The sequence below is a fragment of the Adiantum capillus-veneris genome, chromosome 23 (assembly GCF_014529385.1).
Source record: "Adiantum capillus-veneris isolate H3 chromosome 23, ASM1452938v2, whole genome shotgun sequence".
In the NCBI taxonomy this organism is placed as follows: Eukaryota; Viridiplantae; Streptophyta; class Polypodiopsida; order Polypodiales; family Pteridaceae; genus Adiantum; species Adiantum capillus-veneris.
This window is the reverse complement of record NC_140953.1, coordinates 34,604,710-34,669,285: the sequence shown is the minus strand read 5'-3', so window position 1 is coordinate 34,669,285 and position 64,576 is coordinate 34,604,710. Positions and strand designations below refer to the sequence as shown.

At 42.7% G+C, this 64,576-nt stretch overlaps 1 protein-coding gene and 1 pseudogene across 1 annotated transcript; both read left to right on the top strand.

Annotated features, from left to right (window-relative positions):
* The first annotated feature begins 3,892 nt into the window (after positions 1–3,892).
* On the top strand, positions 3,893–20,824 carry LOC147427624 (uncharacterized; annotated as a pseudogene).
* Positions 20,825–33,763: 12,939 nt separating this feature from the next.
* LOC147427623 (MFS-type transporter clz9-like) lies at positions 33,764–34,372 on the top strand. The gene has a single exon (XM_086496740.1). The coding sequence runs from the start codon at positions 33,764–33,766 to the stop codon at positions 34,370–34,372; it is 609 nt and encodes a 202-aa protein (XP_086352866.1).
* The last annotated feature ends 30,204 nt before the right edge of the window (positions 34,373–64,576 follow it).

Sequence of the window (64,576 nt, the reverse complement as noted above, 5' to 3'; positions counted from 1 at the left end):
TTTTATTAATTAAAAATCATCATTACCAACAAAGAAAGATAATGACATTTTGTAATTTAAAAAAAAAGTTATTTTAATTTATGTCATTTTTATAATTAGTTTTGTTATTTTTATGCAAATTAATTTAGAAATTAATAAATTATGTTGTTTTTTAAAATTGTGACCTATCATAGGTGTTGCAAATGTACATTAGAATGCTTTTAGTCAACTTTTAGTATTAGGTTCTAATTACCTTTAATTAACTTCATGCGTTTTGCAAATCGTTGGTGGAACTGAAGTTGGTCTTTGGAGGGAAGTGCTCTATGCCAAGCTGTGGGTGCTAGTAGATGCTAGAAAAAGGTGCTAAAGCAAGTGAAAATAACCTGGGCAAGCAGGTGCTAGTGGGAATGTATGCATGCTACGGATTTTTAGGCCAAAAAGGCTCCAAAATGGTCCAATTAGGATGATAGATAAAGTTACCAAAAATGCTATGTTTGTGCCCTAGAATGTGGTGTTCAAGAAGCTGTGAGAGCCGTTCCAAACGGGTCCTCAAACGGAGCCTTGGTGTGAAAGATGTTGAATTCCAAAGATGGAACGGTTTGCAAATCCAAGATAGATAGGGCACGTGGGGACAGGTTGCCAGAGCTGGAATTAGTGGATACACGTGGAGAGCTTGAGCTATGGAGCATGCTTGTCTTCTTGGATCGCCAATCAGGTCTCTGGAGGGAAATTTATGGCCAAAGGAAGGTTTTCCGAGGGTCCGGTTTGTGCCCACTTGACCACATTGAAAGGTCTGCCATCTAGAGATTTTTCGAGCTTGGTGAGATTCTGGCATGTAGAATGCATTGTGTGAAGTTGACACAAACTGATGGCTTGTCAATTGGATGCTCGATCAACAAGATATGACGAGTCAAGGTTGGGGGGTTGTTGCTAGAGTGCAGGTACCATATTTTTTTTCTATTTTTGGTGGCATGGGATGGCAGGCTAGATGGAGCCCAAAAGTGGGGGGACTTGCATGGAGTGGAAGCTCAGCATGTAGGCTTTCAAGGGGTCTTGGTAGCTTGAGCATCATATCGGTGAGAAGTAAATGGCATGGCAAAGACGTTAGGGGAGAAAAAAAGAAGTTTTTAGAGATTTTGTGGGTTTTTTTGGGCCTTGAAAGGCTGAGGCCCTCCCTAACCGCCATGTGGTAGGTGAAAAACCCATATGCGGGGGTATATAAGATGAAATATTTGGGTATATAAGCTGGAACTTGATCATTAGTGGGTGTGCAAATGAAGAGAGAGAGATCTCCATGGCGTCGGCTATGGCATGCACCCTTGGCACTCCTGAGGCATCATGGTTGGCCGTGTTTGGTGGCGTTTGACGCCCTTCGACGGCTTTGAGAGGCGACAGTTGGTGGTTGACAGTGTCGAGCGGTAGCGCGCAAAGCTCATGATTGGCAAAGCACCCATAAGGGTAAGGTTCCCACGCCCATCAAGGGCCCCGAAGTTTTTGAGGGGGAGAAATGAAGCCCCCCACCCCCCCCCCCCCCCCCCCCCCCCCCCCCCCCCCCCACCCCCAACAACCTCGCTAGTGGTGAGGTGAGGGGAATTGGGTCCAAGTGGTGAAAGAGAGAGTTGGAGGGTGATTCCAGGGCCCATCAAGGGGTAGTCAAAGACCAATTAAAGCTGGGCAAGGGCCAGTTAAAGCGATCATTAGAGGGTGGTCCAAACCTGGTCCGGAAAAACGTGGGAGAAAGAGAGAGAGAAAAGTTAAGTAGAAAAAAAATAAATGAAAGTGCAAGGGGCATTAGCAACATTGTTAGTGCACTCCCCTCTCAAGTAAAGCTAGTAGAGCAGCTCAAAAAAAGGAAAAACATCACCATGCAAGCATTCTAATTAGGAAGTGGACAAGTGTTCGGTGTTCCCCACTTTACCAGATAAGGGTGAGTTCTCTTATAAATAACCAAAGATAGTCCATTTTCAGGGCTTTTTTGCATAGTGGAGTTGTTTTGTGTTGAAGCTCATCATTATGAGCGTTATGATGGTTGTATTATCTCTCTGCTAAGAAATACCAAGAGGTTTCCCCATTTTCTTGGTGTCATTGATCCCCTTCCCTTCCTTTTCTTCTTGATTTGTGTGTGTGTGTTTGTGTGTGTGTTGGCACCTACAAAGGTGTCTGCAAGCAGACTCTTGAGTGATGCAAAATTGGAGGGTGGTGTGATTTGCAAGCGGGGTGTTGAGTTGCGGTGGTTTTGCCGATTGTGTGCAAGGTTTGTTCCATTAGTGCAAATTGGTTGATTTGAAGGTATTGTCTGAGAGGTTAGGGGTGTTGTGGATACCCTCAGCTATAGGGAGATAGTAGATTGTGTGTTGGGTGTGTTCCCCATTCCCCCTCTCCATCTTTTGGTGCCCCTACTCAGGAGAATTTGATTGCTCGTCAGTTTTGCTCAAAGAAGGTTTTTCCATTGAGAAGAGATGGCAGCATGAGGTTATGGACCATTTTTCACCGCCGAGAAAGAAGATCCAGAAGAGTGGATAGCCGACTTTGAGCTTTATATGCTATCGTTGCATATGCCATTCTATTGTTGATGCAGGGAAGAGAAAATACATGGTTCTATGCTTTGGAGGAGGAACCAAGGCTTATGTGACCAGAGTTACATGGTCATTTCTGCACGACTTACGTAAAGAGATGTCGCCTATCGATTTGGATAGAGGGCACCTCTTGGATACAAGGTTGAAGAATTCGTGAACGAGGAGTTCAATGTTTTCCTCAATTGTTTTGAAGGATGTTGGAGGGATTTTGCAGTAGCCATGCATGGCTAATGGCGGTGAGTACTTTAAATTGGAAAAAATTATGGCATGTTTGCATCCCAAAGTTCGAGAGAAGGTGGTTTTTTAGGGTCCAAAAATTTACAACGGGGTGTTGCTATTGCATGAGAAAAGAGCCAAAAAATAAAAAAGAAGATCAAGCAAGGTGCACTAAGATACGAGATGATGGTTCCCAATCCTACTCCAAGTCCGAGAGAAGAAGTTCAAGTGGAGAACCAAGCAAATTGAGGTGTATCAACAACTCCTCAACAATGGGTACGTGATGTTCAAGATTTAATTGAGCAAATGCAAGAATTATGATTAAGTGTTATGGATAGAGGTCAATCGAGGGAAGGAAGAGGTAGGTGCTATACTTGAGGAGAAGAGGGCCATTATGCTCCTGATTGCCCTCATCCACCGAGAGAAAGAGGCGGCATGTACCCTCTGTTTGGCTAAGGAAAGGGGCAAGCACAATTCAATGGCAAGTGGAGTAGCAAGTATTTTAAAATCAAGCACCGCATGCTCCACCAGGTAAGGATCAGGTGCAAAGGCTTAACATTAATGGCATGACAAGTAGGAGGTCAATATTATGGCCAACAAAAGAGGAAGAGGTGAAAGAGAGACTGAGGTGAAATGAGAAACCAAGGGTAGGAAAGGTAAAGAGAAGTTGAACAAAAGCCAAGAGCATCTGGAGTCAAGAAAAAGAAGATGGAGGTGGAAAATTACACAAATGGACTTTCAGTTGGGGCGCGGTAATCCCAAGTATGACCTAGTAAGGGATGCTAAAAATCAGAAATCTTATATAACTTTTGGGCAGTTTCTTGCATTAAACCCCAAGCTGAGGAGACAATGGTCAACTAGTGTTAGTGCAAGGCTTCCCCGAGTAAGAGGTGATGTGCATGCTCCACAGAATCTAGCCTTAAGGGTGGGGAGTCCAACAGATGTGCTTCCAATGGTGGAGGATTTTCTTGAGAAGAAGAAGCACATGCAAGCGTATAGTGATGGTGGTGCCCAAGGATATCGGTATTAAAGTTGTAGTCAAGTCCAATGCACAAATGAAGATGGCCAACCATGCCCAAGCCCGATGTTTGGGAGTAGCTCAGGACGTGAAGGTAAAAGTCATGGGGATTGAATGTCTTATTGATTTCTTTGTTATGAAAGCATGTGAAAATGCTTACCTAGTTATATTGGGGAGGCCGTGGTTGTTGGCTATTCGGGCCAAACAAGATTGGAAGAAGGAGGTTTTTACCTTGCCAAATCGAGAGGGGGGAGAGATCGTGCTTGACCTGAAGACCAGGGAGAGCCACTTTCATCCGGAGATACAGGGTGATAAGAAAGAGATTCCAATACCAGCTACAAGTATGAAATTGAGTCAACTTAAGATGAAGGGTCCACCAGTGTCAAAGAAGAAGAGAGTGATGAAGATTTTTTGAAGCTAAATGCAAATTTGTGTGGGTGTCCCCATAGACCCCGTGAGTTTGAGCAAAGGTATGCAAGCTCGAGATCGTAGTCTAAAGTTTAAAGAGGTGGAAGATATGTTGTTTAAAGATCTAACCAAGCAGAAGAAGGAAGGTTATGTGGAACTATGTGCATCCTATCCCAATTTTTTCGCATCTGAGTATAAATATTTGAGAGGAGCTAAAGAAGTGGAGCATCGAATTATACTCAACGGCGGATACATGCCAAAAAAAACAGAATTTGCGAAGGTTGGGAGATATTTAGAAGGAGGCTCTATGGCAAGAGGTCAACAAGTTGCTTGAGGTAGGTATTATCTATCGAGTAAAAGAATTTGTGTGGGTTTCACCAATTTTTATTATGCCAAAGAGGAATCAGAAATGGGGGGTATGTGTAGACTATAAACCCTTGAATGCTGCTACCAAGCTGAACCACTACCCCTTTCCATTTCATGACAAAACTTTGAACCAGCTTGTAGGACATGAGCGCTATCATATTATGGATGTGTTACCATATACATGTGGTAGTGATGTGTGTGAACACACTTAGGACCGCCGGGGCATTTTTCCATCACTAGGAAGTTTTTTTCCTCGTGCATTGTATATACGCCCATTCATTCTAGGGCTATCTATGTTTCTATTTCACACTAAGTAATACACCCTCTATTGTGTGCCTTGAGCTTCCTTCGTCTTCTCCAAGCTGTGTGTGTTTTCTTGCAGCCCTAATTCCAACAATTGGTATTAGAGTAGGTTGCATCCTCCCGGGTTTAATCGCCAGCAGCTCCAGCACACGCTTGCTCACTTTCTTTGATTTTAGTGAGCTTTGGCGAGCGTTCGTAGTTCAAATTTGTTTTTGGGAGAGATCATAGAGCTTACTTAGTCTGCTCAAATTTTTGATTCCGGCTCATTTTGGCCTCTGTTTCCACTACAGCCAGTACTACATTGGAAATTTTGTCATTTTGTGCAGAATTTTTGTCAGTGCCATTTTTTGCATATCAGGTCCTTACAGTCTTCTATGGTTTGTGCTATATAGCAGGTGTTGTTGCCGCTTTGTTTCTCCTCTTTTCGAGAATTTTTCACATCATTTACCATGGCTGACAACAACGCATATGTGTTCAAGATGTTTGCTGTTGAGGACAGATTGGATGGGGACAATTACCCTATGTGGGCTTACATGATGCAACATGTTCTTGTGTAAAAGGGCGTCTGGAATATTGTGCAGGGAATTGATGTATGTCTTGGATTTGAGGATGTAGGCGACATTGAGGATGTTGCAGGTCTTGCTGCAAGGATTTCTGTTGCTAGAGTTGTTTTGCCTACGACAGAACAAGCTCGTTGGGATGTAAAGGATGCACAAGCCCATGCGTTGATTGCATTGTCTGTGAAGCACACCATTACTCCTCACATTTGTTCAACGAAATCTATAAAACAAGCTTGGGATGTTCAGGCTGGTCTTTATGCAAGCCGCAAGGAGGCAAAAATTGCATTGCTGTGTAAAGAGCTAGAGTCAAAGATTATGCATGAGGAAGATGATATGGACACTTTCCTTGCTAGTGTCAAGGATATCAATGTGCAACTTGTTTTTGCAGGTGAAGTCATTTCAGACAGTTCCCTAGTGCAGACTATTCTTGATGCCTTGCCAGAATCTTACTAGACTTTTACTTGGAGACTTATGACCCAAGGAAATCCTGAAGTTGTCAAGTTGGATGCATCATGCACATTGCTAATGCAAGAGTCACTTCTCCGAAAAAATAGGACTAGACTTTGTGCTGTTGAATAGGCTTTTATTGTTTCTCAAAGAAAGGGTGGAAACATCCATGCAGCCACTTCTTATGGTTCTTCTGTGAGTCAAAAAACACCTGTTACTAATGCTTCTGCTGGTAGCAATTTGTCTGGAAATTTTGGTGATAAGGGAAAAAAGAAGATGCGTTGCCATTATTGTAAATCTAATGATCACTTGATCAACTAGTGTCCTAAGTTGAAGGCCAAAGAGGCTAAGAAGAAAGCGGGTGGTTCCACTGTAAATGTTGGTTCCAGTACGCAGCTATTACTGAGTCTTCTGTGAAAGGAGACTGTGATGCTGATGTTGATGCAGAATGGGCTTTTAATGCAGAGTGTATCTATAATCCTACTGTCGATGATGCATGCATGTCAGTTGCTGCAGATTCACATGTGTGGTATTTTGACAGTGGTGCTCCAAGACACACTACCTCACATTGTGATTTGTTCACCTCTCTTGACTATCCCTCATGGGAATTTAGTTACTTGTGCCAACAATGCCTCTTATCCGGTTCAAGGAGTTGGCGCTTACTGTTGCAAATGGGAGTTCTTTCACACTTGTTGATGCACTTTATGTACCTTGGATCAAGAAGAATCTTTTCTCTATATCTGCACTTGCTAGACTTGGTCTTGTAGTCAAATTTGTGGATGACAGATGTACAGTACATGATCTTAGTTTCAGTGATGAAATTATTGCATGTGGCATTTTATGTCGTGGGCTGTATAAGCTCACTTTGTATGAAAAGTGTGGGTAGAATTTTGCAAATGTAGTTGTGGATTCAAAGGCTATTCCAGATGCAAAACTTTGGCATGCACGTTTTGGTCATCTGAATTTTTCTAGTTTGCTGCGTTTGCAAAAATGTGATATGGTTGCTTCTTTGCCGCCTCTTGAAGCATCTGTCAAACATGTTTGTGAAAGTTGTATTTTGGGTAGATTTAGCATTTGAAGTTTCCAAGGATGGTTCAGTTAGGGCCACATGCAAGTTGCAGCTTGTGCATAGTGATGTTTGTGGGCCCATGTAAACTCTGTCCTTGGGCAATTACCTTTACTTCGTGATTTTCATTGATGATTACTCCAGGCATGCATGGGTATTTCCACTTAAAGAGAAGTCCAAATATTTTATGTGCTTCAAACAATTTCTGGCTATGGCTGAAAATGTCTTGAAATACTATGGACACACTCCATTCCGATCGAGGGGGGGAGTATACTTCTCATGAATTTAATGCATTCCTAGCTAGTCGTGGGATTAAACACCAATGCACAGTGCCTTATATGCCTCAACAAAATGGTATTGCTGAGAGGAAAAATAGGTCACTTATGAAAATGGCACGATGTATGGTCAAAAGTCAAGCTTTGCCGCATTCATTTAGCTTGAGGCTATCATGTGTGCCACTTATGTACTAAACATGTGTCCTACAAAAACTTTGCAGACTATTACTCCATATGAAGCATGGCATAATAGAAAGCCTTCTATTGAGCACATGCATATTTTGGATGTTTGGCATATGCTTTGGTGACACAAACACATCGAAAAAGATTAGATGATAAGGCTTTCAAATGTATTTTTGTTGGTTATAGTGCTAAAAGCAAAGGTTACAGGTTGTATCATACACAAACAAAGCGTATTTTGGTTTCACGGGATGTTGTGTTTGTGGAAGACTCTGTTCATCCCTTGCTCTCATGTACTAGAGACAGTAATGTTAGCTCACAAGACATTTATGACACTTTGTTGCCTCTTTTTAGTGGTGGAAGTTTGAATCTAAATTCCAATGAGGCAAATGTACAGTCTATGGAGCTTTTTGAAAATGTTACAGATCACCCTATTACTAATATAGATGTACATGATGTAATTGATGAGGAAAGGGCTGAAAATGAGCAGGCTAGAGGTATGCCAAAATGGCTGGTGCATACATTGTGTGACTGTAAACTGGATGCACCTTTGTCTAGTCATACTCGTTCACGCTCTCGCCATGCATCTTATGCATTAGATTGTTATGATTTGGCTGTGTCTAGCTTACATGATGTTGATGAACCTCTATCTTTCGATGAAGCACATAATTAAAAAAATTGGATGGCTTCCATGCAATCAAAATATGCTGCACTTTTAGAAAATGACACATGGACTTTATGTGATTTTCCTCCTGGCAAAAAGGCCATTGGTACAAAGTGGGTTTACAAGTTGAAATGCAAGCCAGATGGTGAGATTAATCGCTATAAGGCTTGACTTGTTGCAAAGGGTTATGCACAGAAAAAAAGGCATAGACTATAAAGAGACTTTTACTCCCAGTTGTTGTATGACTACTGTGCATGTTTTATGTGCATTGCCAACTCATTTTGGTTGGGATGTACATCAATCAGACATTGTTACTACTTTCTTGAATGGTGACATATTTGAGAAAGTTTATGTAACACAGTCTCGTGGTTTTTTCAAGAAAGGACAAGAGGATAAGGTGTGTAAATGTAACAAAGCTTTGTATGGGTTGAAGCAATCTCCTCGTGCTTGGTATGAGAAGGCTGACACTCATTTGGTCAAACGAGGCTTTTGTAACAGTCCAACAGAAAGCACGTTGTATGTCAAGCGTGAGGGTTATGTACTTCTCATTGTTGTTCTTTATGTGGATGATTTGTTGATCACTAGTCCCAATGAGGCACATATTGCTGAATTTAAGGCTGATTTGAATGCTACTTTCAAGAATAAAAATTTGGGGTTGTTGCATCATTACTTGGGCATACATTTTATGCAGTGTGATGGTGGTATTTCCTTGTGTCAAAAAAGCTACATAGAGACATTGCTATGTAAGTTTGGACTTGAGGATTGGAAACCTATTGCCACTCCCATGGAAACATGTTTGAAGTTGAGTCTACATGATGTTGGTGATCTTGTTGATATCACCACAAGGCCGGATATTCAGTTTGCAGTCTCAGAGATCAGCACATTTATGCATAACCCAGGGTCTAAGCATTGGCAGGCTCTCAAGAGGATTTTTTGCTACTTGAGTGGCACTTTACATCTAGGCTTGTTTTATCCCAAGGGGGGATCATTGCTGCCAGACTTACATGCTTTTTCAGACTCATAATGGGCTGGTTGTTTTGACATGCAAGTGTCCACAAGTGGTTTTTGTTTCATGCTTGGCAGTTCATGTATCTCATGGTTGAGCAAGAAGAAACCTATTGTGGCCACTTCGAGTTGTGAGGCTGAGTACATGGCAGTCTTCACAACTATGGTTGAGTGGTATGGCTTAGATTCCTTATGGCTGATTTGGGTGTTGGATAGGACACTACCAAAACTATCTACACTGACAGTTAGAGTGCATTGGTAGTTGCAAGAAACCCAGTTTTTCATGCTCACGCAAAGCACACTGAGGTGCATTACCACTATGTTAGGGAGAGGCTCTCAGCAGGAGAGATTAGCTTGGCTTATGTGCCGTTACACGAAAACCTTGCAGATCTTTTCATAAAGGCATTGTCTTGTGAGAAGTTCAAAGCTTTCCACAAAGCTTTGGTCTTACTTCCCTTTGTGGATTGATCATGTCCTCAGGGCATGGCACTTCCCTTTACTTATGTGCCAGTTCTTGTTCACCGCATCACTCCAAGGGGGATTTGTTACCATATACATGTGGTAGTGATGTGTGTGAACACACTCCCGCCGGGGAAATTTTTCCCTCACTAGGAGGTTTTTTCCCCCATGCATTGCATATATGCCCATTCATTCTAGGGCTGTCTATCTTTCTATTGCACAATAAGTAATACACTCTCTATTGTGTGCCTTGAGCTTCCTTTGTTTTCTCCAAGCTATGTGTGTTTTCCTGCAACCCTAATTCCAACAGGATGGATTTTTCTAGATTGGTATTGCTTTGGAGGATCATGGAGGATCAATTGAAAACTACAAACATCTCTCCATGGGGGTGCTTTGCTTATCGCTTTGGGCTGGTGAATGCATATGAAACATTTCAAGACTAGATGAACAAAGTGTTTGGGCCATACTTGGGTAAGTTCATTAGAGTTTTCATTGATGATACTGCTTGTTATAGTTCCAGAATGGAACACCTATCCAAATTCAAGCTGTGTTTTCAAAGGCTAGATGGAGGCTAGATAAGGAAGGAGGGTAGTTGAATCTAAAGAAGTGTAAATTGGCACAACCGATTTTGGGCCATGTGGTCTCACAAAATGGTATAAAAGTGGATCCAGATAAAGTGAAGGCCTTGGTTCTGATGGATCCTCTCACCAGTGCAACATGGCTGGCATCATTTGTGCATAAGTTAAAATATCTGTCACGGTTCTTTTGAATGTTGTCCCAATATGTGTATCCTCTTCAAAAGAGGGCTCAACAGGTACGTGGATTTCAATGGGATGATTAAGCTCAAGAAGTGTTTGAAAAAGTCAAGGGCATTCTATCTCAGCTACCTATAGTATGCCCTCCCAATAAAGAGGATGACTTCTATATTGCCATGACAGTAGGTACGGTGGCCATTGGAGAAATATTTTTACAAAAGGTGGGAAGAAGCTACAAGTCTGTCTACTTCAAGAGCAGGGTAATAAGTCGGGGAGAAGCAACATATAGGGAAGCATAGCAATGGGTGATGGATTTAGTCTTTGCCTGCAAGAAGTTCAAAGTGTATCTGATCATTTGTAAGTTTTATGTATTGACAACTAATAATCTTTTTCTTGAGGTGGTGCTACACTTGAAGCCAGAGAAGTATATTATGAAGTGGGTGATAGAGCTCCATAAGTTTGAATTCAAGTTCAAGGTTGACCATACTAGTCGGTCTCATCTGGAAGATATCCTGGTCAACAAAGGGGTCAAGTTACCAGTTTATCCAAGGGCGGTGTGAGATGAGACTAAAGAGCTAGACTTGGTAGGGGCCTTTGCTATGTGGTTTGATGGTGCTTACATGAGGGTAACACAAAAAGCAGGTGGAGGTGTTGTGATACAAGATCCACACGGCACAATAATATTTTCAAAAGCTTACAACTTGGAGGATGTTCATACCAACAATGAGGCAAAGTATCTTACTTTAAATTTGGGTTTGAAGTAGTGCATAGAGTTTGACATATCAGGGGTTAATAGTAAGATGTGATGCTATGTTGGTTATCAAGCAGCTTTTGGGCCAATGGTAGGTAAAGAGGGACTCTCTCAAGAATTGGTGTTTTCCTTTAAAGAAACTCTTAAATTTTTTTGAAGGGGTGTAGTTCAAACATATTAGAAAGGAGAAGAATCAAGAGGCTACGGCAATTGGCCAGTAGTTGTATGCATATACAAGTATCAGGTTTATATGTGGCACCAACTATGTATGCAGGTAGGGAGACTCTAAAGGAAATTGATGATTTCTTGAGCACACGTCAATCCTCAGAGGGGCTATCAAAGTTGAAAAAGAGAAGGATTGTTCAGAAATCTCAAAAGTTCACTTTGGTGGGAGAAGATCTGATGACGTATGGTCAAGATGGAGTGCTGCGGAGAGTACTCTACAAAGAAGATATTGGCATGGTGTTTGAACAATGTCATGAGGAGAGTGGACATCAAGGCAAGGATCATGCACTATTTTGTATTTTGAGAGGTGGTTTCTGGTGGCCTTTTGTTGTGCAAGATATGCACTATTGGTGCAAAACATGCCATTAATGCCAAATAATGGGTGAAAGATAACTCGTAGCCAAGCTGCAAGGGGCTATCATAGCACATGATGCCTTGGAAAAGTGGGGTTTGGATGCTATTGGTCCGTTGCGCAACTCAGTCAATGGTAAGAAGTACATTGACAGTGGCCATAGATTATCTCACTAGGTGGGTTGAGGCTAAAGCGGTGAAAGAGGTAAACACTCATACATTTGCTCGATTTGTTTTTGATTTCATATGTTATCGATTTGGAGTGCCTTGGGTGCTCATTTTTTATTGAGGAAAAGGATTTAGAAGTAAGTTGGTGCGTGTACTAGTGGAAAAACTAGGCCCATTCAACACAGGTTTTCATCTCCATTCCATCCACAATGCAATGGTCTGGTTGAAAGTGCCAATGGACAGATAGTTAGGATGCTTACCAAGTACATTTACAAGAAAGTTGAAGAGTGGGAGGATAACCTTGACAAATGTTTGTGGGTGTACAGGACTTCCTACAAAGTGGCTACCAACTTAAACTTTTTTTTATCATACATGCTACACCTCCTTGGCCTTTACGTTGCTTTGCATTTTTGGTCCACATCAAAGAATGCACATCATATTTGTCAAATCCAAGAATTTGTTGTGCATCATGCTCCCATGTTTCAACAAGAAGTATCACATCGGAGTCATTGGTAAGCTCATCAATGCCAATTCCTGCATTCCATGGATAGCCGTTACAATTCCAAAAGCTTATTCGCAAGCGTGAGTTGGTCTCATAGATCATGTGTCCCTATTTGTTGGGTGGACTTGCATCCTCCTCAAGTGACTTTTCATCTTGAGATGACACCTTGACCTTCATGGTTCTTTCCTCATATGCTTTGCGATGTACATTTTGTTGCATAAGAGTGCGATCCTCATATACATTACAACCCGTTCCTTTGAGGTAGATCCAACTATTATCAAGGATGATCTTTCTCTTTACCTCATCAGCCATGGTACATACAATAGGTCTTTCTCCTAAGTGAGGGATTCCTTGTTTTCCAACTTGATGTGCACCATAAGCCATGATTCCAGACATGGAAAAGTGTATGGCAAAAAACGCTTCAATAGCAATCGCAAAAGATTGGGGTGTTTCCATGCTTTCCTCCTTGATTCCACGAATGACGATGTTCTTTGAGTGTTTTTGCCGTTCTTGCAATTTTTGAGTGTCCACATTCTCTACATTCTTTGCTTGGACTATGGATTGCATGATAGGAGATGTAGAAACCGCATTATCCTTACATATATCAGCCCATGATTTGGATGCATTTCTCATCTCACATACATCATGTCGTATTGTATCTATCATTTCCTCTTTCAATACATGATTACTCTCAACTTTGCTCATGCGCTCTTTCAATACATTCATGTCCACAAGAGAGCGCTTACATTCTTGAACTTCATTCTCAAGATGCACCAGGTGTTTTGTTTTCATTTCAAGAACCTTCTTGAGGTGCTCATTCTCCACAACAACAACTCTTAAAGTACCATTCTCCATTGCAAGTGCGCGCAACTCTTCACCTTGCGTGTTGACGGTTTCTTGTAATGACATCAAGTAAGCCAAGATCATTGCTTTCGTTGTTGTAGATGATGTGGTTGGATTAGCATCCAAATTACTTGGAGATTTTGCATCATTCTCCATGGCGAGTGTGGATTTTCCATCCTTGCGAGTTTTGTCCATTGCCTTCAAGTCGACAACTTAAATGCAAAGTTTTGACAGTTTTTTCAGTTCTGAGATGCTGTTATAGCAAAGCCTTCCATTTCTCAAATTTTTTTTGTCTTTACATCAATGCGTAGATGGCTTCGTGCTCTTCGATTGAGGCTAGAGAGAGAGAGAGAGAGAGAGAGAGAGAGAGAGAGAGAGAGAGGAAGGAGAAAACAAAGAGAAAGAGAAAGAGGAAGAAAGAGAGAGAGGAAGGGGGAGAAGACAAATAAGAGAGGTAAGGGGAGAAAACAAAGAGAGAGAGATTAGATTAAGATTTAAATTAGGTTAAGTTAGATTACATTTAGAATGATGTTTATGTTGAGTTTAAGATTAGGTTAGATTTAGATTTACGTTAGATTAAGATTATGTTAGATTTAAAATTAGGGCAGTATTAAAGATTAGCTAGCTATGTTAGATTTAAGTTAGATTACATTTAGGTTTAGGATTTAAGATTGGATTAAATTTATGTTTATGTTGAGTTTAATATTAGATTAGATTTAGATTTAAGATTAAGAAAAGATTTAAGATTAACTAGATTAAATTTAGATTTAAGTTAGATTATGTTTAGGTTTATGTTAGATTTAAGATTAGATTAGATTTAGGTTTATTTTGAGTTTAAGATTAAATTAGATCTAGATTTATGTTCGATTTAAGATTAGATTAGATTTAGGTTATATTTTAATGCATGTCAATGAAGGTGCGCTTTGCCCAAAGAGCAAACACTAGTTACATAACAATATGTATATTCCCATTAGAATCTAACACCTATTAACTCACACACTAACCATATTCAATTAGCCGCAAATCACCACATGTTTAATTAGGTTAGATTTAAGATTATATTTTGGCTTGAGTTTTTATATTAGAATCTACCTTCGGGATTATAGTAAAAAAATTAGAGTTAGACGAATGGTGATCCCTCTCTTCCTCTCTATGGATGTGACCTTAAGTTGAAAAGCTTTCAACGGCATGATACTCAGATTGGAGGCCAACATGTAATGTGCTAAGTAATCCCTCAAACAAAGATCTGTTGTGAAGAGATGTAAAGATGTTGTGAATTGCTACAGCTAGAGAACAGGCAAAGGGGTTTTGTCCACTACATGCACTATCATGTAGAAATGGTGTGTAAATTTCTTGTATCCACAAATATTGGCATTGACCAATAAAGAAGAGATTATAACCCGGTGGTTCTGATCTCCATGCACCTCTAGACCGAGGTGTGTAGGAATTGGACATGACTAGAGAATGTGAGGTAGTTTACAGTGTGAACAAAGAGAGAGAGAGAGAGAGAGAGAGAGAGAGAGAGAGAGAGAGAGAGAGAGAGAGAGAGAGAGAGAGAGAGAGAGAGAGAGAGAGAAGACGGAGGATTCCAATAGAAGATTAAATTTATGTCCAGGTTATAAGGTTTTTACCTTCATTTTGAGTAGTGACGAGGATGTGGGGCTGTCCAACCGAAACACCTATCTCTCAACAAGGATCTTATGTACTTGTAATCAATGCAAGCATGCTGTGCGACAGACAAGATGTGCTTCTTTGCAGCACGTTCGCAAATTTGGTGAGTTCGATCCACCTATTATAGATCAAGGTGTTGCCAATTATAACTCATCGGACTCTGACGCTAGCCAACATGCAACAATCTTGCAACCCAATAGACGTATTCGCAGGCGCTTTGGTCGAGCAGTATACGTGAAGCCACAAGATGTAGCCTCAGACAGCTCGGAGGATAATCATGTAGACCACATTCCCAATGAGGTAATTTTTGAGCCCGAGATCGATGAAATGATCGAGATGATCATGGATTCAGAAAGGCTTATCTATGATGATATGAAAAGTGAAGCCGATACGCCATTGCATGATGGAGCACGTGTGTCTAGATTGAAGGTGCTCCTGGTTCTTCTCAACATGCAGACAAAGTTTGGATGGAGTGACACTAGTGTCACAATGCTTTTGAGGTGATCTATTACAATGTTTTTACTTTAATAAAAAACTCTAGATGTATAACGATCTGATAGATTACTTACACAAGTGTACCATATTTTTTTCGTTGTGTAGATTGCTCAAAGAGCACATACTCCTAGCTGATAATGTGATGTTAGATTCCAAAGAGGAAGCAAGAAAGATCTTGCAAAACTTGGGGATGGATTACAATTCGATTCACGCTTGTCCTAACGACTGGATTCTTTTCTGAGGGGAATACATAGACATGGAGAAGTGTCTAAGATGTTATTTCGAGAGATATTGAGTAGATCTCCACGGAACAAAAATTCCACAAAAGTTTTTGCGACATTTTCCTCTGCTTCCTCGCATCAAGCATTTCTTCAAATGTAAGTCCATGTATGGCCACCCTAGCATCATGGCATGAGGAGAATAAATCTTCGGATGGTGTGCTACGGATTCTTGCAGATTGTGCAGCCTGGAAACATATAGATGAAACATGGCCGGATTTTGCCAAGGAAGCTTGAAATTTTCACCTAGGCATGGCTATGGATGACGTAAATCCATTTGGTCAAAGATCAACATCTTACAGTGTATGGCCAATTGTCATCGTCAACTACAACATTCCTCCGTGGTTGGCTACCAAGAAGGGATACCTGTGGCTAAGATTGATTGTGCCGAGGTGGTATAAAGTGAAGAATATGGATGTGTATCTTTGTCCACTATTGGAAGAGGTACAACAATTGTGGATTGGCATAGAAGTGGTTTAATGCAGGTATGGATGATGATGAGTTTCTTTCTTCTTTGTCACTCCGACAGAGGCAGTAGTACTAGGATCGTCATCGCTCTGGAGCACCATCACGTCGTTCTACTCCTTCAGTGTCTCCCTTTGTTTCGGAGCATTCAACGCGCTCCGAAGCTTCGGTGTCGACTAAACGATCTTCATACTCGTATAGGCACCGACGCTCTAGTGGTGGCGGCAGCGATTGTTGTGGGGATGCCGCCACTGATGCCTCGACACCGCCTCGTGTTCAACGAGGCTCTTTACCTTTCCCTTCTTTGTCCGCCCCACACCAGCCACGACATCGCCATCTACGCCAGGTTTTGCGCGACTATCGACGGTTCCTGGCTACACACCACTACCTACTCCTCCGGGAGTCACCCCAAATGACACTCCTCGCTTCGGGGCCCAGACTCCAGTGGAGACACCTGACATCCATACCTCCACCGACATGCCACTAGAGACCCCTGTCTCGGGACACCTAGGTTCACGCATCACAGGCGAGAGGGCTTGCCTTACTTTGTCGACTTCAGCAGCGGCATCATCTTCGATGATGAAGGCAAGAAGGTGATCTTGCGCATGCGTGGTTTCTGCTCTCAGGTGTTTAGATACTACATACTAAACACCTAGAGTGAAGTACCAAGTGAATTAAAAGAGAGAGTCATCAGCATGTTGCATTGACGAGTTTCTCGTGTCAACACGGGATGACCGCTTCAATGAAGATCTGATGAAGGTTTGAATATACGAATATTGCAAGCACAAGCGTTCTGAGGTACAAAAAGTCATAAAGCATGGGTGGAATAGACCAGATTGACTAGCCAAATAAGATTGGAAGAATGCGAAGCAAGCAACGAGCGAGAAACCTGACAAGTGGAAGCAACAAAAGGAGGCAGCCAAAGCGCGAGTAGAGGCAGGGAGCTCGCACCACTTGGGAAGCGGCGGGTGGGCATCATTTGAGGTCGATTTTGTAAGTGTTTACTCTTTTCTATTTGTTGTATTGTTTTGTAAATTATATGTTTATACTTACAGAAAGCTGTCTTTTTTTTGTGCAAAATTCGACAGATACGCCGCTTGGACGCGATGAGACGTCTGATCATTAGACGACGGCAGTCTAGTCGTAGCTAGATAGCATTAGTTTCCTTTTGTCATAGCATATGTATCATGAGATGACGTGTATACGTCTTTTTGTAACTATTGATAAACCATGTATATTTTCTCAATAATGACAATGGTGTTGTAGCTATTATATTTACAAAGCTTAACACGCAATCAAGTGATTTTGCCTATGATGTGTATAATTGTCATTGATTTACTTTCATCAATTTACTTTTGTCATTTTTGTATCTTTATTGTGCAAACAATACTATGGATGATGGAGTTAATGGTCATATTGTCTTGTAGTTGACTACTTTGAGTTTATACCTAAGCTTGCACTTTTTTTCAAAGGCGAATCTGGACTTATCTTGGATTCATTAAGTTTACTCTATTATTGAAACATTCAATATGGTTGATGGGTGAATGCCGTGCTACCAAAAATTTCTACTCTTGGGCGTCGCTATATAAAGCTCTGCAACGTCACTATAAGCGTCACTATAGGTAGCCTGAAAGCGTCACTATATGCGTCGTTATATAGCGACGGCTATAGCGACGATTATAGCGATGCTCATAGCGACGTTCTTGTATCAATGCTATTAGCGACGGTCTTAGCGACGCCGGGGAGTATAAAAGGCCAATGTATTTTCGTCGCTAAAAACGTCACAAGTGCACACAACCTCTTGTAGTGAAAACTTCAAAAAATTCAGCGAGATTTTATTTATTCACGTTGATAATCATTTTGACTTTAAATGGTATATTTGCTCGTGAAAATACAATAAATATGTCATTCCTGATAAAAATTGTCTAGATCTAACAGAACATGTTAAAAATCTAAAACAGTTCAAAACCTCTTGGAAGATACGTGCATCGTGATGTATATATTTTCAATTTTATTTTACCTCATTTAAAACATTGGAAGTATACAAATCGGGCTAGAATATTGTAAAGAATGTCTTGCTATTTAAAAAGATGGAAATTGATATTTAACATGCACATTGTGTTCACACACTTTTTTACATAGAATTAATGTAAATGTAGTATTTAAAATGGCGATGATTATTGACGCTCTTTAAAAAGATACAAAAGAATTTATTACATGCAAATTGTGTGTAAATTCTTTTTTACAGGGAATTTATGTAAATATAGCGATAAAAATACAAATGATGCTTGGGGTCCTTTAAAAAGAAAAAAATGAATATTTAACATGCAAATTGTGATGATTGATGAATAAAAATATTGATGAATGATGAATATTTAACATTAAAAATAGCGATAATTGATGAATGATGAATATTTAACATTTAAAATAGCAATGAATGACTGATGATTGATGAATATTTAACATGCAAATTGTGATGATTGATGAATATTTAGCATTTAAAATAGTGATGATCGATGAATAAAGCATTCTTTTGAATATGATTAGGTAGTATATAATTTCATAAGAATATTAAAAAACAACAAAATCAAACAATTCAAACATTTATTTATGAAATACTCTTCACAGCCGCGTTACCAACCAAGTATTTCATATATTTAATATTTAAAAAATTAATTGCACATGCACGCACAAATTATATGACGTTCGTACGGTCGGGTTAACGATCTGAATGACACATTTATGCAAAAACAGATGCTTCTAACAAATGACACTCAATTAGCTGCGTTACCGATGAGTGCCGCTTGAATCTAAGGAGAAATAATGGCTTGCATAGGAGCATCATATAGCCGCGCTACCGACTGATGTCCATATGTTTTTTGGGAAAGGGAAAGGGAAGTTGACCTACCATAAGGATACTAAATTCGCCGCGTTACCGATGTAGTACCTACACAGTAAGCCAATACTTACAGCAAGGACACCATCTTCCCCGCGTCACCGAAGTGATGCCCCGTGGTAAGCATTGTTCCATAGAACAGCTTACGCAAACATTCCCATTGTGTGGTAAGGTACTTTATGATTGCCGCGCAATATGAAATATGACAACGTATACACACACACAACACTAAATTTAGGTTGTGTGGTCAGGTACTCCGCTACTACCGTGCACTGCAACATAGAGCACGCTGCCACACGACCTCCTCTCTCTCTGTGGGCCTCTCTCCTCTCGACGTACCTGCAAAGGCGGTCGTCTCTCTCTCTCTCTCTCTCTCTCTCTCTCTCTCTCTCTCTTTGAAGATAGCTCAAAGAATAACGTCCAACGGATCCGATCGGAGCCGTATATATATAATTCTACGAGCCCGTCGAGCTTTAGGGTTTCCCCGACGGACCCGCAAGGAAAACTTTAAAGCCCGGCGCGATTTTAGTCGGTTTCCTAATCGTCCTTGATCGGATTGTTTGTGATCATGTTAAGTGTAATCATGTAAATGTGTCAATAAGACCTTGTGATCACACAAAATTTGTGATAATTACGTAAATATTAAATCTTTAAAATTAATTGATCAACACGAAAGTGTAAGAGTATCGAATCTTGCACCTCAGGTACTACGCCTGCGCATATATGCTTGGGAAAGAGGCATGAGTAGCTCTTTATATCTGTGAAGAGGTTACTCGCCTTCAAGTAAGTGTCATGACCGGCATAGGCAGTCACCGTCACCTACACGATGGCTAACTAGCTATATTTATCCATAGCCCTTGAGGTCACCATAGCTTTGCTCGGCACGAGCTCACTGACATACGTTGTGAGATCGATATGTGTTAGTTTGAAAAGCACTGCGATGATGGGAAAGCATTGCCTTGCCTCCTTTGCTTCATTTATTCTTCCTGCTTCTTTGCTCTGTGCCGAAGCAGTCCTTTATCGGTTATACTCTCACTTGCAAATCTAGCTCTACATCTTCAAGGCTTTCTATCGTTTCCAATTTAACTGCTGCATCGCGTTCTTCCACGAAAATGTTCAGGACTATGAGTACGGTTTCCAATGGACCGTCTATGGTTTGGCCACTTTGAACTCGTGGGTGCGGAGTGCAGTCTTCGGCTGTTGGTGGTGTCCGTGAGAGGGCCGACTACTTGATATTGGACTCAATATTGTTGCTAGTATCAGAAAATTGATCTTGAGGATTGAGGCAACACAGGGCCTGTTATGGTGGCAGCTCCAGTCCAGTGATAGCTTCTGTTTCCACACACATTATGTACCTGATGGAACGTGAAGTTCTGGATAATTATGGGTGTGCTACAAGTGATACTATGGACAATCTGGGCTGATTATGTTCGCCGTCCTTCAAGGTTGAAGCTATGGTTGATGGTTACGGGCAGCGCAACAATTAAGTTTCCGGACATTTTGGACTTCCCACCCTTATGGCGCAAGAAGATTTAAATATTTTCTCATCTAGGAAAACGGAGTCTTTCTCAATGTTTTTCATACAATGCATAACATCATAAGCTTCTGTTCTAAAGGCACCGCATACCTAGCTAGGTACGATTGGGGACACGGGATCACCGCCCCCCCCACCGGGCCAACGGTCCCCTACCCCCAATCGTACCTAGCTAGGTATGCGGCGCCTCCCTCACGGAAGCTCAAGATGTTGAGGTGAGTCACAATGTGGGAAATATTGTGAGAATTTGTCCAATACTTCTTGTGGGGTTGGCTTGATGCTCATGCGCTCCAGCTTGCTTTCCATGTGGCTCTACATGGCTTTGGTGGAGCTTTATCATAGACGATGCATCACATAGGACTTCGTAGGACACAAGAAATAGGAGAGTCAAAAAAATATCAATCGCTCGTTCCCAATCACTTCGTAGGACACAAGAAATAGGAGAGTCAAAAAAATATCAATAGTTCGTTACCTCTCCATGGAGTTTGTAGCCATGGAGTTCGTGATCAACCATTACCCCCTTCTTCATCTCATCTAGAAGCTACTTAGCCGAGAGGATGACGAAGTCCTCAATGGAAACTCCACCATTGTTTCTGATCCCTCTCCTTCTCAAGATTACCTGTGTGAGCACAATGCAACGACTAGCAAAGCTATTGATGTGAAGAGTACCCCAATTCCTATGTCTTTATCATTGACATGCTTGCTCTCAAATCCTCAAAGATTAAGGTGACTCTGGAGAGTGGAAAGGTGTTGTTTCTCTCAGGGGAGCGGAAGGAGAATGCAGAACCAACAAATATGGTAAAGTACTTATCGATGGAGTGGAGAACTATCAAATTCATGAGGAATTCTCACTTTGCCAAGTGATGCAAATGTGGAGAACATCTCAATTGTGTGCTTGGATAGAGTCCTCAGTGTCGAGTTCTAAAATCCCTCCACTTGCTCCGCAAGCCGTTGTATTTCCATTTGCGATGAGGCCTCTGTGTAGTTCTCAACATCACCATGCCCCCCACCCTTGCCCTTTTCTAAGCATTAGGGGGTTTCATGAATACTGAACAATGCCAAGAAAGCGTCGTGCCAAAATGTTGTGTCATGGAGTCCATTGATTGCGACTCATGGAGACTTGGAGTGCATTGATTTTAGGGTATGTCCAACAAGGTTAGTGCTAGGGTCGGAAGCTCTGGGTTGTTTTTAGCAGATGCAACGAGAGGGCATCTCTCCAAATGCATCGTGTACTCTTTCACCTTGACGGCATGTGGCATTACACAAGATGCTGATATGTGCAAAACAATTCACAATGATATTGCTAGTCAGGGATTGTTGAAAGAAAACATCGTGCTTGGCACTGCCTTGGTCGACATGTATGGCATATGTGGTGCACTTCACAAATTACAAAAAGTGCTTATCCTGGATGTCGCTCTTGGAATGCACTGATTGTGGGGTGTGCCCAGCATGGGCAGGGCCAAGAAGCTCTGGACTATTTTTGGCGGATGTGAAGCGAGGGTGTCTTGCAAGATGCAGCAATCGTAAGTCCTTCGTTGACTAACAAGCCTCCCTTGCTTGATAGTCTAGAAGCTGATGGGCAACACCTCTTCTGTCAATTCCTATGTTTGCCTCCAAAACTATTGTATGTGCATGACAATGGCAGTTATACTAGGTGTCGTAGAGCTACGACCAACTATAGAATAGGCTGGTCACTCGGGCCATCAACGGGGATGGACGTGAGTCGAGAGGTGAAAAGGTAAAAGAGATGAACCCACCTCTATGGGAGGTGAAAAGGCATCTCTCTCTCACTCTCACTCACTCTCTCTCTCTCTCTCTCTCACACACACACACACACAGCACTTGCCCTTCGCTACAGACTTGAGCAATGGGAGCTGGCCCCAATGTTGGGACGTAGTCTACTGCGCGTGCTTGCAATAGTAGCATCGGATATGCTTCAAGCTTGATCCTCATTAACTGCAAGTTAAAAAGCATATTTCTCTATCGGTATGGCTGCCAACAACTAGCAACCCATCCTCGCCCTTGACCTTGAGATACGTGCAATGCAGCTAGGCCACAGGTGGCCACTTCGCCGGAGACGTCGGAGGGGAAGTCTCACTCTCAAAACTCAAAAGGAATACCTTTTAATTTTGCGTAAAAGTTGCCCCTTGGATGTTGAGGATCAAGGTAAGAAATCGAGATGGTCTACGTAATGAAAGTGGTTGGAGTAGATGAGGAAGCTTTTAGATAGTAGATTCAGATTCTCTCTCCAAAGCTGCGGTTCAAATAAACAAAAAAAATGTAAGGTGCAAAATGGCAATCACCATGTGCGCAAATGACAATTCTCTTATGCCAAATTATCACCCTAAAAAGTTCTCTAATTGTCAAACAAGCCTAAGTTAGCTGTAGATCAATTTCTAAGAATGCAGTACACATGCCACCATAAAGCATAAATTAATGAATCACCGAACACATGTCACCCAATGTTTGTCTAGCCTTTCACCAAAGTCATATTACAGCGAAAGGTTGGATGAAGTAACGAGTATACATACCCATACAAATGGCCAATGTCTACCGTGAGAAGAAACCATTAGCATTCCAAGGGGGAGCTTTCATCTGTACAATCTTTGAAGATATTTTACTTACCACACATATTATCACCTTACTTTCTTGTATTTCTCGGAGAAGCTAGCTAGAGAGAGGTTGCTATGGAATACGCCGCAATTTCTAGCCTTCCAAATACTATTGAAGAAACAATATCTGACAATGTGAGTATAGATAAGCAGTGCAAAACTTCGAAACTCTTTCCCACTGAGGCACAAATCCTTTTTGAAAAACCTTATCTTTTATATTATTTGTATCCATTTGCACACTTTTCCTGCTAGGCCTCTAATAGCCGGGCATTGCCTATGAACATGTTCGAACATCTGTCGGACCCGATTCCGTGTGCTTGTATCTTGACGCATGTCGGCAAGGGCCCCCAAAGAACCTTCCACATAAATATCTTCATAAAACTAGGCCACTCTGGATTTCAGATGTTCTTCGAGACCTCCACCCATCTAGCCTCCGTCCATTGCTTCTTCCACTGCTTGTTTAATGGGGCGAATCAATCCGCCTAGTGTATTAACACTTGGTAATGCCCTTGGTATGAGTTTTAAATAAATCGCTATTGAAATTCTATTTCCAAGCTTTCCACTCAAAAGTAAATTCATTGATTGGCATCACAATACTAGTCACGCCTTCTACTACTCTGTTAACAAGCAGCTTCTCAGTGTCATTGAGTTGAAACTGGGCTGCCACCTGGTCAACAAATTTCTATCATTTGCCATTTCTATTCAAGAAGTGGCTCAGCCACCACTGGAGTCCTTTACTGTTGATCCTTTTTGTAGTTTCTCTCCAATAAGGGTTCATGATTACACTAACAATTTTAGATAGCCAAGGGGACCCGTTATGATAGGATGGAGTTTTGGAAGTTTCTGGTTAATTCGCTCCACTCCATACCCTTGATGCTCTATTTCACTTTTGCACAAGCTCTCTTGTGATGCCACCCAAACTCAGACTAGACCACGTCGAAGCTAATAGTTTGTCGTGTACCTCAAGCTCTTTCCATTGACCACCATCAGAGCAAAGTTTTGCCTTGTCTACCATATCCTTGGTCATGACAGCCCATAACTGGTCTTGTTTTGCAATTGAGACCACAAATTTGGCACAAAGGGCCTCAACATGAACCGAATGGTTGAGAATCCTAAGGCCACCATGGACCAATGGTCGAGCGACACCTTTCCACTTTGCCCATTGCCATGGCGATAGGACTTTAGTGCTATTCCTCCACAAGAATCTTCCAATAGGTTTCAAAAACTCCTTCCAGTTATATTTGCCTATTTTGAGGAGCAGGCTGGTGAAGGCAATATAGGGAAGCAACACAAACTCCCATCTTCTCATTTTTTTAAAATCTTCTCTAGGACCCACTCAAACCTTTGCTTGTGAGTGACGACCACCGCCAAGGTGGTGCCCATATGCCGAAATTTCCTTCCTTTAGATACAGTCTCCGCTGACCAACCCGATGGATCAAATGTATCGTTTTCCATTAGTGAGATCAATCTAGACTTCTCAATACTACACGTTGATCCTCAAGCCAAAGAAAATACCTCCACAATCTCAAGGGCCTTCCAGAGGACCTGTGGGTAGGCTTTCAAAAAGAGGAGGGAGTCATCTACAAACATCTTGGCTAGAAGCTGGTCATTACCGGGCAAAGTTAAACCTTGAATTTCCCCTCGCTCAGCAACAACTTTGAGCATCGTAATTAGAGGATGCGACCTAATAGCAAATAGAAGAGGGGCCGGGGGCAACCTTGCTTGATAGAACTTTTGGCTTTAAAGGAGATTACAATTCTATCATTGAATAAGAGCTCAGATTGGCTGCTTGCCCCTAGAGTGTGTATAAGTCGGCAATGGTGAGGCCTAAAGCCCAGTGCTTTCATGACATCTTTAATAAAGGACCAATACTCCTATCATAAGCCTTGTACAGGTCTAGCTGAAGCAAAATGCACTCCTGCTTCATGAAGGCTGTGTACTCAATGCCCACGATTGCCATCGAGATATTGTCATATATTCTTCTCCTTTGATAACCCTGCGCTGATGAGGAGAGAAGACTCGGTCCAGGAGTGGGCCAATTCTAAGAGCGATTGCCTTGGCGATGATTTTATATGCTACAAACATCATAGTTATGGGTCACCAATGCTTAAGATGTGAGCAACAAACCTATTTTGGGATATGCTTGATAAGGTCTCTTTTAACAGTGGGATCCAACGACCCGTTGACAAAAGCTTGGTTAGCCATATACCTGATTGGGACCTTGAGGTCCTCCCAAAACTCCCTGAAGAATTCTGTGGTCAGGCCATCCCACCCAAGGGACTTCTCGCGGCTAAGAGTTTGCAATGCAAGAGAGCATTCCTCTTCAGGAAGGGTCTGCGATGCATTGCGTGTACAAAAACAATAGTTCTCTTTGCACTATTTTGCGAAACTCCCACAAGATCACTTGCTCACAAGATAGGAGAGAAAAGGCAAGGCACTGAGATTTAGATCGTGCCATACATGTGATTCAACATTAGAACTCTTGTAGCTTCATGTAGCTTCTGATCTAGTATTATGTTTTCCTTTTTTGAGGGTGGCACCTTATTCAGCCATGGTCGAGTTGTTGCTCGGGGTGGCTCCCCTTCTATAGCCGATGTACTTGGGCTCTTCTTTAGTCTGATGTTGTATGGTTGTTGGGTTTGGTGATCCTGGCACCTTTGCTCGGTTGTGAGCAGGATTGGTTTATGTATTGTTTTGGTGTTTCATTAATATAAAAAGTAAAACGGCACCGCCTTCGACGGCAGCACGGCCTCTCTTACCCTTAAGCTCTAGTGTTGTCCGACTATCATAGCATCTCTTGCCCACTCTCTCAAACGCACCTATATTGCCTCCACGCTCTCCTTGCCTGAGTTTTGCTCTGTGCCCGTGCCCTTTGCTAGTTGAGAAAACATCCGCCTACTCATATGCTCTAGATTTGTCACTTTCTGTACCTACCGCATTTGCAGCTCACCATAGCTACCACCCTGTCCCCACCTTGCTTTGATCACATGCTTACCACCGTACCAACTTACCCTTGCTTGTTAAGAATGGCTTCAACTCGTCACAACCGTGTTGCAAAAGTATCTGTTAGTAGCACAATAGATAATGGGGATGGAGTAGCAGAATCTGTGGCAGTCTGGGAGGGAAAAGTACCCAAAAACCAACTGTATGTAGCAAGGCCGTGTGGAAGGAAGCACAATGCTTTCAGGCTATGGCTATATAGGTGGAGAGAGGATCGGATACCAAGGGAATAGTGGATAATAAGAGGGGAATAGTGGTGTCAACCTTATCTTTAGAGGCCATCTTCTCAGTTTAAGGTCGAATTAAAATTCTCCCAATGGCACTGGCATGGCTGTGGCACTACTCTAAATTCTTGTGGGCTTTGATTCTCCCAACGGCATTGGTGTGGGTCCTCACAAAACTTGAAAACATTGGTGTTGCTATAAATTTTGGTGGGCACCCAACGACCCCTTCTCTTTGTCTGTAGCCTTCGGCTCACAGCTATCGACACATGGCAACGATCTCCCAAGCTCTCTCTCTCTCTCTCTCTCTCTCTCTCTCTCTCTCTCTCTCTCTCTCTCTCTCTCTCTCTCTCTCTCTCTCTCTCTCTCTCTCTCTCTCTCTACGTGCAGGCCTTTTTTTCTCTCACTGAGCGCGTTGAGTGCAGGGCACACTGCCGGAATTGGTTGGAGCGAGGAGGCAAATGACACGTGTCCGGGGAGGGAGCCGCAATCTCTCCCCCTTTTATAACAGTATAGATATTCCACCCTAAAATAGCGCCCCTCATGTCCTGTAGGCTGTGCTTCAACTTTCAAGGGAGAGATAGAGCAGGCACGTATTGACTTAGAGACAATGTTCGCCAAGCAAGTCCGCCCTTGGAACTTGGAGAGTTGAGGACAGTTGGAGTGCTGGCACAAAGTCACCGGCTTACCGAGATCCACCCAGCCTCTTCCCTGTAGTGTGCACGCACTGCTCTCGATTGGAAGTTTTGAAGGCTCTATTCCTCAAAAACGTCATGCCGTACTGATTTGATCTCTGATCGGAAGAGGAGATGGCCACCTGCAATACTTTTCTTTGATCTCGACAGCAGAACCTCCCTCTCTCTCTCTCTCTCTCTCTCTCTCTCTCTCTCTCTCTCTCTCTCTCTCTCTCTCCCCCCCCCCCCCCCCCCCCCCCCCCACTGTGGCTTCCCAAATTCCCACGCTTAACCTCTCTCTCTCTCTCTCTCTCAAGCTTAGCCTGTCGCTCTCTCTTAAGCATCAGTGGCCACTGTCATGGCTAGATCACAGAGGACACACAACACACACACACACACACACTCACTCACTCACTCTCTCTCTCTCTCTCTCTCTCTCTCTCTCTCTCTCTCGCACCATTGTCATGGCCGGATCCCAACGATCAATCTTTAAGTGACCTTACAAAGGAAAGACTTATTCTCTTCCCTTCCATGTTTGCTTGTGTAGCGAATATTGCTTCTTTCTCGGCATTGCTCTATGATCACGAAATCATTGTGTAGCAAATATCGTTGCTCTGTCCATATTTGTTTGTGTAGCGGATATTGTTGCATTTGTAGCGCTGCTTTGTATTAATCAAACCTGCTTGACGCCCCCAATGGCCAATTGTTCATTAATGCCTCGACGATAACGCTCGTGTTGGATAGGACACTAGGTGGTGCCTTTGGCAGTGGACGTTGAATCTAGTGTTGCGGCATGAAGTAGTGTTCGGGAAAAATGTGTCTCAGCTTAATATTGTGCCATTTTCAATTTCCAAAATACCGGTTGAGGGCAAGGGCAAAAGGACAAATTCCCCCCCAAAATAGAGAAAAATAGTGTAAAAACCTGAAAAAGTAACCTAGTTTTCTACAATTTCCTCTTAGCAAATTCAAGGAAAGGAATTTTGTATGTTTGGAATAATGATTTTTCCCCAACAGGGCATCGGAGGCATCTGAGGTGACTCCCTGCATCTGATTGTGGTTGGCTTTGCCTCACGCTGTCATGCTCTCTTGCATCCCAGCTCGTGCGCAATATTGAGTCCAAGGCTGAACCGTGCGGCCATGTTTTTGGGGACTTGGGATGCAAGTTGGGGGGTGGAAATGGGCAGTGGGCACTATGAATGGTGATTTCAGTCCCGTGAGCACCGCAGGAGGTACGCAGGCCATGAGGAGGTGGGAACTGGGAGGTGGTCGCAGGCCGGCATTGATGAAGATGGCGACTCGGCGAGTATAAGGTGCTTGGCGAGCATATTGATGCAGGCGGAAGCACCAGAAGTGGCTGCCACACTGCGCAGGTTGGAATACCCGCAACCCGAAACCGGGAGAGAAAGGGACACCCCAGCAGAAGAAGAAGAGAGTTCTAACGTCGTACCCTATAGGATTGTGCGAAGCTGGCAGGCTAGGAGTCTCTCTCTCTCTCTCTCTCTCTCTCTCTCTCTCTCTGTGTACATATATATATCCTTGGGCCGCTGGGATTCTACATAACACATTGGTCGGATCAAGGACATTCCGCCACGTGTCCGAGGAAGGGAGCCGGAATCCCTTCCTCCATTATCTATTAGTATAGATAGATAGATTCTAGCATAACATGGGAGACGTCCAATCCCGGGGAGGTCACCTAATAAAGATGTAACCTATCACGTGAGTTCAGCAGAAGGGTATTTAAAGTTCTTCAAACTTACAGAAATATCTATACAGAAGGGCATTATTTTTTTGCATTTGAAAAAAACTTACAGATTTTAAAAGAAACGAGTACATTATATTCTTTAAAAAACTCACAGATAAGGGGTTTTACAAACATGTCTTGAACACACGTGATATGGTAGTTTTACACATAGTGAACCCCCCGAGCGTCCAATATGCTCTTCAACGACCGATGCAATACTTTCTTGGACAATGCACGATGCCGAACATCCTTAGACATTGATGTTGATGATGATAGTTTTTCACTTTATTTTTTTGGTACCGGACATTGTATTAGATCCACTATGATTGTATCAATTTGGTCCTATAAGCCATTTTGGCTTTTTGAAGACGTTTAATCAAACATTTCATTTCATAGTAGAGTGAGGCATCTCTCTCTCTCTCTCTCTCTCTCTCTCTCTCTGATAGAAGGCACGCTGCAAGCAATTTTCCGAGAGCTCCTTCTCTCTCTCTCTCTCACGTTTTTGATTGGCTCAGAGAAACATAGACACCTGCAAGCAAAACTCTCTCTCTCTTTCTCTCTCTCTCTCTCTCTCTCTCTCTCTCTCTCACACACACACACACACACACACACACACACACACTCAACATGCGTGGAAGCAGGACCTTCGCCAGAGCAGGTGACTGCTATTGGTGCCTCCTCCGCCTATGATGCTGAGACTGCTGTCTAACTCTGCTTGCCGCCTTGCTAGTGCTGAGAGAGAGAGAGAGAGAGAGAGAGAGAGAGAGAGAGAGAGAGAGGCTTTGAAAGACCTTAATTAGTCACCTCAAATGAGCGATCATGGGCCTGTGACGCTGAACTGGGCGCACAGTACACAATCACGTTCTCTCTCTCTCTCTCTCTCTCTCTCTCTCTCACACACACACACACACACACACACACACACACACACACACACAACAATGTCCTGCCTCGCCGTTGCAGGGCACACAACCGAACAATTCTCCTACTGCCACGTGTTTGGGGGGGGGGGGGGGGGGGGGGAGCCGGAATTCCCTCCCCCATTATCTATTAGTATAGATTTCACTCGCATGTTGGGAGTTTTGAAAAAAGAAAAAGAAAAAAAGAAATCTTGTAGTTTAAGATCTTACAATTGTGGATAGTATGCATTTAGCACAATCCATACATGTCCACTCAAGTACTAATCTAGCACAAATGAGTAGACATGTGCATATCACCTACCTTTGAATGCATAAAGTAAATACAAGTGTGAATATGTTTCTCAACTTGATTGAAGATACTCTTTAAGTAGTCCGCATGATTCTTGGCTGTTTGTGATGGGGCATCTTTGTTCAGAACCTTGTAAATTCTCAAAATATCCTTGTACATATTTTAATTGATTTGTTCAAGATTTTTTAATCTTCATCCCTTTTTAACAATTGAAATCTGTTTTGGAGTGCGTAGCATGTAATTTGACACAAATTATCTTTTAAAGAAAAAAGGCAATCTTGTCTAAAAATAATGAAGCAATTCATCTCCAGAGCATAACCAACTCAAATCTCGTTTTAGTATCTTGTATTGATAAACAAAGCAGTCTTCTTGTGAAAAGCTACAAAAAAGAAAAAAAAATCACCTTTGGAGAGATTTAATCTCCCAACCAGGTGTATTTTGGGAATTTCAAAAAATTTGAAGAGCATTTTGGGAATTTATGACAAAATATTTGGAGTATTTTGGGAATTTTTGAAACTTGAGGGATATATTAGGAATTTCCACAAATTACAGAGGTACTTTGGTAATTTTCCCTTGATGTATTTGTGTTTTTCTAATCCTTTATGTTCCCTTCAGGATTTCTATCTCTAGAGTGTCTTTGCACCATTTTAGATAGTGAATATATTTTTATGAAGCCATTAGAAAAACCTAATTTTTATCTTTATGCTTCGTCTTTAAGCCAGCTATTTGACCTTAAAATAAACAATAATTTGAAATGAAATAAACCTGTCCATCACTACCCAATATTCATTGCTTTTTGAATGTGCAAAAGCAGCTGCCCACTGCCCAGGCGCGTGGCTCTCGGCAGTCTGAAAGCAGCCTAATAATAATGCTTTTGCGCAAACGCGGCAAAGGTAACACGCAAATGCGGACGCGAAGAAGCAGAGGCGCCATGGCTGATGATCAAATGTGGACGCGACGAAGCAGAGGCTCCATGGCTGATGATCATCAAGAACAGCAGCCGGTGATACCTAGCTTGCCCTACGACCTGGCACTCTACATCCTTGCGAGGCTGCCCTTGGGGAAGATGGCGTCGCTCCGGGCCGTGAGCCGATCCTGGCGCCGAGCCCTGCAGCCATCTCCAGATCTCATGTCTGTCAGAGCTTCACTGGGAATCTCCCAAACTTTCTTCCTTCTCTGCGCCAAAGAGTCTAACTCGACTACGTCGGCTATGAAGTTTTCCCTGCTGGACCTTCTTTCCGGCGCACACCTCCCCCTAGTCCCCCGGATCCCTCCCATAATTCTGACTTCTGCGGGCTGCCCCGTTCTGGTAGTAACAGATGGCACCAACATCTTGGTGCTCCATTCACCCTTATATAGGTGGGGATCTCCGCCTCGACCCAATGGAAACGACACATGTATCAATATGCTATTGCTATTGTTCAATCTCGACACCAATAGGTGGTATCGTTGTCATGTTCGTAATTGTCCAGAATTTCCCTATGCACCAGTCATGCTTGACGGACTCTTGTATGTGCTAGACCTGATCAGAACTGGACATGTGAGCAGGTTGAACTTTGGTGCAGCTTTACGAAAGTTGGTGGAACGTAGTACCAATAATATAGACCTAATCCTCTGCTGGTTGTGTTCGGATATGGTTGCTTGGAATGGCAAACTTTATCTCATGGGGACGTGGTTCGGCCTTGACGGTACTTGTGAATTTTCAGCAGAGGCTTGGGATAGGGTAAAGGGGCCAGTTAAAGGCCGGGGTCCAAAAATGGGACACTTTTTGGGGACAAGAGTAGTTGAACACAATACAGTTACAGGACCCTTAAAAAACCAATTTTATTACGTGGCTAAATACATTCCCAATAGAGAGGAGTGGGCCATTAATGGCCCGTATCAGATTTCCATCACGCTTTGGGAACTTTCCCGACTGGCGCACGTCCTGCATTGAATGCATGACCATCATGCGGCTTACTCCCTTCACTTTCGCCACCTTTACAAACCAATCCCGTCACACAGTCATCGATACCTGCACAACACACCATTCTCAGCAATTGTCTTGAGCAATTAGAAACGAAGCATACAAAATAGTTTATCCAGAGATACATTTCACCATTCTGCAGCATTTGTCACATTTATACACTTCACAGTTCCAAGAGTGCACATAAAATCCCTTCAAGCGCATCACACAGTCATGGGTGGATACTTCTTTACACAATCCCTTGCAAGGCAGTAGACAAAAGCACACATCTGCTCTTGCAACAACCAAGGCAGCTCTCCAAACAAACCTACAAAGTAAGCAGAAAAATTCCTTGCAAGGCAGCAGACAAAAGCACACATTTGCCCTTGCAACAACCAAGGCAACTCTGCATACAAACCTCATATCTCGAAGCTGTTGACAGAATCAGCCACATCAGTTTCGAGTCAACTATCTATTCTCAACAACCAGCAAACAACTAAAAAGACCAGGAAGATGCAGAAGTGCAGATTCGCGCAAGATGCAACCAAGTGAAGATGAGTTCGCTTGCCCCATACGAGTGCAAAGCATGTTTACTTGAGAGACATCCACAGCTTGAAGGCCTTCTTTGCACCTCTCTCCTTTTACATAAAAACGGAGGACGGGTTTGCTGTTATGGAAGAGTACATGTTTTGCCTATCTTTATGTGCAAACTTCCTCGAAAAGCTCCCCCTTTTGTTTCACCAAAAAACCCTTCTGTTTTGACACAACAATCAAAGGAGCCATCAGATGTTGAGAAAAGTTCTTCTAGTCATCCACCCAAGCGGAAATTTTCAGTAAGAGAATATGCCAATCTTTTGGAAGATACCTTGAACTGAATTGAATTGCTCATCTACTCAGGTTATACACTCTAAACTTCCTTTTAACATTTTTTGAATAAATGTACTTAATAAATTCACATATAGCTGATGTGATATTTCTTACGACCCATGGTTGATCACATTCAGAATGACAGCGAGGAATCAAGTCACAAAGGGTGGTAAACAACAATCTACAAAGTCAAAACAGAGTTACAGAACTCCAACATCATTGGGCAACCAAGGGATTAAATGAAAAAAAAGCATTCGATTTAGACCAGCAAGGGGTAATGGGAATAGCACACCAACTTCAACAACAAAAGACAGGAGCAGCAACAAAGCCCTTACCTCCACATCAAGGCCTCAAAGCAAGCGGAAAACAACCATAAGGAAACATCCACCTCTCCTCCAACAGGCCAAACCAAGCTTCCCAAAACCAATGCAACCTCAAGAAACTGTGAGTCCCTTAAACGAACTGCCATCAACCAGCAAAGAGTTATCACAACAGCCAAGGAAAACTAAGAAAACAGTTCTGACATGGACGGATCAAGACATGGAAAAAGCTCTTCACGCTAGAGAGAATGGTCTTTCTTTGTGCAAGTGCGCTTTACATTTCGGAATTAGCAGGTCAGCAATCACAAACTGGGAGGAAGGCAGGACTCATAAGAAGAAGAAAGGACCAGCTACACAATTGACGACTGAAGAAGAAGCAGCACTTGTAAAATGGATATATTTGAAGTGTGAATCAGGGCATGGAGTCTCCTTGTTGGACATTAGACTAAAATGGGCTGAAGTTTGTCAGACCAGACACACATTATTCACAAATGGTATTCCTGGAAAGAGCTGGTGGGAAGGTTTTCGCAGGTGACATCCCAAAATTGTGTTTAGAGTTTCAGAGGGCTTGGAGCAGTCACGAGCTAACAAATTTCGACCAGAGATTGTAAAGACCCTGCATGATAATCTTCACAAACTTTATGAGAAACATAAATATCCACCTACAAACATATGGAATGCAGATGAGACAGGTTTTCAGGGCTCTAGAGACAAAGGCATGAAGGTGCTTGCAAAAAAAGGCACAAAAGCAGTTTATGGGATAACTTCTGATTCACGTGAGTGGATGACTGTATTATGTTGTGTAAATGCAGCAGGCCAAACTATACCCTCGTTCTACATTTTCAAAGGAAGTCGCATAGGTAACAACTACATAGAACATTGTGAACCTGACGCCGCAATGGCAATGCAAAAGAAAGCATGGATGACAGGGGAACTTTTTAAGGCTTGGTTAGAGCATTTTGATGCTTGCATAACCCAGAAAGTTGGCAAAGAGTACAGGCATCTTCTAATTTTAGATGGCCATGGTAGCCATGTTTCTTTAGAAGTGGTGACCAAAGCTCATCAAGCAAGTATAGACATCATTACATTACCAGCTCATACTTCACACAAGTTGCAACCTCTAGATGTTAGTGTCTTTAAGTCTTTGAAAGTGAATTTTCGTAGAGAGAGGGATATTTGGCAACAACGGACAGCAGCAAGACAAGCTACAAAAAGTGAACTAGCATCGATTGTTGCTAAAGCAATAGAATCTTCCTTCACAAAGACAAATATTAAATCAGGATTCCGAGCGACAGGGATATGGCCATTGGATGCAACGGTAGTTTAGTTTGAGGAAATGCCATGCAACCATATAAACCTGGTAGAAGACACTATATTTGAATTGCAAACAGACGATACAAATACCCCTATCGAAGAAGACTTATCCCAAGTGGCATGTACACCAATGCATGTAACAATAGAAGACGAAGCAATTCAAGCTCTGAACATCTTGGCCACTCAGCCAAGGGAGACTAATGAAGACATAGAGCAAGGCATCAGCTTTAGTCAACTTCTAGGGGTCAATATCAACTCAACTTTTGAGGAAGTGATGGAAGCAGGTGTGTTTCTAGCTCAAGATACTGACATCGAGAATCATAACCTTCATTTCCAAAGCAGTCAAACAATGGGACCTCAAACCATGATTGACACATCAAATTCAAGGGGTAGCCTTTATTCACATCAGATGCAACAACAAACATTTGCAGATGAGAATGCTAGCAACAGGCTAACCAATCAAATGCAACGCACACCCTCCCGAGAAAGGACCGAGCGCCAGAGCCTATGACAAACACTTGCTAATGAAAATACAAACCCAAATACATCTAATCAATCACACCAAGAAAATGAACAGCAACGCATTATTGATCTTTTGTGGGTCCCAACAACAGAGGTATTCATAAGGCAAGTGAACAGAAAACCTTTTGTGGACTACACAAATAGCCTTATCTTAACCTCAACTCAGTACATGGATGGTATGCAAGATTTGAGTGCAAAGAAGAAAGAAATAGCCAAGGAAAAGGCAGACAAGAAAGAGGTGAAAGATAGAAGAAAAGTGTAGGTAATAGCAGAAAAGGAGGCTGCGAGAAAGCGCAGATTGGATGCACAACAAGCAAAGGAGTCCAGAAAAAATTGGGAAGCACAACAACAAGCTTCTGAGGCTAGGTTGCAATCACTACTCTGGGAAGGTGGCTCCCCCCAAGGCCTTTTCTTGTGGCCACTACATATAGACCAACCATACCATGCGTATGCAAGACAACAGAGGTTGGCAAAGATACGGCTATTACGCAATCACAACACACTACCTTGACACTGAGTAAGTTAATACTCTTTTTTTTATCTTATGCGACAATGGGATTTGATATATATTATGTAGTACTGAACCTAGCCAAACCTAACCATTTTTGAGCTTAGCCAAGGCAAAGAAAGGCCTTGGAGCATGATTCATTTCAGTTCTCCGATAACATTTTTGAGGTGATTTTGAAATAGTTCAGAGCTTCAAAGAGCTCCATAGCTTTAATATTATCACGCAGATGGTGAAAGTTCATCTCTATTGTATCCAATGTATCGATATTTAAGTTTTGCCCAATACAGTTACACAAAGTATGATCTCCAACTTTCATCTTACTTGATAGCCTAACAGGTTTACTATGTCTGTGACGATCACGAAATCTTTGGAGCACACTTGTGAACTACCATTACTTAGAGAATCTATTGTCAACTTTAATCAGTCAAGTTTTAGTATACCAATTGGAAAAACTCATCTTGGTCTTGGTAGACTTTCTAACTAACAGTTATTCGTAACAATAAATGACTTTCAATAGATGCAAAATGACATACAAAAGCTTTGATCTTACGTCTGCATTTTCGTTCCAAGCTCTAATGCTTGGATGTGGTTAACTATTCACAGCTGTAAAATGACTTTTCTTTATATATTCTTTTCTTTATATGTTCTACAATTTTTCAATTTCAGCTTTGAAGAGATATGTTGATCTATTCAGAGATAGAACTTTTTCATTCCAAGCTTTGAAGCTAGGAGATATCTGACTGACTTCACATATGAGCAGCTCTGCATTCTCATAATGTTCCTTCCTTTATATGTTTTACAATTTTTCATTTCTAGCTCTGAAGAAATATGGTGAACGATTCACAAGTGAGAAATGAACCTATGTCTAATAAAAAAGGTCACAGACAGTTTCAATACCTCACCCCTTTTTTGTATGTAGTCATATATTACTTCTCACAATCGACCACCTCCCTTCCTTATGCAAACCGAAACACAAGCGGAAAAAAATCAAAAGAACCGACCTAAGATGTAGTTTACCAGTCCATTCAAGGGTTTCCATAGCCATTATTAGCCATGACAAACGGACAATCAGACATAGCATTAAGATGATTGATGAGTGAGGTTTGTAAAGCTCACCTTACTCCCATTACTAGATAAAACTATAGGACGAATCAAACTTTTTAGCAAGAAGATTGCTGAGTGAGCTTGTAAAGCTCACCTGCGAATGGAAACCAACATCCACCCACTCTTCACGACCTGACAAAATTGCCTGCAAGCAAAAATTAATATAGGCAATGTTAGCAACACAACAGCTTAGGCCAAGCTATGGAAACAAATCCGCAACACTGATATGCACAACAAGCATGTAGGCACTCACCAGTCTAGCTCCTCAGACCTTCGCATTCATAGAAGTAAACGGCTGAGGGATTATGAGAATCCATAGGGAAAAGGCCGGAGGTGCCGACTGCACACCACTCTCAGGTGACGGATGGAAATTGCTTCATCTGAAATCAGGGCACCTGAAGCTATTGCACTACCGAGCTGCTGCACCAACCAGCTATTGCACTACCGAGATGGGCTATTGTTGCGCCAACCAGATGGGTTGCCATTTCACGGAGGCCTGAAGTGGTTCCCATACGCTGTTGTATGGAGTGGCTGGCCTGAGATGGGAAGTCGTTGCGCCCCCCAGTTAGACTACCATCGCGCAGAGCCCGAAAGCTGTTGCATGGAGTGGCCCATCGGGTGTTAATGAAGGAGGGAGGCCACGAATCGAGCACCAAGTCCTGGCAAAGAAGTGACGAGGAGGGGGGATGAAAGAGGACTCCCATTAGTAGGTTAGGTGGTGGGTGAGCTAAATAGGTAGAGGGGAAAGTTAGCTGAAGCGAAGGAGCAGCACCATTGGTGCAGGCGAGTCGACACAGAAGTAAGGGAAATGGAGCTCCAAGTGCTCACTTTTTACTGGCTGACTCTAGCTCACTTGAGGACGTTTGGTGGCGCATGACTCGTAACTGCTCATCTTTAATTTGAGCAGTTACCATCACCTAACCCGAAGAAAAGTGGACACGTGCAAGGGGGATGATGGTACCGCTTTTAACCCCCATTTTTTTTACAAAGTGGTTCTTGTTTTACCTATTTGACCCACCCCCCTTAACTGAAACCAATGTCCCTTAAGTTCCTCATGTGCAGAAAGACCTAGCGCTCCTAATGACTACCTTAAATGCCAGAAATGAGCAATTTTTGACCTTGCAACCCCTTGTTCACCTTAGGTGACCCAATATTGGCCCCTTTACCCTACCGAAAGTAGCTGTCATAAACGGACACCGTTGTGCTTTGTCACATGCCAGAGCACACATTATGTACTTCCAGGAGCACACTAAGAAGTGGATCCCATGGGTTCCTATCGGAGCTTTTGCTCCATATCAATCATTGTTTTTCTTTGCCCTTGGTTCAAACCCATGTGCATTCTTTTATAATCCATCTCTCAAATCATTGACAACAAGAAAGATAGCCATCTCAAACGTTGAATTGCATAATGATGTGCTCGGCATAAAAACCTTGAAATTTCTACATAGGGATCAAGTCGAGGGCGCAGTTGAGAGTCCTCAGGAAAATCCTACCTTTCCACACGCCTTCCCACTCGAGGTTTCCTCCTATGATAGGTTTGATGATTTAGTAAAAGAATATTACATTCTTGATCAGGCTATTAGCTTTTGAAGCAACTCTTATGTATGAAGTCAAGCAAGAATGTACACAAATTTCTTTTGCGAGCATATATGGAAAGTTTTGACATTTTTCATGGAGTTTTGAACAAAAGTTTCATTCTTCACGCATCAATTGGTTTAATTAGTATGAGTAACGATTTCAATTAGTTTGTTTCAAGAGAGAGAGAGAGAGAGAGAGAGAGAGAGGGGGGGGGGGGGGACAACAAGAGAGGGTATGTGTGTGTGTGTGTGTGTGTGTGTGAGAGAGAGAGAGAGAGAGAGAGAGAGAGAGAGAGAGAGAGAGGGACAACAAGAGAGGGTATGTGTGTGTGTGTGTGTGAGAGAGAGAGAGAGAGAGAGAGAGAGAGAGAGAGAGATAGAGAGAGACACGACAGAGGAGGCAGAGAGAGAGAAGGAGAAAGGACAACAAGAGAGGGTAAGAGCATTTTGATAGACTGAATTGGCATGGGGAAAGGCTTCCAAAGGAGCATGTATTCAGATATTTAGGCTGTCATGTGGGGGTTTGATATGTATAACTAACAATTGATATCTTGGGTTATGAATAAACTGCATACCAAATTTGCATACTGACATTGTGATGAATGATCATTTCTTGTTAGACTGAAGATAACATAATCAATACTTATCCCTTATATGATGTACTATTCTCTCCTTATGGATTGGAAAAAGTGTCATCTTACACAGTTCACCTCTCTTGTTATGAAGTTCTATTGGGCTATCAAAGGTAAAGTGTGCACCTTTGTTGGTTGGGACTTGATGGCGATGCCTAGGGATGAAGGGGGACGGGGCATGCATATTACAATTGCACACTCATGAAATGGCTAGAAGATGTACCCTATTGAAAACCTTTGTGGATGGTGACTACTTTGGGTGAGAATGCATATGGAAACTAATAAGAGATGATGTGCTTTATTAGCATGGTTGTTGAGGTATGCATGAATGGGACGACCATCTTACTCATGCCCCATCTATAGTTTCCTCTTTAGTAGCTCAATTGTTTATTAATGCCTGAAAAAGAGTCAGTGCATTGCTTCAATGGAATGGAAGGCAAAGGTACAAATGGTCACTCATTAGGTGCTAAATCAGGCTTTTGGAGTTTTGTTTTTAAAAAACCTCCTACTTTTGCTATTAAAAAAAGGGAGTTTTCATGTTTAGGAAAGCATTATAAATATTCAACAATTTTTAGACTCTCGGGGGCAGACGAGACTCTACAAATTGTCCATGGAATATAGGATTGTCTGACACACATTAGAAATATTCAACAACTTTTGGAATCTTAAGGGTTGTTGTTACCCTTTTTTGAAGCTAGGAGACTCTACAAATTTTCCATGGCATGCAGAATTGCCTGGTACACACTAGGATCTAATGTCCATAACGTGCAGGTGTCATTGGTGGTGAAAATAGAGTAGAGACTTGGGGATTGGACATTGCCAAGGTATCCGGGTCTATGGTTGAGAACTACCACCAAAGAGTATTACATGCATATATTTCCTCAATCAATATATATGTTAAATGTAACAAAACTTGGAGCCTCACAAGAGATGAAACTTGGTGGTGCAAGATTCTTGCTAACAATTGGGCATCATCTTGCCCTTTTAAACATTAATTGTTCTTATGGAGGTCTGTACTGGGTGCATTTTCCTTGGGATGCCTCTTACATATAAAAAAAATATAGCAGATGGTCGATGCATTGGACGTGGAAAATGGAGAGCTTTAGACGTGCCTTTTGGTATTGTGGAGATGCTAATTTCTGGTGGAAATATTTGTTGCCCATTCTACAACACCTGACACAATCAAGTTAACATTGTAATCAATGACCATTAGTATTGCAACTTATCAGATTGATGACCCAATGTTGTCTTTTGTCATTTCATCATTTAGATGTGCTGGTTTTTATGGCTGATCTGGTGAAATAAAAAACCCTTCGATGGTACAAAGCCTTAGTACCTTGGCTCATGTTGTTTCTTTGAGATACATGGGGATGATGCAATTCACATGGGACTTCATCCTAAGCTTGTAAATAGTGTACAAAAAATAGTTCCCGAGAGAGGATATGAGAGAGAGAGAGAGAGAGAGAGAGAGATGGAGCTAATTTGAGATAAAGATACCTATTCTTGAAAAACGCATGTCCTCACTTTCGATATGATTGTTGGGCAAGGCGTGGAGAAGAGAACATTAGAAAAGATGGAGGAGAAGATAAAAGGTTTCTTTTGCATGATGCACCACATGCCCATGAAGAAGTGGATAGAGAGGTATGAGCATGGAGTTTGGAGAGTGGGCATTGGTTTTTTGGGTTGAAGTTCTTTGGACCACAAAAAGTAGTTGTCATAAATAGACACCTTTGTGCTTTGTAACATACCAAAGGACACATATCGACGCACTGCGTCTATATCTGCGTCCCTGTGAAACTGTCGCTATTTGCGTCGCTATCTGCGTGGAAAGGCTTTATTTGCGACGCAGATATGGACGCAGTTATAGACGCTGATAGCGACGCAGATATGGACGTAGTTATAGACGTAGATAGAGACGCAGATATGGACGCAATTATAGACGCTGATAGCGACGCAGATATGGACGCAGTTATGGACGAAAATATAGACGCATATATCGACGACCATAACAGAAAAAAAAGTTCTTGGGCAGAGGGCAGGTAGCCTGGCCTGTGCCCAGTGAAAAGATGGACACAGCCACAGCCAGACTTCCTGCCCAAGAAAGCGAGCAGCACCAAAATCAACCGTACTCCCGCGTGCAGAAATTTTGGCAGAGTTCTCTTTGTTTTTACATAAACTTTTCAAAAAAAAACCATATCATGTATACACCTCCTACATGATATCCATGTAGGATCTCACATGAGATTTAAGGCCAATGAAAGAAATGAAATGAACTTTGTGCAAAACCATAACCGTACCAACTTAAAACCATAACCATAACGAACTTAATTTGTGCAAAACCATAACCAAATTAAAACCATAACCGGCCATAACCATATTGATCAAAACCATAATGCAGATAACCATAACCACAAACAAAACAATAACCATAAGCATAACCAGAAAGTTAAACATAACCATAAACAAGCTATCCTTCAGCCATGCTATCCTCAGGACGAGCTCTTTGACGAACGAAACCCTTTAAATTAAGTCTTCATGAATCTCTCCAAGAAGAACATCCATCTGTTGTTGACGGTTCCAGCAACTGCAACTTCATCGACCACAAACACAAGCAAATGCATTTGGATGGTAAGAATGTTTGTTGGAAAATACTTCTCCACCATACACACTGCTTCGATTGCATTCAAGCGAGCTGCATCTATGCTGTCTTTTCTTATCTCTTTTGATGAGATCCAACGCACTAGCTCACTAATTTTATTAATGGTACATCTGATGTCATTTGTCAGACAATATTTTAAGGCAATTGGTAAGATAAACTGTAAAAATTTGTGCCAATCATGCGACTTAAGACCACTAAGATTGTCATCTCTAGTAAAGGTCGTTTTCAAACATCGCATGCACCCAATAGGAGTCTGGAAAGAAGATATGGTCTTCTTCACTTGTTGCTCTTCAGCACGACTCAAAACCCATGGACCTTTTGGAATAGCATACGCTCCATTGGACTTTAGTCGAGGCCACATCTCTGGCATTCGACCCACAGCCTGTAGGTCATCTCTCTGAGCTTTGATCTCCCTTTTTCCAGTAATGGTCTTCCATATGATCTCTCCCACATTCTTAAAAATGTGCATTGGGTCGAGCAGATGATTAATAAGCAAATCACTCCAGTACGGCAGTTCGTGAAAAATAGACAATCTCTTCATGCCGGGTGGGTTAAAATCTCCACTTTGTCTAGAGGTGCACGGAGATCAAGATCACCGGGTAAATCATGTTTTTATTGGTCAAATTAAAGCCTATATTTTTGGGTGCAACGTACGTACACACATAGACGTGCTCTTCAGAAAATCCATGTAAACGATCTCAAGAGTTCTCGTTTTATCTTCGGATCCGGATTTGACCTACGACTTGTGTATTTGGCATTTTTTCTGTCCGTTTGACCTACGTCTTGCCATATGTGCTCTTGACATTGCTTAAAGACTACCTAATCAACTACAGATGGTTTCGGTAACCGTAGAATCAGTTTCTGAAGTCCGTTTGCGTTTTTTCATAGAAAAACGTAATCGGATCTGATCAATCCCTTGTGTATTTGGCGTTTTTTTTGTCCGTTTGACCTACGGCTTGCCATACATGCTCTTGACATTTCTTTAAGACTACCTAATAGACTACGTATGGTTTCAGTAGGCATAGAAGTCATTTCCGAAATTCGTTTGCGTTTTTCCGTAGAAAAACACAACCGGATTTGACCTACGGCTTATGTATTTGGTGTTAATTCAAACCCATTGACCTACGGCTTTCCATACACGCTCTTGACATTGCTTTAAGACTACTTAATGGACTACGGATGATTTCGGTAGGTATAGAAGCCATTTTCGAAGTCCGTTTACGTTTTTCCATAGATAAACGCAATCGAATTTGAGCTACGGCTTGTGTATTTGACGTTTCTTCTATCCGTTTGACCTACGGCTTGCCATATGCACTCTTGACATTGTCTAAACACTATCTAATTGTCTACGGATGATTTCAGTAGGCATAGAAGTCATTTCTGAAATTCGTTTGCGTTTTTCCGTAGAAAGACGCAACCGGATTTGACCTACGGCTTGTGTATTTGGTGTTTCTTCTATCCGTTTGACCTACGGCTTGCCATACGCGCTCTTGACATTGCCTAAAGACTATCTAATCGTCTACGGATGGTTTCAGTAGGCATAGAAGTCATTTTCAAAATCCGTTTGCGTTTTTCCGTAGAAAAACGCAACCGGATTTGACATACGGCTTATGTATTTGGCGTTAATTCAAACCCATTGACCTACGGCTTGTCATACACGCTCTTGACATTGCTTTAAGACTACTTAATGGACTACGGATGGTTTTGGTAGGCATAGAAGCCATTTTCGAAGTCCGTCTGCGTTTTTTCGTAGAAAAACGCAATCGGATTTGACCTACGGTTTATGTATTTGGCGTTTCTTCTATCCGTTTGACCTACGGCTTTCCATACGCGCTCTTGACATTGCCTAAAGACACTCGTATCGTCTACGAATGGTTTCAGTAGGCATAGAAGTCATTTCCGAAATCCGTTTGCGTTTTTCGGTAGAAAAACACAACCGGATTTGACCTACGGCTTGTGTAATTGGCGTTAATTCAAACCCATTGACCTACGGCTTGCCATACACGCTCTAGACATTGCTTTAAGACTACTTAATGGATTACGGATGGTTTCGGTAGGCATAGAAGCCATTTTCGAAGTCCGTCTGCGTTTTTCCGTAGAAAATCGCAATCATATTTGACCTACAGCTTGTGTATTTGGCGTTTCTTCTATCTGTTTGACCTACGGCTTGCCGTACGCGCTCTTGACATTGCCTAAAGACTACCTAATGGGCTATGGATGGTTTCAGTAGGCATAGAATCAGTTTCCAAATACCGTCTGCGTTTTTTCGTAGAAAAACGCAAGGGTGAAAGCATGTTAACTTGTCATGCTTTTTCATGTCCCGGACAATGCTAACTAGCACAATTTTGACATATGCTAACTAGTACAATAACTTGAGCTACATCTCCAAGATCTATGACATATGATATATCAATAGAAAGCACTTGAAACAAAGAATCCAAATGTACAACATCCGACAAATTTTGATATTATTTGTAAAAAATTTACCGGATGCCCAACTTTTCAAAGATGTGCTAACTTGAAATTGCTAACTAGCACAAAAAGCGCGACAGGTTAACATGCTTTCATCCGCAACCGGATTTGACCTACGGCTTGTGTATTTGACGTTTCTTCTGTCCGTTTGACCTACGGCTTTCCATACACGCTCTTGACATTGCTTTAAGACTACCTAATGGACTACGGATGGTTTTGGTAGGCATAGAAGCCATTTCTGAAGTCCGTTTGTGTTTTTCTGTAGAAAACCGCAACCGGATTTGACCTACGGCTTGTGTATTTGGCGTTTCTTCTATCCGTTTGACCTACGGCTTGCCATACGCGCTCTTGACATTGCCTAAAGGATGGTTTCAGTAGGCATAGAAGTTATTTCTGAAATCCGTTTACGTTTTTTCGTAGAAAAACGCAACCGGATTTGACCTACGGCTTGTGTATTTGGCATTAATTCAAACCCATTGACCTACGGCTTGCCATACACGCTCTTGACATTGCTTTAAGACTACTTAATGGACTACGGATGGTTTTGGTAGGCATATAAGCCATTTCCGAAGTCTGTTTGCGTTTTTTTGTAGAAAAACACAACCGGATTTGACCTACGGCTTGTGTATTTGGCGTTTCTTCTATCTGTTTGACCTACGGCTTGCCATACGCGCTCTTGACATTGCCTAAAGACTACCTAATGGACTACGGATGGTTTCGGTAGGCATAGAATCAGTTTCCGAAGACCGTCTACGTTTTTTCGTAGAAAAACGCAACCGGATTTGACCTACGGCTTGTGTATTTGATGTTTCTTTTGTCCGTTTGACCTACGGCTTGCCATACATGCTCTTGACATTGCCTTAAGACTACCTAATGGACTACGGATGGTTTCGGTAGGCATAGAAGCCATTTTCGAAGTCCGTTTGCGTTTTTCCATAGAAAAAAGCAACCGGATTTGACCTACGACGCAGAAGCCGTTTATGAAGTCCGTTTGCGTTTTTCCGTAGAAAACCCCAACCGGACTTAAAAAACGGCTTGTATTTTGGACGTTTCTTCTATCCGTTTGACCTACGGCTTGTTATATGTCCCCGCCCAACCTTTTTTGAGGAGGAAGCTTGTCTCTGAGAGCAACGACGGCGCTGTTGTTGCTCCCTAGAGGACTTTCATGTGTAAAGGTGAGAGTTGAGCTTCGAATGTATTTTGAGCTGGTCAAATGAAGTCAATGAAGCTCAAGAGGAGTGCCACATGTCGACCGGTTATTAAAAATGCTAGAGGAGAGTGAGGGAGAAGCTCTGTGGAGTGCTGTGATGGTTTTTTGAGTAAGCAATGAGCCACCATCTTTGCCTTTTGTGTTTTGTCGCTCCTCCCTTCCCCTTTTCTTCTTCTATTCTGCTCTCGTAGTAGCCGCGGCGCCGACGGAGCGTGTGTACGCCCGGGCCACTAGTTCTTTGCACACAGAGAGAGAGAGAGAGAGAGAGAGAGAGAGAGAGAGAGAGAGTGCTTTACATGCTGTCACTAAGAATGCCGAATGATGACAGTAAGATGCAAACGTTTCCGTTGGTCATGCAGGGATATGCAAACCTTTTGTTAATGTATTTAAAGCTTTTTTATTCTATTTTTGGATATACAAAACCCTAAAACTAATTAACTTTAACCCTAAAATTAATTTCAAGAAACCCTAAAATACAATTAACAATAACAGATTTGAATATAAAATTAAATAACAATAACAAATTAAAATTAAACAACAATAACAATTTGAATTTTAAAATTAAATAACAAATTTAAATATAAAATTAAACCAAAATTAAAATTAATATGTGTGTGTGTGTGTAAGAGCAATGAGATTGTGCACTCACATACACTCGTATGTGTGCACAAAGCTTCCGGAGTAGCTTCCACATCTGCAAAAAAAACATACACACACACACACATTGTGTTACATACACACACACACACACACACACACACACACACACACAAAAATGACCAAAAAACAAGGACAAAAGGCTTACCTGCAGCAAGTAGAGAAGATGTTGTGATGGTGTTTGCCCAAGCCCGTAGTAGCCCAAAGGTGCAGATCTGGCCGCTAGTTGAGCGAAGAGAGAGAGAGAATGACGTCGGTAAGTTGGCGTCGGTATTCAAGTGATCTCTAGTAGTGTCTCTCTCTCTATATATATATATCACTCTCTATTTCTCTCTCTCTCTCTCTCTCTCTCTCTCTCTGTCTACGTACCCTATCTCTCGTTCTCTCTCTCTCTCTCTCTCTCTCTCTCTCTCTCTCTCTCTCTCTCTCTCTCTCGATCTCGCTCTCGCTATCTCTCTTTCTCTCTCGATCTCGCTCTCGCTCTCGCTATCTCTCTTTCTCTCTCTATTTCCCTATCTCTCTCTCTCTCTCTCTCTCTATATATATATATATATATATATATATATATATATATATATATATATATATATATATACATATATATAGAACTCTCTTTCTCTCTCTCTCTACTTCCCTATCTCTGTACTGATCTAACGAGCTACTGAGCTAGGGAGATCTAGACGCCCACGACTGCGGAGGACTACACAACATCGACAGAGGCTGCATCAGAGGATCCAGGTCACTTTGGCTCGACATGCACAATGCCCGGTCAGACTACTGACCATGGAGGAGATTGATGAGATCCGCCAATGACCGATGCTGGATCTCCTATGATCTACCTATCCCAGCTAGCTGTTTTAGCTGTTTAGTCCACACCTAGCAGTTTAGGATTCCATAATATTTTATTTTGTCATTTTGTCATCTTTTTACTCTGACTTTGTATCAGATCCACCACATTGTAACTTTCTTGTCTCATAGGTCACTTTGGCCTTTCGAAGACGTTAATATAACATTTCATTTCATTTCTCTCTTTAATTTTAATTTGCTACGCATACATTAATTCTCTCTCTCTCTCTCTCTCTCTTTCCTACACACACACACACACTTCTCTCTCTCTCTCTCTCTCTCTCTCTCTCTCTCTTTCCTACACACACACCGCTCTCTCTCTCTCTCTCTCTCTCTCTCTCTCTCTCTTTTCTACACACACACACGCACACACACACACACCGCTCTCTCTCTCTCTCTCTCTCTCTCTTTCCTACACACACACACACACACGATGTAGAGAGAGAGAGAGAGGGGTTTGGGGGGGGGGGGGGAGAGTGACATAATACCTGCGCAGCAGGTTTCGGCCAAGATTTGAGCAAGAGAAAATGGCCCCTGCACGCGTGGGTTTCCCTTTTTCCCCCCAAAATTTTTTGCGTCGCAAACTGCGTCGATATACCCGTGGGAATTTGTGTCGATATACGCTTGGCAAATAATGCCTTTCCACGTGTATATCGATGCACATTGCGACGCGTATATCGATGCATATTCCCACGGGATCGATATACGCGTGAAAAGGCATGGCCGTCGATATCTTCATGTTATGTTGTAGTGACATTGTGTATTTTTAGGAGCCCACCAATATGTGGATCCCATGGGTTCCTATGGGCATTCTTCCTCTACATCAATCACTACGTTTCTTTGCCCTTGGTTTAGACCTATGGACATTGCTTCATGATCCATTTCTTAAACCATCAAAAGAAAGGAAATGTGGCCAAAGAGATAGAGAGGGGAATAGAGAAACAAAAAACAAAACATTTACTTGTTCATGTTAAATGTCGTATTATTCGTATACATACACATAAATACATGCAATATATATATATATATATATATATATATATATATATATATATATATATATATATATATATATATATATATTTATTACAAAACATAATGTGGCGGGTCAGTCTAGTCAGCAAGCCCAGAGCGTCAGCCAACTCATGATCAGCTAACTGGTGTATAACTAACTGGCGTGGCCTCATTCTTGGGCCATCATGTAATATGACTACTTAAGGAATGGAAGCCTAGTGTAGAGGAGAGGTTACAATGAATACCAGTGTACTTTACATTGGTGGAGTTGATGGGCACTTCCCCAAGAACCTCACAACATCTGCTTTTGCATGCACAGCTCCCCTCAGTTCTTGTCCACACTTCGCTAGCTTTAAAGCCTTATTAGCACACCATGAGTCGTGTAATCTCACCTTGTCAAACACTCGGTTCCCCTATGTATCAGGATGCCTCCATGAATCCAGAATTCATGCCACCCCCCCAAGCTCCATTGGAGCACATGCTAGTCGCAGTATCGCACATTCTCCAGCAGGTAAACCATACAAATCAATCCCTAATCATCACACAGATACCAAAGTACACCCATGTTCTTTCTCCGGATTGCCTACGGAGGATGTTCTAACATGGATGGATCATCTTGAGAACGTCGATTAATATCACCACTGGGGTACGTGAATACGGAAAAGCATATGAGCTAGAAATGTTGCTGGAAGGAGTGGCCGCCACTTGGTTCATACAACAACATCAGCAGATCAAAGGTAGCTGGTTACAGTTAAAGAAACAATTCATTCAGAGTTTTGCCCATCAAAATATCACTCATTCAGAGTTCTGCCGATGTCTAAGGTTTCAAATTTGAAGAGCCAATTTGCTAGCATGGCATGGTCGGGATTTCTGATCTTTACAGGTGTTGAAGACGCCGAGGTATGGCTACAAGACTACGGATTATTTTTGCTCGAAAGAGGTGTCTCAAGATAAGACGGTGCGGTGCGAGTGTTCCCACTCCTGGTTCGTGGAAAAGCAAGGTGGTGGTTTGATGAACTGTCTGATGAAGTAAAGACCATTCATGAAGTGCTCAAAGAGGCTTCTCGAAGCAGATTCAAAGCGGATGTGCGGTTGGACGAGGTAAAGAAAATGCCAGATGGCTTGAAGTAGAGTCTGGAAGGAGATTTCTAAGCATTCACATGGTAGTTCAAAGTTCTTTGGATGAAGCTGATCAAGGTAACTACTGCAAAAAAATGTGGATTATCTAAAGATGAGTAAATTTCTGGACTGCTTGCATGAAGAAGTGTGAGATAAGGTAGAGGTTGATGGGCCGAGGGCATATGACGAAGCGGTGGCTTTAGCAAAAGGGTGAATGAAGAAGATAGAAACAACAAGCGAGGCAGGGTTTTCTAGATGTGGTGATGCCAAGGCAGATTGAAGTGGTGGGGGTGCAAAGGGAGGTGTCTGTACAAGAACAATCGAGGGTGTTGTGGCTGTAGAGAGATGGGATTATTCCCAATATGCCGAGATTACCAGAGAGAGAGACTCTAGTTTTGCAAGAGATGAAGATGGTTCCAGATCAAGCAAGAGAAGTGTCGTCAAGCCAAGGTATGGATGGTCAAGTTCCTTTGAAGTGCGTGAGCAGTCAAAGAGTACGGTTTGCAGATGAAGCTGAAGTTATGAAGCTAGAGGAGATTCTTGAGCTTGAGACCGAGGATGAGGATGTGCCGAGTGTTTGTAGTTCTATAGATGTGGATATGAGCTGGGAGACAGAGTCAACCCAGTCACGCGGATATGAAAAGTTTGGTCTTGCGCCTGTGAGTGGAGATGCAGTAAAAGTGTTTGAAGAGCAGGGAATGGTGTAAGCCGAGATGCTTGATAAGGACGATGCAGTGTGGAGAGAGTTTCTCTCCACTTTGGTAGAGCATGATGCAGTGGTATAAGAGGTGGTTGAAGAGAAGCTAGTTGAAGCTGACAGGAAGACGGTGTTAATCAACTTAGACAATTGTGCAATGGGTAGTCCAGTAGGTGCAGAGGTCCTTGGGAGAGGCCCCTACTTTGTTTAGTTGGGAGGGAGGGACAGGTAGATGTTTTCATGATGGTGAGTTTGATGTTGCTTGGTATGGAGTGGATAGTACACAGGTGGATGCTTAGAGTGCTCGAGATAGGCTATGGGCAGGCTATGGGCGGCCTACAAGCATGCGGGTCTATGTGCTGGGGTGCAACACTATGGTGTGGTGCTACAAGCGGATAGAAGAGGCCAATGGCAATTTTTTGACCCGGGTGGGATCTATGTGTTGCAAGGGGTGGGGAAACCCACTTGAAGGTTTGGTAGTATGGTTTTTGGATTTGCTAATAGTGTTGGCAAGTTTGTGCAGTTGGTAGAAGAATAAAGCTTGTGTGTGGGTGAACATAAATGTTCGACTAGGGGGTGGGCAATGATGGTGCAGGCAAAGTGTGTTGACCATAGAAATTAGTACAAGCAGGTATATACGCGCTAGGAGGTACATGGCAAAGGGTTGGAGCAGCTACAAAGATCCTGGGCAAACAGGTAGCAGCTGATGTGCATGGATAATGCGGTTTTTTAGACCATATGGACTACATATTGGTCCAGATAGGGTGGTAAATGAAAGAGGTTCAATGTGTAGTTTCTTGCATGGATGTAAAGAGCTTGAATTGGTCTACAAACAGGTCAAGACGGCTCATCGAACATAGCCACGAAGCCCAACATATGGAGCCTTGAAGTTGCGGATGATTGCAAATTTGAGACGGATGGGGTAGGTGATGCCAGGTAGTCCAATCCAGTTTGGGGATATGGGTGTGTAGTGCTTGATTTATGGATCCTACCTGTATTTTCAGATCGGCAATTGGAGCCAAGATGACAAAGATATTAGCCGATGAAGTTTTGACGGGGAGCCGATTCTGGACCACCGAGACTGCTTTGGAGAATGTGCAATGTGGTGTTTTTTGAGGCTCAACCAAGTTTTGAATTGTGCTATGTAGTGTATGATATTAACAAGAAAAAATTGCATGTCGATTGGAGATCGGAGCGTGAAGTTATTGCAGGCTGAAATATGACGATCGTGTCGCTTGTAGGTGATCTTGTGTTTTTTTTTTCATTTTGATGCTCGTTGTGCAAGTCCACATGGAGGTTGGAATGTAGTGAGACTGGCACACTCTGAGATAAAAAAATAGGGCTTTCATGAGGAGTTTACGACTTGATCATTGGATTCTTAGGCGGTGAATGGCTAGCACCCCAAGAGGGGCAGAAAAAGGAGTTTTTGTTTTTTCAATCGTGAAGTTTTTGGTGAATTTTGTTCGCCTTAGGGGTGCTCGCATGGGGTGATGCCACATGGCATGCAAGGTAAACCCACATAGGGTTCTCTGGTTTGGGATGTCACACTATAAGGCTGAGAACGTGGAGTCATTGGGGTGTAGTGAAGTGGAGGGAGAGCTCTAAGCGTGGTGAGCAATGCTGACCTCTATATAATTGCTGCTTCAGCGATGACCCGGTGTGTTTTGTCACCGACTAGCGAAGACGGGTAGCGTTGTGGCACATGTGGGCAGTGACGATTTCGATGGCATCCGTAGGTAGGTGATGACGTGGCACCTCGTAGGGTCATGTTCGGTACGAACTCTTTTGAAGACAAAGCAAGAGGGCACTGACTGTGCCATCGGTGCTCCTCTTAGGGTGCTTTCATGTGTTGAAGGGGAGCACTCATGCCCAACATGCCAAGAATGGAATTAAGAGTGGACTCACATGCAACTTGAGGGAGAAAGTAGGCCTAGTGGCGGCAGCATGCAATGATTGCCAAAATCGGTGTGCCACTTGGTTATAATAGAAAGAAAATACGATCATGAGCTCAAAACGAGTTGCATGAGCCAACAAAAAAAATACTTTTTTTTTGTGTGCTTTGTAAAGCCCTATAAAGTGAGATTCACATGCAGCTACAAGGGCTTTTTGGCCATTTTTTTGTTTTGGGAACCGTTGGAGCTTCGTTGCTGAGCGTCGAGCCACTCTGTGTATTCCCCAGAAGAGGCTATAGAATTTTGGTGATGAGGCGGGGTCAAGAGGGCTGCCGGATTGTTGTTTTGAGCTCACAGAGGGTGTGCCGGCTTGGAGCTAGAGTTGTAAATGGACGGTTTATGTATAAAGAAACCATCATTGTTGTGATCTGTGTTGATTCCCCCTTGCCCCTTCTCTTCTTTGTTGTGTCCATGTGTTTCGGGGCGTGTGTCTGCAGTTGTGCCCCCCCAATGTTGTGTATGCACAGAGAGATTGTGTGTGTAGTGAAGGCTGTGAATTGAGCTGCACGGGATGATTGGGCTATGTTTGTGTTGTCACACTGTGTGTGCGTGCACGGTGGTGTGCAAACAGTGATTTGCATGTGAGTCGTGTGAGTTACTCCAGTGGTTAGGGGTGCTGTGTATATCCCGGGCTATAGAGAGGCGTGTTGATTGTATGTCCGGTGTGTTTCCCTTTTCCCCTTCCCACCGCTACCACAACAACCATCGCCTCCAAAACAACGCATATCTTGTCTCGAAGAAGAATGAACCGTGGTGCAACTGGCACACTCGACTGAGGTATAGGGCCGGTTGGTGTAGGGGGCACACTCGTCCTAGGCGTAGGGCCAGTTGTACTAGGTCTAGAGGGACCATCTCCCCAAAGATTGTGTGCATAAGCAACCTTCTCCGGTCCAAACTATGACAAAAAGGAACCCATCTGCTTGGGTGACATGCCTGCCGAAGTGACTGGAAAATTTAAGCTACGAGAGTATGTATCCTCATCATTGGCCATGGCTACAGATACACAACTAGCACATGTACAATACGTTTTTTCACATATCTAGGTGTAGGACCAACTGTACTAGGTTTGGACGGACCTGCACCCCAAAGAACCTGTGCCTGAGCAATCGGCTCAGGTGTAAACTGCGACAAGAAGCTACCCATCTTCTCGGGTGACATGCCGGCCAGAGTGATTGGAAAACTAAAGTCTGGAGAGTATGTATAATCTTCATTGGCCATGGCTGCAAAACTTAAATTGATAAAACAAGAGAAACGGGTCAATTCACTATACAACAATTTAAGCAATACAAATAACATAAAAGCAAAAATGTAACACAAATCACTATATCTAATAATTGATGTTGTAAGTGTTCAATACAAATTACATTCTATCAAAAATCACTGGCCATTCTCTCATCTTCTATAAGAGCTGATGCTCCAAAAATATCTATGTCAATTTGTACTTCCGCATCTTCATCATCAAACACCACTTCGTTATTGCTCTCCGCATTTAGCTCCACGTTTAAGAGGTCATCTCGATGTTTTGGTTGAACTGCGTAATCCAAATGGGTTTACTCCATCCATTGCTAACACAAAACGGAGTGAACGAGGCTGTTCCAAAAATGTAGGCCATTGTTCTTCTATGTGCTTCCATGCATGAGAGTCAGTAGACACCCGGATCACATCATCCATGGATCTAGTGTTGGTATGCCATGTCATCAAAAATGCTATAGACTTGCTCCTGAACATGCTCTTTATTCTTGGAATGATAGGAAAGTGTCTCAAAACCTTTGCAGGGACAGATTTGCCTTGTGTATCCTCTCTATACCTGTTTGATCCACACTTGGGACACCGTACGTGATCTGCATACTCATTTCGAAAGAGTATACAATCCTTAGGACATGCATGGATTTTATGATAATCCATGCCCAAGCTGGTAAGAAGATTTTTGGCAGCAGGTCGGGTAGGGGGCATGTGATTGCCTTCCGGCAAAATTTGCTCGTTGAGCAACCTGTCAATACATCAACACATCAAAAGCCACAATTATTTGTTTGAATTTTTTGTTCATGCTAAGTATACAATATATTTACCTGAAAAGCTCTGTGACACTCGTGTCAGACCATCCATATATAGACTGCAAATTAAGCAGTGCCAAAGATGTACAAAGAACTGAAATGTTTGCACCATTGTAAAGCGGCATCTGTGCAAGAGTCCACATCCTCTCACCCGGCTTTTGGCTCAATGTTACTCTCATGCCGTCGGTGTGGACATGACGACTGAGGTTGATCGAAATTGTTTCTTTGAATATTTTCTCCACCTTGGTTTTCAATAACCAGATCCATATCAAAAAACGCATCCAACATTTGATCCATCTCAGCTTCTTGGATTGTGGCATTCTCTGTTTGTGGGTTAGACTCCATTGGTGGTGGTTCGTTTGATATTCGTCTTCTTTGTGATGAAGTTGAAACAATATCTATTTGTGGGGGTTGATCAACTGCCTCCTGACCATGAGATTGAAAATGCAGATCTTGTAGTTTCTCTAGAGGGAAGAGACCGTTGTTGCATATCTTTCGTTTTCAAAACATCTGGTGCTTGCATTGCACACAAGGACACGTCATCCTATCGTCCATGATTGATCTTTTGATGATACAATAAATTAACAGTAAGGAGCACAGTAATATAAAGCTGTTTAACCTTGTATTATAGATAGTGTAAACTACCTCACATTCTCTAGTCATGCCCGATCCCCGTAGATCTCGGTCTAGAGGTGCATGAAGATCAGGACCACCGGGTTATAATCGTGTCTTTATTGGTCAAAGCTTATATTAACATACATATACACACATGTCTACATGACAATCCATGTAAACGGTTTTCATTTGCCCACGTCTTCATTTTGGACACGCTTCTTTGTCTCCACAGTGTAAACTACCTCACATCCTCTAGTCATGCCAATCACCGCACACCTCGGTCTAGAGGTGCACGGAGATCAGGACCACGGGGTTATAATCATGTCTTTATTGGTCAAAGCCTATATTTGTGGTCTGTAGAAAAACGCGAGCGGACTTTCGAAACGGCTTGTATATTTAGCATTTCTTCTTGCAATTTTGTCTACGGCTTGCCATACATGCTCTTGACTTTGCCTAAAGCTTACCTAATCAACTATGGATGGTTTGGGCAAGCACACAAGCCATTTCCAAAGTCCGTTTGCGTTTTTCCGAAAAAAAAACGCGAATGGACTTCAGAAACGACTTGTGTGTTTGGCGTTTCTTCTTGCAGTTTTGCTTACAGCTTGCCATACGTGCTCTTGATATTGCCTAAATCTTACCTAATCAACTATGGATGGTTTGGGAAAGCGCACAAGCCGTTTTCGAAGTCCGTTTGCGTTTTTTCGTAGAAAACTACAAACGGACTTCAGAAAAACAGCTTGTGTATTTGGCGTTTCTTTTTGCGGTTTTGCCCACGGCTTACCATACGCACTATTGACTTTGCCTAAAGCTTACCTAATCAACTATGGATGGTTTGAGCAAGTGTTGACGTTGTTTCCCAAGTCCCTTTGCGTTTTTCCGTAGAAAAACGTAAACGGGCTTCAGAAACGGCTTGTGTGTTTGGCGTTTGTTCTTGCAATTTTTCCTACGGCTTGCCATACACGCTCTTAACATTATTTAAAGCTTACCTAATCAACTATGGATGGTTTGGACAAGCGCACAAGCTGTTTCCGAAGTTCGTTTGTGTTTTTCCGTAGAAAAACGCAAACGGACTTCAGAAACGCCTTGTGTATTTGGCATTTCTTCTTGTTGTTTTACCTACGGCTTTCCATACACACTCTTGACATTACCTAAAGTGTACCTAATCAAATATGGATGGTTTGGACAAGCGCACAAGTTGTTTCCGAAGTCCGTTTGTATTTTTCGTAAAAAAAACGCGAACAGACTTAATAAACGGCTTGTGTATTTGCCTTTCTTCTTGTGGTTCTGCTTATGGCTTGCCATACATGCTTTTGAATTTGCTTAAACATTACCTAATCAACTATGGATGGTTCAGGCAAGTGTTGAAGCCGCTTTCGAAGTCCGTTTGCGTTTTTCCGTAGAAAAAAGGCAAACGGACTTCAGAAACGGTTTATGTGTTTGGTGTTTCTTCTTGCAATTTTGCCTACAGCTTGCCATACTCGCTCTTGAAATTTTCTAAATCTTACCTAATCTACTATATTGGATGGTTTGGACAAGCGCGCAAGCCGTTTTCGAAGTCCGTTTGAGTTTTTTTGTAGAAAAACGCGAACGGACTTAAAAAACGGCTTCTGTATTTGGCATTTCTTCTTGCGGTTTTTCCTACGGCTTGCCATATGCGCTCTTAACTTTGCCTAAAGCTTACCTAATCAACTATGGATGGTTTGAGCAAGTACACAAGCTGTTTCCGAAGACCGTTTGCGTTTTTCCGTAAAAAATGCGAACAAACTTCAGAAACGGCTTGTGTGTTTGGCGTTTCTTCTTGCGGTTTTGTCTACGGCTTTCCATACACGCCCTTGACATTGTCTAAAGCTTACCTAATCAACTATGGATGGTTTGGGCAATCGCACAAGCCATTTTCAAAGTCTGTTTGCGTTTTTCCGTAGACAACTGCAAACAGACTTCTGAAACGGCTTGTGTATTTGGCGTTTCTTCTTGCGGTTTTTCCTCCAGCTTGCCATATGCGCCATTGAATTTTATTAAAGCTTACTTAATCAACTATGGATGGTTTGGGCAAGTGTTGAAGCCGTTTCCGAAGTCCGTTTGTATTTTTTCGTAGAAAAATGCATACGGACTTCAGAAACGGCTTGTGTGTTTGGCATTTCTTCTTGCGATTTTGCCTATGGCTTGCCATGTGCACTCTTGACATTGTCTAAAGCTTACCTAATCAACTATGGATGGTTTAGGCAAGCGCACAAGACGTTTTTGAAGTCCATTTGTATTTTTTCGTAGAAAAACGCAAACAGACTTTAAAAACGGCTTGTGTATTTGACGTTTCTTCTTGCGGTTTTGCATACGGCTTTCCATACGTGCTCTTGACGTTGCCTATAGCTTACCTAATCAACTATGGATGGTTTGGACAAGCGCACAAGTTGTTTCCGAAGTCCGTTTGCGTTTTTCGTAAAGAAAACGCGAATAGACTTCATAAACGGCCTGTGTAATTGCCTTTCTTCTTATGGTTTTTCTTACGGCTTGCCATACACACTTTTGACTTTGCTTAAAGATTAGCTAACCAACTATGGATGGTTTGGACAAGTGTTGAAGCCGTTTTCGCAATCCGTTTGTTTTTCCGTAGAAAAACGTAAACGGACCTCAGAAATGGCTTGTGTGTTTGGTGTTTCTTCTTGCCATTTTGCCTACGGCTTGCCATACACGCTCTTGACATTGCCTAAAGCTTACTGAATAAACTATGGATGGTTTGAATAAGCACACAAGCCGTTTTCGAAGTCCGTTTTGATTTTTTCGTAGAAAAACGCAAACGGATTTGAGAACCGGCTTGTGTATTTGGTGTTTCTTCTTGCAGTTTTGCATACCGTTTGCCATACGCGGTCTTGACATTGCCTAAAGCTTACCTAATCAACTATGGATGGTTTGAGCAAGCGCCCTAGCTGTTTTCGAAGTCCGTTTGCGTTTTTTCGCAAAAAAACTGAAGCGGACTTCAGAAACGGCTTGTGTATTTGTCATTTCTTCTTGCAGTTTTGCTTACAGCTTGCCATACGTGCTTTTGACTTTTCTTAAAGATTACCTAATCAACTATGGATGGTTTGGGCAAGCTGTTAACCCTCACTGCACACGGACACCCTATGATCTATAAACGCTGTATTGTTTAGAGTCAGGTACCGGGCTTGTCGGACCAATAGGAACAGGGTAAGGGTGATCGCCGATGATAGGCGCACTCTAACTGGAATATTCAAGGAGTTAGTTGTCTAAGTATGGGCGCCCAAGTGTGAATGGGGTGAGCTCATATAAAAGCCACTAAACCTAATTTTTACTCATTCTCTCATTGTGCAATAGAAGCTGCTCTTGCTCCATCTCCACCTTCTCCTTCACCATCTCCTTGTGTGTGTGTGTGTGTACGTGTGTGAGAGAGAGAGAGAGAGAGTGTGAGAGTGTATGTGTGATCGAGCGTTGCGGCGGCACGACGGCGGCGAGGCGGTTGAGCGCGGCGTAGCGGCGTCTCCCTCTTCTTCGCGGCGTGGGAATCGTTCATTCGCAACTACGTAGGAAGGTGAGTGACACACCATTCTTCCTTGTGAGCTTGTCTGTTGTATGACTATGTGGTAGGAGCCTTTGTGGCTTGCACACGACGCGTAGCAAGTCCCTAGCCTTGACATTTTTGGCACCGCTGTCGGGGAGCTGCTGTGCGTGAAGCTCCAATGGCGACCTGTAAATTGTATTGAAGCTATTTTTTATGTAGGAAAGGCGCGGCTTAAGTTTGATCATTGTTGTTATGCAAAAACAGTAGGGAAAGACACAATGTTATTGACTGCATTCAAGTTTTCTGTGTTCTGTTAAGCTCTGTTTTGTTAGTTCTATTAAGCTCAGATTTCAGCTTACACAGTTAGCATTTCTTGCGTTTCTGCGTTTTCTGGTTTGCACTGCACAGTTATGTCAAGTTTCAATTTTTTGCATTTTCTGTGTTTTCTGGTTTGTGCACAGTTAGGCGCACAGTTAGTTAATTAAGCGTGAGTGACTGGGGGGATCACTAAAATTTTGATCGGGATCGGTATCATTTCCCCAAGCCCAAGCCCAAGCCCAAGCCTCAGTCCTCAGTCTTATGATATATACTAGACTCACTCTTATATATATACCCTACCCCCTCAAGAGGGAATGAGAGCATGTGGGGCAAGTCCTCCACTCTCCTCCCTTCTCTTCCCACTTGCACCCTTAGACTTGCTATTTGGAGCCTAATTCCCCAGCTAGGAAAAGACTGTTTCGGGCTTTTCTGGAGCAAAATAGAACCAAACGGTGGGCTGTAAAGCACAGCGCGTCCCTCCTAGCGATACGCTCGTTTCGAGCTATCACACGGCCCGTTCCACGACACGCTCTAAAAAAATCTAGCAAAAAAAAAACACGCAAAAAACTAGTCACAAGGCCTCCTAGAGCAACTTTTTGTCACCTTAGGGTATCAAAAGCACATGCACTTACGCTTTGGGAGGGTGCTAGAACACGAGCATATTGAGGGTGCCTCTGTTCATACGGACACCCATTACCCATCCACGATAGGCTCTAGACCCTCAGCGGGGACACAAGGTAGCACCACCCAAGACCCTAAAATAGCCGCTAGTGATTCCTCCTCCGACTCAGAAATCATGGAAGCATACCCTACCCAAAACACTGAGAGAGAAGGCCATGCACCTCCCGAAGCTCCACAGCCTAGTACTAGTATGTTTAGCCGTTTCATGGAAACATTAGGTAGAGCTACTCGCTCGGAACCTGATGCAAATGAAGCACACGAAGGGGGTGGGGAAGTGGACTCTCCTTTCACATCGCACGTGGACCCCACACCCCCAAAGAGTGTCCATGTGGATATCCTGCCAACTTCTTACCAAGAAGGCCCTGTTGAGCTGCCTCCTTCAGAAGTTCCCTCTAGAGTACCGTTGGTGACAAGTAAAACCACGGGGAGCAACATTGCTTCTACCTCACAAGAAACCGTTAACACGTCGACTCTAGAAGGATTGTTCATTAATGATCATTGGACATACGACCTCCACACTGAGGTGTTGACGGATCTACACTCTCGCCATGCCTACCATGTAGGATGGATAGAGATTGTACAATCCACCTCTAGTGCCACGAGCATCGAAGATCAACAGAAAATGATCTGTAATGTTATCCATGGCATTATTCAATCAGAAAGGCAAAACCGAGGGGTAAATATACTCTCAACTGGTCCCATGAGATTTCTGGATACGAGCAAGGCTCAACAGCCTACTCTATCACAAATGGAGACTCCTCTAATGAGTCCCATGGACCCATCTTACGTCATTTCACCTGGGGTCTCTATGCAATGTGAGCCTCCGAGCGACAACTTTAGCTTCCCTAACTTGGCTCAACCCTCTATTAAGGAAAACACAGTGCTCACTCCAGGGATAGGCCTGACAGAGAATGTACCGATGACATCTACGGTTAGCGCAGTGCCACTACCTAGTGTCGTAGTACCTAATATGGGGCCTCGACCGTATGTGCCTCTAGCCCCTTATGCACACATGGCCCCCACACCTCCAATTGTACCACTTGTTTATGCTCCTCGAGTGCCGCTACCTAGCCCTTATTCGAGTGGACCTATGCCCGGTTATGTTCCATATCCTGCATCATCCACACATATGCCAAGACCGGTACCCGTCCCTCTCCCACATATGATTCCAAGAGTACCTCCGCCGGCCCTGCCTCCTCACATAGGTGACTGGGCAGCGTTTGCTGAAACCATAGGTCGATCTATTGCGGAAAATATGTGTCATGCATCTGATAGAGAGCCTAGAAGTAAGGCAGTACAAATTTCCAAACTCACGCAAAAATTCAATGGGGACGAAGATGCTAGAAAACACATTGAAGTGTTTGAACAAGTATGTGATTCCTTAGGGGAACGCAACGAACTACATAAGTGCAATGCCTTAAGCTTGACATTAAGTGGGAAGGCTGGAGATTGGTATAGAACCCTAAGGGTGGATGAGAAAACAATCTACCCTACCCTTCGAAGGTTGTTTCTAAAGGAGTACATACGAGAAGGTGTGCTTTGGGGTGTAGCATCTCAGCTACAGAAGGCCGAACGTAAGGAAGGGGAGTCAGTAAGGGACTTCATTAGTCGTCTAAAGCACTTAAACTCTCGCTGCCCTGTAAATGAGCGCTTCAACAATAACCAACTGCTTGATCGATTCATTCGAGGGTTGAGGAATGAAGGAATCTATAATGGACTAGTGATTAGAGGTATCACAACCTGGGAAGATGTCACTGCCAATGTAATCCAATTAGAGGACAACTTGATGATAGTAGGCATGAGGGTGTCTACTGACACGAGATCCACTAGCTCACAAGCCATTGAGTATGAACCCATGACTGCAAAGCCCATTTCCAATGAGCCAAAGGTATTTGAGACATTCTTGACAGACCTCACCAAGGCAATCCAAGAGTCTCTTAAGGATAATCGACCCTCTCAAAATAGTCACATGTATCCAAGAAGGGAGCAACAATGGTGTTCCATTTGCTTAGGTCCACATAGCACTAGTGAGTGCCCTACGTTTAGAGTAAAATTTAATGGAACTTGCAACGCATGTGGTAGGTATGGTCACCAAGCTAAGGATTGTTTAATGATCAAACATATGATGTCAAATAGACCACGTGTAGCCTGGACGGATGCACCTCGATCTCCTGTATTGATGCCTGCTCCACCTGTTGAGCAACTACCGCAACACAAGGTCCCTAGATCTCAAAATGTTGTACAAGCTACACCGCTACCACCTCTTGTGCTAGGACCGCAGCCCCCGCATCCAAGAGTCGCCCCTATGAACCAAGTGGGTTGCGAGCCATCTAATGCTTATGCAGATGGCTGTGAGGAGGAAATAGACACTAGTATTGCCTACGGACTTGATATATTGGAAGAGTGTCCTATATACTACATGGAAGATTGTTGGGGGCAAGTCAAGCCGGTTTATCAAGATGCTGCTCTCGCATCCAGAGGTCAAAATATCAACACCCAGGCTAGGAGGCCACCTCTTCAATGCTATGAGTGTGGTGGACCACATCGGGCAGCGGAGTGCCCTATTAGGTTGCAAAAGAATGATGCACAAATGCAAATGAATCAAGGGAGCACGTCTGCAATGCCAATACTCACATGTAATCGTTGTGGCATAGATCACTTGATTGCCCAATGCCCCTATAACCCAAATGCGCCTAAAATCACACCCCTAAATTTGGTCGAAATTGCTAGTGTGACATCGCCAATACCATCCGTCGCACCGGCTTATGCGATTACACGGTCCATGCTTCAAGGGCTAGGCCATATCCTCGAAGAGAGAGATACCGCGTCAGTTATCCAAGCAAAGAAAAAGAAGACACGAAGGAAGAGGTCGCAGAATACGGGAAATTCAAAGCCAAGTTCCAAAACAAACATAGGAACAGGAGATGACCCCGTGTATATGAATGACCTCGAGGATGATTCAGATTCAATCGAGACAATGGAGACTAGAACCAATACCACAAAGGGAAAGACCGACAAAGAAAACCGTAACATGGAACCAAATGAAAACCGAATAAGAGAAAACCATAAAGAGCCTCTGAAAACACCACAAGTGTTTCCAAATCCAATCCAAGACCCCCAAGATAAACCGCAGGGGCAAAAAGGGAAGAATCGTAAAAAGAAGATTGGGACGTACCCAAACCCAGTAGACGAGATTGAGCAGGTGAAACATCTAAGAGGTTTAGTGGAGGAGACTCAAAGGAAACTAGAACCAGAACTCATGCATGTCAAAATTCATGACACAGTGTTTCCCATGCAAGCTCATCCACCCCACATGAACCATAGACCGTTAGCCATATCTAGTATCATCCAAGAAGGGAGTGAGGACGGGACATCAGAAAGTGAGCATGCACCTTTCTTGTTGGAAAGGATGTTTAACGAAGGAATACCTGATCCCATTGAGGAATATGAGATTCCATCCTCACCAGTTCCTAGTCAAGGACCTACACCCTGCAAAATGCCAATGAATGTTGCCAAACTAGTGGACTTCATGTCTTTTGAGGTCCGAACCACGATCATAGCAAAGCTGTATGGAGATCCCAAGTTATTCCTTGCACTTCGAGCATTCCTTAACGGAGAGCGACGAGCGGGATTACCGCAGTTTGCGCAACCAAATAGGCCTGACTCGATTATGATTGATGAGGAAAATCATGTGCAATCACTTGACTTAGATGGACACGAGTCTGTGATCGAGGTACCCATTAACGAATTAGGGCAGTATTTTGAAGGCGACGAGTCTAATGCGACCCTACCCATCACTACCAAGGGATTAACTATAAAGGGAATTCTTGATGGTGGTGCAGGAGTTAGCATCGTTACAAAGATTGTTGGGAATCCATGGGAAAACCCCACCTCAGTGTTACTAACATTGTGGTAAAGATGGCAAATGGTACCATAGCCAAACCTATGGGGATGCTCAAGGATCTTAAGATCAAAGTTCTAGGACACAAGGTACGACATACGTTCATTGTAATGGATTTCTCTAAACACCTTATGTCATATGAAATGATTTTAGGACGATCATTCATGAGGGAAGCACAAATGGTTCATGATTGGTCTAAAAATCATGTCTATTTGCAATTCCAAGACTCTGTCCTTAGAGTGGATTTGGTGACTGGTAAGGTACACCCCTTAGGGAGTAAAACCATTATTGATCATCGCTCTGACACCACAGTTCACTCGGCCCCACTACAATATTGTTACACTTGTAAGAAGGATACAGACATTGGCCAAGATTCTCCTTACATGGATGTGTTACCGAGTATGACGGAATCAGACAACGTAGACTGGGTACACCTAGCTGCAACCATAGATACCTGGGGAAATAGAGGAACCACTTGGGTCACACCAGAGGGGGAAGAGGTACCACAAATTGCACCTCTGAACATGATAAGTGCCATACATGCATCTTCTAAGGGCAAGGCAAGTGTAGACCAATCTGACAGTGACACCGATAGCTCAATAGAAGACTTTGACCAACACGACTCAGACACGGACTCCCAGAGTGAAACGGATTCTGAATCTCATGAATTAGAGAGTGGATCAAGTTCAGAGTCAAAACATTCGGAAGGACCGAGCACATCAACCGATCATAGCTCCTCCGAGAGTGAAGAGGACACCAACGAGGACTCCTTTAGTGAGCCAGATCTAAATGCAAATCAAAAGCAGGTCTCAAATAAGAAAAAGAAAAACTTTAAGAGGCGTTGATATCGAGCCAATGTACGTGCTAGGATAAAAAAGAAGAGATCCTCAGCAGAATGGCTCAGTTATATAGGAGCATGTGATGCTCATCGAAAATTGGTAGACGATTGGGGTGAATATCTCCAAAATGTTATGTGGTTTAGACCGCGACCCCATGACATAGCCCAATTAGAGATCATAAACAAGCCAAAGTTGAGCCGCACTGCAAGGAGGCGTCAAAACCAAGAGTTAGCTCGACAACACAAGAAAGCAGAAATGGAAGCACAGACCAAAGCACAACCAGAATCCACAGACTTGCATCCTGCACCAGAACATTTCAAATCTTACACCACAGGGGAAGCAAAGGTTGTGTACACAAAAGCCCAAAGAATACCTATCGATGGGAATAATGGAATCTATGATGGTCCGGCAATAGTTAAAGAAATAGAATTAGCCGACCCCGGTGAAGAATCAAAACCTGTTTTTATTGCCCAAGACCTCACAGAAGTTGAAGAGGCGATCCTCAAAGAGATTCTCAAGGAATTCAAGGACGTATTCGCTTGGACATACCATGATATGAAAGGTGTTCCACTTTCTGTGGTCCAACATACAATCCCTATGATTAGCACTGCGAAGCCCGTACAACAAAGACCCTACCCGATGAATCCTAAGTACGCAAAGATCATTCAAGAAGAACTAGAAAAGCTTATTAAATGTGGGTTCATATATCCTATTGAACACTCTGAATGGGTGTCTCCAATAGTTATCGTGCCAAAAAAGAATGGGAAACTCAGGGTGTGCGTGGACCTCAAAAAAGTTAATGCAGCTACTAGAAGAGACCATTACCCCCTACCATATTCCGAACATGTACTCGAAAGAGTTGTAGGCAAGGAAGCTTATAGCTTTCTAGATGGGTACTCAGGCTACAACCAAATCACGATAGCGCTAGAGGACCAAGCTAAAACTGCCTTCATCACAGAATTTGGCGTGTTTGCATTTCGTGTGATGGCTTTTGGCTTAACAAATGCCCCTGCTACATTCCAACGATTAATAAACACTGCTTTTAAAGAATATTTGAGAGAGTTTTGTGAAGCTTTCTTAGACGACCTTTGTGTTTACTCTTCTTGGAAAGAACATCTATCATGTTTGCGGAAGGTGTTTGAAAAGTGTAGGTTATAACGTATCTCATTGAACCCGTTCAAATGCCAATTTTGGGTCAAGCATGTAGTTATTTTAGGGCATATAGTATCTAAGAATGGTATCTCAACCGATGAGAGCAAAATTAAAGTGATTCTAGAGTTACCACCACCAACCAATTACAAGGGAGTTCAAAGGTTCATGGGACAC

Coding starts and splice junctions, on each gene's coding strand:
- LOC147427623 (XM_086496740.1), top strand. CDS start 33,764: ATGAAGGTGCTTGCAAAAAAAGGCACAAAAGCAGTTTATGGGATAACT.